Source organism: Amia ocellicauda, chromosome 1 (assembly GCF_036373705.1).
Source record: "Amia ocellicauda isolate fAmiCal2 chromosome 1, fAmiCal2.hap1, whole genome shotgun sequence".
Taxonomy (NCBI): Eukaryota; Metazoa; Chordata; class Actinopteri; order Amiiformes; family Amiidae; genus Amia; species Amia ocellicauda.
This window is the reverse complement of record NC_089850.1, coordinates 44,088,481-44,160,569: the sequence shown is the minus strand read 5'-3', so window position 1 is coordinate 44,160,569 and position 72,089 is coordinate 44,088,481. Positions and strand designations below refer to the sequence as shown.

The window sequence follows — 72,089 nt, the reverse complement described above, 5'->3', positions numbered from 1 at the left end:
TGTACTGGAATGTGACTTTTTGATTTGAGTAGATTAGATTATTTTGAGGGGCGGCTTTCATATCTTCTTTTGCTGTAAGTCTGTTTTTTATTTTGATTTATAATATTTATACAGGAGAGCTAGGAAACACATTTATGAGGGAAATTAACTGAAAAAACATGTTCTTTATCGTGTTCTTAGAGGGTTTTACAGTGGTTTCCTGTCAAGATGAGATCAAGATTAATTTCAGGCTTGATTCAGAGGCATAGCAAAGCAAAGTATCTGAGGTTAAAGGGAGGTTTATACTTTGAGTAAGGCTATGCAACCATCATGTATCAACATTGACCTTTTAACTACCCACAAACGTATTTATGGACTACAAGTTTGGTTCACCCCTACCAGAGCTCATTTTGGAAATAAGGGAATAGCTTACTATGAACCACAAAAGCAAACTATCTTTCTCCAAATCTGTGTGATCTCCAATCATAAAACTACTGCTCAAAGACTGAATATGGGATTGAATGTTTGGGAAAAGTGTAAAATTGTCACATTGAGTTTACAGTGAATTACTTTTTACTTATTTGAACATTCATCAAACTGAAATCTAAACCCAACAGGGTAAGGAGAGAGATCAGAGCTTATTAACTGGTATAGATGTAGCCTTACTATGAAGTGTTACTCAGCATTCTGTATTTTAAAGCAAACCATTCATATCTTTCAACAGTCAAACAATGCTTTAGGAGAACAGTACAATTTGGAAGTATAGCAATCGTATTTAAATGGTTCTGGCCACTCTTGACAAGAAATGGGTATGAATGTATTCTGTTCACGGTACCATTGTTAATTGTGATATTATTGGTCGCATTTAAGTGTTGACAATGTCAATAGTTGTGCCCAGCAGTTATTTTAACTATTTTTTGTTTCTGAAATATCCCTCGGTGCAAAAGCAGAAGATAGCCTTGATGTTTTAACTTTCTTGGCCTGTCAGCTAACTATTCCCCTTCTGGCCTTTGTTAAGATCTGTGAAAATCCACTTCTCCCTTAGCATGAAGGAAAATCTGGCAGAAGGCAAAGAATATAAACTTGTTGTGAACTCTCTGATGGGACGAGTCTGTGCCACGCTGATCCTATTGGCTGAACTGTATCACCACCTATCTCTCCTGCAGTTAGAAGCACAATGCCTGAATAAACAAACAAATGGAATCTCAGGCCTTCAGCATTTCATAATCTTCCTGCTGTCTGTAGCACAGAGAGGCATTAGTTCTCTCAGAAAAAAAGAAAGGCAACATATTTCTGGTGAAATGTAATAAATTATGTTGTAAAATTAAATAGGGGAATACAGATGCTGAGGATAGAGTCATGTGGTAGTATGGCCACATGCAATGAATCACAATATTGCACATACCACTGCCCCTTTTCATTCCCCTGCCCTGAAGTTAAGTGAACTGCCTTGTCCCTATCGCCAGCAAGAACCCCCCCCCACACCCCCATTCCGACCGCACTTTGCAACCACACACACCTCGGACCGAAAAGTGTCCCTTCATTTGTTTCAGCCACTGCCCCCCCGCAAGGCTGTGCACGTGCCTGACTGAAACCTTATTTAGTTAGATTAAATTTTTTCAGAATGACAGCTTCTTCCTACTTTATGTAAATACATGATTGGATCTAGAGGTTGATGTTCACCAAACACTTCTTGACCTCTTGAACTCTTTGCCTAATTTGAAAGGGAAATTTGATGTCAGTTCAGTTATGATTCAGAGATTGCTATAAACATTGTTAAGTTCTTCTTTTGGAGTTACTCCTAGCTTTCTCTTGTATGAACTCATTTTATCTTATTCTCTTTGTGAATTTCCTTAGAGGGAATCTTCTGGGTTTATTTTGACTTATTGTATTCTATGTAGTTGTATTGTATGTATCATACCAGAACAAAAAACTTTCCTGATCTTCTGAGCTGTGCTCCATATTACATCATGTTTAAGTTTCCAGTTTGATGTACCATCATTTCACTACTGTGGGTTCACAGACGTTTTACTGTGGTTTTATGTTCATTTCTACACATATTCATAGACACAGGGTAGAGGATGTCTCAGGCAGAAATTAAAACAGCTTAAAAAAACTAAAACTAAATTATATCTCTAAATCACTGAAAATATATAATTATTATTAATAATATCAGGAACAATAATAATCATCATCATCATCATCATCATCATAACAATAAATTATACATATATACGTATTGTATGTGGTCAGGATATTACGGAGTTCACAGTTTACATTGTGTTACACGTTGGCTCAGTCTCAAGCATAGAAAACAGAAGTATTCCTTCCAGATGTTTATATTCTCAACCTTATCTCAGAGGAGCAGGAGCTGCCCCCTCCGCAGGCACCCAGAAATACACTGCTGAGCTGGCCTAGCGACTTGGCCAACAACAAATAACAGCCAAACCTCGACTGCTCAAATTTAAAATCATGTGGCTAGAGGAAAGGCTTGGCAAACAAAGTGACGCTTTGTTATGTGTCATTATGAGTACATTTAAAGAGAGACCAGAATGATACATCTGAAAAGCTGCAAAACACAAAATTATACTGTACATTAAGCACTGCACGAGGTAAACAGTGCGTACATAGCTTTTGCACAGTTCAGAACCTACCAGTACATGTGAATGTAGTTAGAGTCCAAATGAATGATACCGTTAACAGGCTCTTATTACATAATTGAAAAAAAGAGATCTGCACAGTAAGAAAAGTAAAGGTTTTCTGGGCTTTAGGTCCATTACATGAGTGTATGATGAATGTAGCTGAATATTTTAATTTTGTACTTTTTACTTATTCAGAATTACTTCAGGCTGAAATATTTGTATGTGACGTTTTGGAGAAATCCCAGTTTCTAAGTATTCAGGAGTGACGTGTTTTATGTTCACATGTTTACATTAGTGAACATATGAACAACTATATTTAGGCTGTCATTTCACAGCATATGTATGAGGTCAGAGTTTCAATCCAGTAAGTCTGAATGTGTGATTGTTTTATTTGGCGGATGAAGTTATGACTACGCTGGACTATTTAAATGTTAAATCAAAGGACTTGCGCAAAAGCAGCATCAGAGACCACAAATTATATTCATGTGTGTGTGGCTGTGTTAGTTTTTTATTTAATTAAAAGTATAGTAACTCACTATATCTTTTCACTGTAATTATCAGTCACTAAGTTTCTCTGAACCACATCAGGGACTAATGCAAATTTTAAGTGTTGACCTACTTGATTATGTGCACAGTATTTTAGTCATACCTCAAAGATAACCACATCCAGTCCGAAAAAAAAAAATTAAAATCATGGAAAAGGGAAGTCACCACAATTGTCAATGTCGATTGTCGAATCACTGGTGGATGAAACCCAATTTAATTTCTAGTTTATTGCAGTAAAATTTCTGATGTCATCTTCTATGTGGTATTCTTCTCGATTGTTTTTCAACTCTCGGGATAAGTCTATTTATACACGTGTGTATATATATATATATATATATATATATACTGTATATACATTAATGTATATGCATGTTCACAGATAAATAGACATGAATAGGATTGGTGATAGAGTTTCCTAGGTTCTGTCACAGACCATTAGAATAGTTTTACTGTTCATGTTCAGCAGCTCAGAATATACAATAAAAAATAAATCTGTTAATACAAAGGTGTTTAATAAATCCTCACTTTTTCATCTAGAGGCCACAACCTATGCCAAACTGACAGCGGAGGAATGGTTTTTGTCCAGCTTGCAAGAAATGTCATAAGCATATATGGAGGTTTAAACAGTACACATCGTACAGATCTGTCAATGGTTAAAATCACACACATAAATATATATTATATATTTAATTTATGTATAATAAACCTCAGGACAATGTGGCATTTCTAATTCCTTGGCTATGCTATGTGTTCATATTTTTAGAGCTGGCTCATATGTGGACTATTGAGAAACCTTGAGAAAGATAATGCAGACGATTGTGCCAGCCAAGCCAAGGTTATACATTATCTTTAGCTATTCCTCTATTGCATAAACTAGTAAATAAGGGGCATTTATTTAGATTTTCCTGGTTTGATATGTGACCCAAAGAGACCAAATTGTAAGTAATGAAAAAAAAAAAACTGTCCTGTTATTTTCCCAACCCTGGTCCTGGAGGACCCCCTACCCTGCTGTTTTTTGTTTAATAAAGTAATTGAGAGCTCAGTTGGAATAGTTGGAAGCAGGGTCCTCCAGGACCAAGATTGGAAACCACTGCCTTAGATGACAAACAGAGTAATGGATTAGTTTTGGACTGAGTGTAACAGGGCTCACTGATCAGGTACTGCTCTTTTGGCCTAGTGGGTCTGCTGCTTGTTTGGGGCTCTGAATCTCTAAATAAGAGATTAGTAGGATAAATATAATTATAATTAAGAAGCCTACTTGTTGTTTTAACACTTTGGAAGTTGCTGATTCTTAAGGTAAAGTATGAATGTTTTTTTCATAAAGTGATAAGGAGTGATAGGAGTGATAAGGAGACCCGAATGGTATCTTGCCTGCCTGGAGCTCAGGCTAGTAGACGGGCTACTGGCTAAAGCCGTGTGGAATCCACTGGTCATGGTCCACATTGGAATCAATGACATAGGAAAAAGTAGGACAGAGGATCTGCAAGAGTTAGGAACAAAACTAAAGAGCAGAACCTCCATGGTAGTTTTCTCTGAAATACTTCCAGTACCACGTGCATGGCCAGGGAGACAGGCAGAGATTAGAAAGTTTAACATGTGGTTGAAATCTTGGTGTAGGGAAGAAGAGTTTAGGTTTATGAAGCATTGGTCTTTCTTCTGGGATAGATGGGACCTGTACAAATCGGACGGTCTACATCTAAACAGAAGGGGGGGTAATGCATTGTGAGAGCGTATGTGCAGAGAAATTGAGAATCATTTAAACTAGGGACCAGGGGGGCAGGGAGCTCTGACAATGGGAGATGTTTCTCTAAGGAAAGAAAACAAAGGGAACCTGCTAGTAGGAAAGTCCTGAAATGTTTGTACCTCAATGCCAGGAGTATAAGGAACAAGATGTTAGACCTAGAAGCCACAGTGCTGGCGGGTGACTATGATGTTGTAGGAGTGGATGGTTATATTTTAAGAATATAACTAATTGAGGCTCAGGAGCAATTTGTACCAAAACGTAGCAAATTGAGGACCAAAAAACAATGGCCAAAATGGTTTAATATAGGTATGCAAAAAAATATCAAGAGGAAGAAAATTTTGTATTGCGCATACAAAAGGGATGGAGATGAAACAAAATACAAAGAATATGTTGAGCTGCAAAGAGATCTTAAGAAAGGGATCAGGAAAGCAAAGAGGGAAATAGAAAGAAACATAGCTCTTGGAGCTAAAACTAATGCAAAGAGCTTTATTCAATACTACAACAGCAAGAGGACAAGAAAGGAGGAAGTGAAACAGATAAAGGGCAAAAATTGAAGTATCATGGAAAACGAACAAGATGTGGCAAATATTCTAAATGAGTTTTTACAAAATAAAAGACAGATAACATGCCACAGGTTAACAATCAGTCCAGCCAAATCAATCCTAGGAGAGATCAGGATAAATGAGGAGGAGGTACTAAAGGGACTAGCAGAATTAAAAACAAACAAATCACCTGGGCCAGATGGGATATTTCCAACAGTACTTAAAGAAATTAGGGAAATGATTTATAGGCCTCTAACTCAAATATTCCAAAAGACACTTAGAACAGGGGATGTACCAACTGACTGGAAGACAGCAAATGTCATACCAATCCACAAGAAAGAGGACAAAACTGAGCCAGGAAATTACAGACCAATCAGTCTCACCTGCATCACTTGAAAAATGTTGGAAAAAATTATTAGACAGAAAATAGAGCATCTTAATGAAAACCATATTCTTAGAGATAGTCAACATGGGTTTAGATGAGGCAGATCATGTCTTACTAATGTATTAGAATTTTTTGAACATGCAACTGCAGCTGTAGATCATGTGAAAGCATATGATATTATATACTTAGATTTTCAAAAAGCTTTTGATAAGGTTCCACACCAAAGACTGATCCTCAAATTGGAAGCTGTAGGCATTCAGGGTAATGTCAGTAGATGGATTATGAACTGGTTGATGTATAGGAAACAGAGGGTGTCGATTAGAGGAGTTGCTTCTAACTGAGTGAGGTTGTTAGTGGAGTTCCACAGGGATCAATACTAGGGCCTTTGCTTTTTCTAATCTATATTAATGAGCTGGACTCTGGGATAGTTAGCAAATTTGACAAGTTTGCTAACTATCCCAGAGTCCAGCTCATTAATGATGAATTAATGATACTAACATAGGTGACTCAGCAGATACAATCTCAGCAGCACAGGCTATTCAAAGGGACTTAGATAACATTCAGTTGTGGGACGACACCTGGCAGATGAAATTCAATGTGGACAAGTGCAAGGTATTACATGCAGGTAACAAAAATGTCCACTATAATTACACTATGGGAGGAATAGAACTAGATGAAGTATCGCATGAGAAAGACCTAGGAGTCTATGTGGACTCCTCACTTTCTCCGTCCAAACAGTGTGGGGAAGCAATAAAAACGGCAAACAGGATGTTAAGATATATTGTCAAAAGTGTAGAATTGAGAACAAGGGCAGTAATGTTCAGACTGTACAATGCACTAGTTAGAGATCATCTGGATACTGTGTACAGTTCTGGGCTCCACACTTCAAGAAAGATATCGCTGCTCTAGAGGCAGTTCAGAGGAGAGCAACCAGACTTATTCCAGGTCTGAAGGGAATGTCCTACTGAGAGACTGAGGGAACTGAACCTTTTCACTCTGGAACAGAGGAGACTACGTGGGGACTTGATTCAAGTCTTCAAAATCATGAAAGGCATAGACAACATCAAACCAGAGGAGCTTTTCCAGATCAGCAGGGACACACACACCCGGGGACACAAATAGAAATTGGGCTTCAAGGCATTCAAAACGGAAAACAGGAGACACTCCTTTACACAGAGAGTTGTCACAATCTGGAACAAACTCCCCAACAATGTGGTAGATGCTGAAAATGTGGGAACATTTAAAAATAGGCTGGATAGGATCTTTGGATCACACAGTTGTTAATAGACACCAAACGAGCACGATGGGTCGAATGGCCTCCTCTCGTTTGTAAACTTTCTTATGTTCTTCTTATGTTCTTCTAAGTGTAGACCACATTAAGTCAGATAAGTTAACTATGAGTTAAGCAAATTATTATTATCATCATCATGATCAAAAACAACAACAACAACAACACAACAATTATAATATTAAGACCTTAAACAAAGGATCTCCATTTGGGTTCCAATATCTTAAATATTAGTCAACATTGTTTTCTACATGGCTACTGTCTTTTGTTAGACATTATTTTAGCTATCAACTCAATGAGCCAAGGCAAATAAAGACTGTACAACTTAATGACATAAGATGACACACACAGCAAATGTTCTGCTTTTTGAATAATATGATACTGGGACTCTCCAAGTTAAATCACAACAAATGTTGGAACAACAAATATATCAAGGAAGTTTATTTAGATGGTTTCACTTTGAAACAGAACAGACTTTCTCTATCATGTACTTTTTTCAGTTTAATTGGCATTCCTCCACTTGAACTTGTGTAGCATCCTGTTGGAGACTGGGACCTGGTAAGGCTGGCCAAGGATGGCTCTGTCCTCAGTGAGGGCATTTGTTCACTCTTGAATGCACTAGGTTATCCCTGGGTACAGATTGTGTACCTGGCATTCCACTGGGGACAAAGTGTGGTAAGGTGCTCGGTATGGTACCGCAAGGGTGGTGCATCAGGGCAAAACTCCTCAAAAGCCCATATCTGGAATATAAGTATTTAAACTGTACCTTTAAACACCTAAAAGACTACAGGTCCCAGGATACATCTGGGTCTGCACAGGATAATCACTCAGCAGGGTAATGACAAACACCTGTTGCTAACTGGGGTGATCTTAAGTAAGTAAGAAGTAAGTCCTGTGCTTTGTTTATATATACACACACAAAAGGTCAGTACACAAAGAGGGTTCTCAAAAACTGTTCATAGTCCAGGTTTCATAGCAAAAGGTCCATAAAGAAAGGAAGTTCAAAAGCAAAAAGTTCATCTTTGTGTACTGACCTTTTGCTATGTGATCTGGATTATGAACAGTTTAAACCCAAAATAAGGAAAATGGCAGTTGCTCTGCTCACGACAAAACATCTAGTGTTGATGAATGTCAGTTCTTACAGAAGTGCAGAATTGTAAAATAATCTGACAGAAAATGAAACTTTTTAAAGTGTACAGGGGGCTGCATTCCTACAAAAGTTTAAGATTTCAAGGAGTCTGTGCTGATGATATTCTGATTGGTTAGTGGTAAGCAACTAGAAGACCAATTAAAAAAAATATTGAGCATTGGACTCCCAGGATAAATCTGGACAGAATGTGCAAATAAATGGCACAGATGTGTTATTTAAAAACAGCTGTTTCTCATTTGTTTATTGCAAAATGTCATAAATTAATAATCGTTTATTCAGACATGGTTACAGTGCCTTGCGAAAGTATTCACCCCCCTTGGCATTTTTCCTGTTTTGTTGCATTACAACCTGTAATTTAAATTGATTTGTATTTGGATTTGATGTAATGGATATACACAAAATAGTACAAATTGGTGAAGTGAAATGAAAAAAAAAAAAACTTTTTAAATTAAAAATGAAAAAGTGGTGAGTGCATATGTATTCACCCACTTTGCTATGAAACCCCTAAATAAGATCTGGTGCAACCAATTACCTTCAGAAGTCACATCATTAGTTAAATAAAGTCCACCTTTGTGCAATCTAAGTGTCACATGATCTGTCACATGATCTCAGTATATACACACCTGTTCTGAAAGGCCCCAGAGTCTGCAACACCACTGAGCAAGGGGCACCATGAAGACAAGGGAGCGCTCCATACAGGTCAGGGAAAAAGTTGTGGAGAAGTACAGATCAGGGTTGGGTTATAAAAAAAAAATCTGAAACTTTGAACATCCCACGGAGCACCATTACGTACATTATTAAAAAATGGAAAGGATATGGCACCACAACAAACCTGCCAAGAGAGGGCCGCCCACCAAAACTCACAGAGCAGGCAAGGAGGCCATTAATCAGAGAGGCAACAAAGAGACTAAAGATACCATGAAGGAGCTGCAAAGCTCCACAGCGGAGATTGGAGTATCTTTCCATAGGACCACTTTAAGCCGTACGCTCCACAGAGCTGGGCTTTACAGAAGAGTGGCCAGAAAATAGCCATTGCTTAAAGAAAAAAATAAGCAAACGCGTTTGCTGTTCATCAAAAGGCATGTGGGAGACTCCTCAAACAGATGACACTAAAACTGAGCTTTTTGGCCACCAAGGAAAACGCTATGTCTGGTGCAAACCTAACACCTTTCATCACCCCGAGAACACCATCCCCACAGTGAAGCATGGTGGTGGCAGCATCATGCTGTGGGGATGTTTTTCATCGGCAGGGACTGGGAAACTAGTCAGAATTGAAGGAATGATGGATGCACAGGGAAATTCTTGAGGGAAACCTGTTTCAGTCTTCCAGAGACTTGAGACTGAGACAGAGGTTCACCTTCCAGCAGGACAATGACCCTTAAGCATACTGCTCAAGCAACACTTGAGTGGTTTAAGGGGAAACATTTAAATGTCTTGGAATGGCCTAGTCAAAGCCCAGACCTCAAGCCATTTGAGAATCTGTGGTATGACTTGCTGATTGCTGTACACCAGCAGAACCCATCCAACTTGAAGGAGCTGGAGCAGTATTGCCTTGAAGAAGGGGCAAAAATCCCAGTAGCTAGATGTGCCAAGCTCATAGAGACGTACCCCAAGAGACTTGCAGCTGTAATTGCTGCAAAAGGTGGATCTACAAAGTATTGACTTTGAGGGAGTGAATAGTTATGCACGATCAAGTTTCCTGTTTTTTGTGTGTGTCTTATTTCTTGTTTGAAGATGCAAAATATTGTATATTGTGAAACAAAGTGGTAGGCATGTTGTGTAAATCAAATGATACAAACCCCCAGAAAAACAATTTTAATTCCAGGTTGTAAGGCAACAATACAGGAAAAATGCCAAGGGGGGTGAATACTTTCTGTATATGGAATTATCGCATTACATTGCTCTAGCTTTTTTTCTCCATAATATTCACTTATGTTTTGTAAACATTTGAACAATTATAGGGTTTTTACAGCTTTAGACCTAACTGATATAATCCATGAAGGCTACTTTACAACTATAAGAATATCCCTTTTGAATGCCTACCATTTTTAAAACCTAACTGTTTTATTCCCTTTTGATGCACTAAGTATGTTAAAATCTAAATTAAAATGTGTAAAGCCATAATTCCTTACCTTAAAAAAATAAAATGGATTTTGAGTAAATGCAGAAATATTAAGAAAGAGCTGAATTCAAAGTATAAGGGTTACTTACGCTGTAGTGTGTGTTTCTTAAGATGTTGTTGCAGAAATGACATTACCCAAGAACAATAATGACGCTATTAGCTCTACACTATCGAGCATTAATTGAGAAAGCTGCATGGGGCTTGTGGGTCATACATTTACAGTCAGACAACATGAGTTAGACTGTGACATTTCTCCAGAATAATGGAAGTTCTTCTTAGTATTACTAAATCAGTAGTAGAATTGAATCTTGGATATCGAATTTCTTCTGCATGTGAAATGATTTCAGCAACAAATTAATGAAAAACATCTGGTTGAAGTCATTTCAGTGCAGTTTCTTCCCTGCAACTAAAGGTTTTTTACAGTTGGATATTACTACTAGTCTTTTTTCATACATTATGCAAGTATGAATTTAGTTACATTTTGTTAAATAATACTAAATCATTTTTGAATATGAAATCGAGATCAGCAGCCATAGTCGTTACACATTAGCCTATATTGTATTAAATTAAATGTATATTATGTCGAGAGCAACCTGAGCCGATAAGGAATTTGATGGTACTTTCTAGATACTCTATAAACACTGACTTTTGCTGTACAGGAAATATCCTGTTTTGTTTCTCAATCTGATTGCCAGTTTTATTGCGAAGTGCCAGCTGAACACTCTTACTATTTAAAAGAACTGTTACATTTTTTTGTTTCATGATATCATCCAGATACTCATCTTTTGCGCAATGGTGTTGTGTGCATGTAATGTCGTCATTCATAGAAATGTACAAGTAGAGTCACAACCTAGTGGAGTAATAGTCGCCGTTACCTCGGACATGGTAGAAACAAACAAATTAAATAACTGATGTTGTATACATTCCAAGATTACTTAACATTAAAAAAGTGAAAGTGTCATTGCTTATGGGATATTTGAATCATGAACTTACTAAGAATGCAGTCAAAAATCTGCTAAAGAAATCCTATGATATAAACAGATAGTTTAATAGTTTAATAGTTTAATCTTTAAGTGAATGCTAGTACTGATCATATAATAATACATTTCACACTTTATTTTAGGAATGATTAATTTAATGTATCCTATAATTTCATATTATAACATTGGCTTTTGAACAAGCTACTATACTCATAAAAGAAATCCGTTCCTTGGTCTTTTAGTTTGTTAAACCAATCATCTCAGCAGACCATGTGATTGTTATGTGATTTCACTATCTTCCAGACAACATTCATTGACCTTCACATCCATTAAATGTATGTTATTTCAAATCTCGCATTTCTGTTTCATGCAGATGGACTTGATGGACTATGAAAACTATGCTTTGCCATTGTCTAATACTTGGAAAATATTAAACAAATAATTTTCTCTTTGGAAGTGGAACAGATTACTATTGATTCAAGATACTGAGTTTTGGGAGAAAAGTCTCTACTGGTAATTATTAAAAAGATCTATAAAGAACTTCAAAAATGTGTGTTTATAACAGATTTACGTAATGTTCCATTATGTAAATACATTTAATCCTCTAGGAATTTTAATAATAGTTTATTTATTCCCATTCTTATAGAATTAAATATGAATTAAGTATATACGACTGCAATCTAGTAACATAAATAAACAACGTCTGAGACAATGTGATCTTTAAAGTGGGCAGTTGGGGCATGGTACTCATAGTTACACTGCAAATAACAGATGAAGTCATACTAAAGTTCTTATGCAATCGCAATTCCATAAAGCACTAGCATCTTTAATCATTCATCAGATGAAAGGATTAAATATATTCCCACATCCGATTGTTTAAGATTGTTTTGTTCCCATTAATAAAGTGTCCAAAAGTTTAATGTAAAAGAGCAGTAAAAGCAGCTAGTGTTATTCAAGAATGAGAGTACTTTTAAAGCGAGTTATGTGTAAACAAAAATAATTGTTTTTAAAATACTGTGTATGTTTTCTTATACATAAACTAAAAGCCTTGTGTGACTGTCTACACAGTAAAGTGACCATGTTTTAGAGGGAAGTTTAATTTTCACAATTTTCTGAGACCATTACATATTCATCACTAGGGAGCATTGTGGTTGTGAATGACTAGCCGTGTGTAATACCTATTGTCTGTCTAGCAGCGTACTCTGAGGTTTTGTCTGAGTCTTTTACTAGGGTCAGCCAGGACTGTGCTTGAAATCAATAATCTTACCACATGTTAGAGCACCATACTGTGATTCTTTTTCTCTCCAATAAAACTTTCACAAGATAAAGAGTCAGTCATTAGCACAAATAGAACAGACATGAACGCACCATTTGTAATCAGAACAAAAGCCTGGTTTGCTCAGTACTGTGTCTCTTCACTATTACCTAATACATAATTTAGTTTATTTCTTTAAGTTTGCTGTTTTTAATTTCATATCATCATCTCATCATCATCAACAGCCTATATTGATCCACTGCTAGATAAAGGCCTCCCCAAGATGCTTCTATAACTTGTCTTCAACAACAATGCTACAACAACAGTCCGACACAACCTAATTGTTTTTATGACATAGCCTACTTCTTCAGGAATCACATCTGGTATTTCACCTGTGTTCATTGAAACCTCTTCTTCTTCATTACTACTGTCATCACTACTATTTCATTTGTTGTAGAATGTTTCCATTCTTTGATAATCGCATTTCAGTTTTTGACCGTTGTACCATTATAATTTTTCAGACCATGATGCGATTCATTCCTATTTGGAGACATTATTTTACATTTTTTATGTTCCTGTTATTTTTAATGTTTTTTTTAATGAAGTTATTGTTACACTTTTTTACATATTCGATAGTTTCCTTACTGTTTTGCTCAGCTCAATGTAATTAACTTTTGAAAAGGGATCTTGACTGTATTTTATTTCTTTCTTTCTTCATATGTTCCCTTGTTTCATGGAAGATCTTTTTATCTTGTTGTGATATGTTGAGTCATTCAATTTCCATGGTGTCACTCAATATTTTATTGCCCAACTGTGACGCTTCTAGGCCTTCTTTTTGGTAATGAAGTTCACTAAACCAGTTCTACAATTCTAATCTGTGCTCGACGATTTCTGAGGTTCATGATGTCGATTGGCTTGTTTGGTGCTTCTTTGTTTGTTTTCTTCTTTCCATTTTGGTATTGACATGAATTCTGCAACAAACTATTCTGTGGTCAGTTGCAGTATTGAATCTGTTTAGGACCATGCAGTCTTCTATTATGCGGTTACGGTTCATTCAGTTGTAATCTATTTCACTCTTTCCTCCATTAGGACTTCTCCAGGTTAATTTGTTGGCTTGTTCTTGAAGAGAAAATTTGTCTTAAAAAGATTAGCATTTTCCACACATTTCACCAATCTACCACTTTGTTCATTATGTGTATGTGTTTTTACATTTCTTTGGCATTATAAGTGTGTTTTTGTTTCTCTTAAATTCAAAAGTCATGTTTTGCCAGCAATAAATAATGAGTGTTTTGGTCTCTCTTTATGACAAGGTATTGTTTCAATTTCCAAATTAATAAAATGCACGGCTTGCTAACAGAGCAGTAGATTTGATTAGAGAACTGCAGACTGACAGTCCAGCAGTAAAAAAGGTTGCCCTTCCTTTCATTGTTTAGTTTCCTATCCAAGTGAATAGGAAGGGACACTTTGTAACAGCTTTACTTTACTATGTTCACCAGCCAATGAAGCTGACTTAACACACTACATTAAAATTCTACTACTATTACTACTACTAAAAATCATCATCATGAATGAAAACAGGATTGGGATTAAGCATACATTTGACCTATCAGCTAATCGACAACTCACTTGTTCTCAGAGGAGGCTTCAGTTATTGTAAGATGTTTCTTTCTTCTAGTTTTAAATATAACCACTATCAAGTACAGGTTTTTAGTTTGCTCTTTTCGGGGGAGTCAAAGGTCTGATTTAATCTGGCCCTAGAAATTATGTAGCTCTCTAGGGCCACCTGTCTTCCTATATTGGAATTCCACAACAAGAGTGCAATATGTCTTCTATAAACATATTGCCTCCTACGACAGATGGCCAACATTTTGGTAGAGAGAAATAAATATATACTGTATATAATTAAACCACTCTATGCGATATTTAGAACAATAACAATCATTCTTATAATTTATTTCCATAACATGTATAAAAGGTAGAAACCAAGCAATGAATCCTATAATTGTCTCATACTTATACCTTTGATAAAAAAAAACATATATGCATTAATGAATACAATTCAAATGTGCTTTTCATCAAATATATCATATCTCATAACTATTTCTTTAAATTATGACATACACCGATCAGCCATAACATTATGACCACTGACATGTGAAGTGAATACCACTGATAATCTCGTTATCATGGCACCTGTCAGGGGTGGGATATATTAGGCAGCAAGTGTACATTTTGTCCTCAAAGTTGATGTGTTAGAAGCAGGAAAAATGGGCAAGCGTAAGGATCTGAGCGACTTTGACAAGGGCCAAATTGTGATGGCTAGACGACTGGGTTAGAGCATCTCCAAAACTGCAGCTCTTGTGGGGTGTTCCCGGTCTGCAGTGGTCAGTACCTATCAAAAGTGGTCCAAGGAAGGAAAAGCGGTGAACCGGCGACAGGGTCATGGGCGGCCAAGGCTCATTGATGCACGTGGGGAGCGAAGGCTGGCCCGTGTGGTCCGATCCAACAGACGAGCTACTGTAGCTCAAATTGCTGTAAAAGTTAATGCTGGTTCTGATAGAAAGGTGTCAGAACACACAGTGCATCGCAGTTTGTTGCGTATGGGGCTGCGTAGCCGCAGACCAGTCAGGGTGCCCATGCTGACCCCTGTCCACTGCCGAAAGTGCCTACAATGGGCACGTGAGCATCAGAACTGGACCACGGAGCAATGGAAGAAGGTGGCCTGGTCTGATGAATCAGGAGTTCAAGGTGTTGACTTGGCCTCCAAATTCCCCAGATCTCCATCCAATCGAGCATCTGTGGGATGTGCTGGACAAACAAGTCCGATCCATGGAGGCCCCACCTTGCAACTTACAGGACTTAAAGGATCTGCTGCTAACGTCTTGGTGCCAGATACCACAGCACACCTTCAGAGGTCTAGTGGAGTCCATGCCTCGACAGGTCAGGGCTGTTTTGGCAGCAAAAGGGGGACCTACACAATATTAGGCAGGTGGTCATAATGTTATGGCTGATCAGTGTATATATCTCAGTAAACTCATATTCATGTTCAGATGTTTTCACAATACAACAGATATATTTCCCCACTGCCTTCTGGTCATCTGGTACTTTCACAAAACCTCTAGAGGTTAATAGAAGCGGCAGGAAACCCTTGCTTGTTGCTGGGTTTGAAAGGAGGGTCACACTGAGGCAGCGCAGTCAGCACCATTCATCATGGAATTAGAGAAATGACAGAATTGTCTGAAGATCTCAGGGAGAAGGTTATCGACTGACGCAAGGCTAGTGACAGCTACACAAACACTAATATGAAGATTAACATCCCAGTCTCAACCACAGTGTCCATAGTTTTGGGAGACTAATTCAAGATCATGAACAACGATTGGAGATATTTCAGGGCACTGGCATCATGTGGATACAACATCTCTATGACTACCATGCGCAGTGAGCTTCCATGGGGAACTCAGGGATATCAATACATTTGGAGGCCACTGTAATTTTATCAGGATGTTGGCAGAAAATGATATGAGCATTTAGTCAATTATTTAATATTTCATATGAACATTAAATAACTTACACAAAAGTAACTAATCTCTAATAAGAAATTACTTTAAAAGATAGGTTGAACTAATCAGATATTGCTGTTTGGCAAATACAAATACTTTGTATAATTTCCTTGATTGTTTCATCAAATACATTTAAAAACAGTAATGCCCAGTAACTGCAAACATGAATCACTGGAGCTTGGTAGTCAATACTCCAGTTTGCAATTCATACAGTGATTGGGTAGCTACATCAGCTGTAAATACTTGTGGTCGACATCAAGCTGATGCTATGCAGTATCATTTTAAAGCCAGGGTGAGTCTGCTCCCACTTCTACCATTGACAATGCAAGCAAAGTGGCTTACCCTTCAACAAAGGTGGCACTTTTACCAAATGCATTTATGCAGCTTCCACTGCAAATGCACACACAGGAAAATTATGTCAGCTAAAAAAATGCCCCATGCAACGCTACATCTGGTTTCAGTTATGCCGCGTGATGTAAGCAGGGAAACTTCCCTCCCTTTTGAAGCTTGTTTTGCAGTCAGCTTCCTTGGGGAACTTAGGAATATGAATACATTTGGAGGTCACTGTGTTATTATCAGGATGTTGGCAGAAAACTATATAGGCATTATTCAATTATTTGTATTTTATTAAATTAGTTAACACTCAGTTATAGGTTAATAGAAAACATCTATTAGTAACAGCAATTTACATGAAAGAATAAAACATCTGTTGTAAAGTGTGTGCTTACAGATCCATCAATCATGGGATCTCAACTTTTTATTTAGTCCCCAGATTAAATAAAGAGAATGGCTTTTTAGAGAGGACTGGTATTTCCAAGAAAAACACAAACACATGAGGTCTGACCTTCACTATTAAGCTGAATAAAAGCTACACTCTGCCTTTGTATTACACAAATCTCAAATGTTGTGAAAAGATATACAGAGGTATATTACATCTGAAGTAAGAAATTATCATCGATTACAATACCTATTGCTCTCCAAAATGTTTTTTATTTTTATTTTGAAATACGACAGTTTTTGGGAAGCAGTATTTGTAGTAACAGATTGAAAGATCAAAATGAATTACATTATTTATTATTTAGAGGTGATTGGAGTGCTGTAAATATTACAATTATCCATACAATTTATTTTCCTATATGATAGGGGAATCACTTTTTCATGATAATGTTAGATTTTTGCAGAATATTAATTAACACAGACAATTCATGGTAACTGTAATGTGTACATGTAGTCTGTTGGTTGTATAAATGAAATTAAATAATCAGATTTAAACAGATACAAACTTACTAATATAATAACAGTGATAAATAAAATGATAAAATAAATGATCTTGAGTCTAAAGCACCACTTTCAAGGAAACATGAAGGAATGATTTAACATGTTAAAAAGGCTGACCTTTTGCCATAGTCTGGTAATTTGCAAGAAAGAATAAAAGAAGGCTGTAAAATGACACATCTTTCTTGTTGACACAAACAGAAAGCAGACACTAACATAACAGGAATAAGAAAAGCACCAAAGTTCAATATTTATAAACACGGCAAGTGATGCATCAGAAAATGTTAATTGTTATTCTCCAACTACCAATACAAATCCAGAGGGAAGAATGTCATTATTTTCAATGAAATTTAAAAAATGAGCAATTATACATTACATAATCCAATTACACATGTGTGATGTTTCCTATTACATGCTGGATCAAAAGGATGTGGAAACAACAAAACTGATTAAAAGAAGCACTAGGGGTGAGATCAGAATTGTTCAGTCTTCTGCTGTCTATCCTTGGATTAAAGTTTGCATAGTCAGTGAGTCAAATTTAATTTACTTGAAATTAAATTACTTGTACTTTTATATAGATCAACTACAAGTGGACAGAATGAAACACAAACTAGAGATTTTGTATATCATAAAATAACATTTTTAATGGAAATGCAAATGTTTGTTTTTGGCAGCATTTTCCTGTATTTTATGATAGCATTTCGGTGTGGTGAGGGTCAGTTTCAACACCAGGTGATAGGGAAGACAAATGCATCTATTTATTTTTTGTTCCGATTAGAGGTAATCAATCATTTGTTGAGTGTCTTAATCATATTGGAAACAAACAGCTAATCTACAAATCACAGTCCTTAGTGTGCATCATGAAGTTTGTTGAGGAATGGCATATTTTTGTACAATCTCCGACTCTCAGGCTACTACCTACATGTTTTAATGTCAGTAGCATAATTCAGATACATACTTAACATAACACATAACAGACCATAACACAAACGTAAGGAATCTTTATTAAGGAATTACTTACACAACATGCACAACAGTATTGCTCAGCAGCTATAAACATAAACCACTGGAGCATGGTATGTCAGTGTGGTTTACACTGACCAATGTCGCACTTTTAACAATTATATTTATGCAGCTTCTACTGCACTTGCAGACACCAATAAAAAATGCTCGTGCAACGCCACATCTGGTTTCAGTCATGGTGTGCTTGGAAACAGCAGGGAAACAGGGAAACTGTGCCCCTCCTTTTGAAGCTTGGTTTGTGGATTTGATTAGTTTTTTCTGCTTTAAAATAAAACAAGAAAAACTTGCCTTCACATTGTTGTTGTTTTTTATGACATTCACAGGGGCTTTGCACACTTAACAATTAAACACTTCACTTAGTAACTATTCCTTTCCTGAGATAAGTTGGGCTGCTATGGGCATATTAGAAACTACTAAAGACTACAGAAATAGATATCCCCAACTGTCTCCTAACACGATAGCCAGCAGGCTCCAAAGAGAATATGTCAAGTATTCTCACTTTCACTATACCCTAGGCAGAGACCACCTGCCAAGAAATGTACTACATATTGAATTTATTGTCATTGTCAGGTTAAGTAATAACACTACTGTCCTTATGTTGTCTTATACCCAATTTCCACAAAATACATGTCTTCATTTATAAAAATGTACAGTATACAGCTCTGAATGAAGCAAAAGCTGCCATTTTATTAGACAGTTAAATCATTGTATTATGTGTGGAGTCTGTAAGGAAGACAAAAAGTTACTTTTACATTATTTTTCATAATTTAAATGCCAAAGTAATTAAGTCTTTAACCCAATAATATGTTTATTTGTATATAATCTTATACTGAACACCATCTTCTGGGGTTATGCTGTAGTTCCACTTCACTCATTCTCAGGCAATTATTTTAAATGTGCTTGGCCTTTAACTTATTACTATGGTGCCAAATCGTAAATACTTTTTAAAGCAAATAGACAACTTAAAAGTGTAGACTACCTGCATTCCACATCTGATACACATATATAATAAATCACCATCTTGAGTTGCATAAAGGAAAAAAGCTGTTAATCAGACAAACCAAGATCGGCTGTTCTTGTATAAGAAAAAATATTGGGAAAGTCATAGACTGAAGTAGAACCATTTTCTTATGAGGCACTGATGCTTTGAAGAAGTTAGTGCTTCAGTAAGAACATACAGTACTTAATAAGGCAGCCATAACTGGATTCCTGGATTGAAGGTTATTTCCTGAATATTCAGTGACAGATAGTTGGGAAGTAATATGTATTGTTTGCAGCAGCCTTGGCTGAAAGGCAGCACAATGAAACAGAAGAAAGATAAGGAAAGGAATTGATATAGGCTTCATACTTACAAGCCTTCAATTGGTTGCTATTTTAAATGGAAACCAGAAGGGACAACACACACAAGGGGGGGAAGTGGGGGATTGGAGCAACATGAAAAAATGCTGTTCAAATATTTCCCTCCCTACCCAATCTCACTGTAAAGAATATGATACATCCTGTGGGATTCATTGGCCATATGAAACACATGTAACACACTTCAGTATGATACTATGTAAAAAAAAAAATCATTACAAATTTGAAAAATGTACAGCAGAAATGGAGAAATACCAACATCACACAGTAAGAATTCACCCCCACTCCTGGCTAATTTTAACATGTCATATCTTTATCTGATGATTTAAATTAATGTTTTAAGGTGCTTTAAGCCATGCTCATGAAGATTAAGAACTTATCAAATGGAATGATATGCAATTACTAGCATGCTAATATCTTTAGATTACAATTGTAACACTCTTTTTTTGTCTACAATCTGGAAAATAATCCTCACTTTTTATCTCACCTGGTCCCCTGATCACTTCAACCAATGGCTAAACAAATGTTACCAGCTAGCTACCTCATGTAAACAGAATGTCAACTTTTTTATTTTCTCAATTAAACCTCAGCAACAATCCTGTGTTATAATCTCACTTGTTAAAGAAAAGAGACATTGGCCCAGACAAAATCAAATATTTGACTCACTAGTCAGTCACAAATAAGTAACAGGCAGGTTTACATTAGGTGGACAAAAATATTCCCTACCAAACAAAATGTAAACATATTGGAATTTATAGTAAAAGTTCAGAAAGGGCTTTATATACTCAGTATGTTGCTTTTATTATTATTATTATTATTATTATTATTATTATTATTATTATTATTATTATTATTATTATTAGTATTATTATTATTATTATTATTATTATTATTATTATTGCTATTTAATAGGTGAATTATTCTTCCAATAAATAAATACTTAGATAGAACTGGAAATTATGCTTTATTTTTTCAGATGTTTGATGTTAATGCTTTGATTGTTGGAAGAACAGCAGGAAACCTTATATTTTCCAGTTGTAAAGCTTCTAAAATCTTAGCAGCAGCTGCAGGACTTGGCTTAATTTTTATTTTCATTATTGTTTGGGGGGAATTAGGTAGTTTATTGCATCTGCTTTTGTATGAACATAGCCACCTTGATAATTGTGTTGATTATATTGTGATTTTGTGGCCACATGCAAGGAAAAGGCTACTTAGTGAAAACAGCTATATATATATATTTCTTTTTTTTTGCTGTCAATACTGTACAAATCAATCTTCCATGTAACTGGGGCTTTCTGTTAATTGTTAATCACAGTTAAGTTAGTGTTAAGTGTTGCCATTTTAAGAAACTCATGCTCACTTTAATCTGTTGCCCTTTCAAGAAACTGCTTTAAACTAGTAGTAAAAAAATCTATTTTAAGTCATTGCTTTTTTAATGACAGGTCATTGATCCCATGGGGTAAGTCCAAAGAACAAACTAGTTTATCTGACACAGATAGCTTTGCATTTGTAGAGCATAGCCAAGAAGGAGAGAAATGCCATTGGCTTGTAATTTTCCTAAGGTTTCCTAAGTCTTTATATTTCTAGCAACATGTTACCATTTCATGTTTCACTATTCCTATTTTGATATGTTTCTACACTGGTACTTTATTGTGTCTTTCTCTCAGTGTTTTCTTTGTCACAGTGTGTATTCAGCCTAATTGAACACTACACCATCACAATGTCTGGGTAAGAAAAACACAAGGATTCCTTTTAATGAAATAAAAAAACAGTGTTTTTCTCTGAGACCTTTGTATATAACAGAACAACTTGTTATTGAGAGTATAGCAGTGGTTGTCATGCAAACTGTCCTGACCTTTGCCCTACACACCGTGTATGACAGTGATTGTTTGCCTGGGGATTCAAGCATTTTTTCTGTCCCCCCAATTATTAAAACATCAGGACACTAAGCATTAATTAGGTTGTCTGAGGTGAGTATAACACATCTATTTGGACCCCCCCACCATGGTCATGTGTTCAGCAAGTGGAATTTCTGTACTTTTTAAATTTGAAAAAATAATGTTTGTATTTATATAAATGACTTCATGCAAATGTTACGCACACTAAAATGGATCCCACATGTTTGGAACTGGCTTTGCTTCAATGATGCTATGGCCAGTGTTGGATAACTTGTTATTGAATAGTAGGTGACCACAGCACTGCTTAGATGGACCGACCCATTGGGACAATATTGGCAACAATATCTTCTGTGAGTTAATCAAAACTCACCCTCACACTCGCCAATTAATAATAGTCATGTAAGTACTACATACTGTGCCAATCATGTATACTTTACAGCCAGTGATCAGCGTTGGTCTGAGCACTCTCAATGGAAGAAAAACCGAAGATGACATCTGCTTATTCTGCTTGGAAACCTACTTTTTCCTAACTGTTTTTGTTGCAAATCGTCTGAGCTGAATTATTATTTTGTATTTGTGTTTCATAGCATACTAAGCATACAAAGTAACAAAGAGCCTTTCACCACCAATTCCCTGATGTATTAAATTTGATTTAAGTATGACACATATTTTAAAAGAGCAACTTTGCTTGAAGAAGACTGAGTTCAAAAGAAGGTTTTAGACTCCAGCTGGAGTAAGTTGGCTATCAGGGTAATAAATGTGAAGCAAGTTTGGAATTGTTCCATCTCTGAAATTCAAGTTATAACTTTCAGTTGAAGAATTTAAAGTGCTACTCTAAGCATACCGAAAATGTTGTTATGAGAGAAGTAGCTTCTGTTGATAAATCCAACTATAAACACACTGCTGTGGATTCTGGAACAGAAGTATAAGAACATAAGAAAGTTTACAAACGAGAGGAGGCCATTCGAACCATCGTGCTCGTTTGGTGTCCATTAATAACTAAGTGTTCCAAGGATCCTATCCAGTCTATTTTTTTTAATGTTCCCAAATAAACACAATGCACAAGTCTGAATTTGTGGCAGTACATAGAATCATTAAATATTATCATTTAAAAACATTACAATTGTTGAGTCACTGGGTTGATCGATTATTATTGTTTTAGGTTACAGCTGAGTAATAAAGAATTTAACAAGCTCAATCCTAAACTGTAACCCGTTTTTAATCAAATGTTTAACCCCACCCATACAATCTAAACACCAAACCTAGTTCATTATGAAGAGTTTCCACTTGGAAAAAGCAATACTCTGGCAAACATTAAAACACCATCAAGCAGTTGGCAGTGAGGTTGACTTCTTAATTTATTTTAATTGCAGCTTGACTCTGTGGATGTGTGCTCTAGCTCAACTCTCACTTATTTCATTAAACTTAACTGAGTTAGATGAGCCAAGAGGCCGCCTCTCATTTGTCACCTTTCTTATGTTGTTTTAAACTAACTGCTCAGAATATTTCATGTTAACTAAAACAGCCCCTTAAATAGCTTAAAAAAAGTTTTAATCAGATTATTAATTTAAAAAGGGTATAATTAAGTAATTATGAGGTCAGTTGAAACAACAATTGAAGTCTGTCCTGAGGATTGAGGCCTGGAATTAATAAAATGTTTCCCACCCTGCAAAAATGTCCAAACCCGGTCTCTTCATGACAGCCTGCCGTTGGATAGATACTAAAAGATATTTATGGCATACATTATACTGCCATCAAGTGACAATTTTGAAAAGTGTGATAGGTGTGAAGGTTCTTTCTTTTTTTAAATTAATCAAGGAATAGATTTGGGAAACTGAAGCAATACAACTTATCTTTCTGTTGTTAGGCCCTGTTAGATTGCCTGGAGTTACCAAACTTAACTATTTTTTTGGTTTTCTTTTAAATCAATTTAATGTTATTTCTATATCTTAAGAAACCCTCTAAAAACAAACAGACTATTTGAACATTTAAAATCAAGATCCTAATTTTCCTGGATCTGTGATATTGGTTTTATAATTATTCTGGACGCCAAACAGGCAATTTCATCTGTTGCCAGACCTACAGCAATGAAGAGGCAATTGTGCAAATCGTTAATAGCTGTTGTGAGAACATTTTTAATATTAAATAAAATGCAATAAAAACTTTAAAACTAAGACCAGCAAGCAGATGAAACAGAATGGAAAAAATATATCTGGAGTCAAAATGAAAAAATTCTCAGCACATAAAATATTACTTGCACAGTTACTGCTGAAATATCAAAGGAAGTGGGGTTTAGCACTCAGTGTGTATATTTACCTAAAGTGGACTGCATATAATATACATAGAGCTTTTAGTTTCAATATTTGAAAATGTGTAAATCTTACTGTCTGAAGAGTGTTATGTGCAAATGATTATATTTACAGGAAAGCGATAGCACATAGCACATAGCATATAGCACATTAACCTAAGTTTACACTGGAGGATAGGAGTGGGGGATAAAAGACAGGGTGGGTGATCAGTGTGGAGCCAGTCCGGGTTTTGCCAGGCTCAAGTCGGTTTGAAAGGCATCGAAGAGTAATTGTGTCCCGGAGTAGACAGCTCACTTACCTGTGGGTGGTTCATGAGGTGCCTACTATCCGATGAAACAGAAGTTAAATAACTATATCACTCTGGTGAATCATTTAGCTTGTAGTTTTAGTAACCCTAGGAGAGTAAGACGCTCCTGAATCTGCTGCTGCTTTTTGTGTACTGTTCCTATATTGAGAAGATTAGTTTTAGCTTTTATGGTATTTTCTTGTATTAGCTCTTTTATTATTTTGTTCTGTTTCATGTGGGTAGGGTATTTTAGCTTTTATTATGCCCTGATTATTAATGGCGGTTTTAGTTTTATTAGAGTATTTATATTTCGGATATCTTCCCTGTTGTGCAACTGAAAACCAACCTGTAAGTAAAAATCATTGTTATTATCACTTGCCTCCTGCTGTTGTGTCTTGGGGTCCGATCGAGCCTTCCCGGTGGGTATAAATAGGGGGTTGCGAGTTCCTCTCTCGCTCACCAACAGAGGTGGCGTAGTTGTTCATGTGTTCACACTGAACCCCCACCAGTCATGACAAGGTTAATATAAAATACCATGCATACATCCTAGTTGAAATCCTAGTGCAGACATGATGCAGAGATGTCCTGGGTATGTGCTAAAATCATGGGGCATAGGTGAAATCAGAGTAAAACAACAAGAGGTGCTGAACACCTCAGGAGAATAATAGGAGTTCAAATATTATATTATATTGCAGTATTATGTCTGAACAGATGTGTCTTGAGAAGGTGGTGAGGGACTATCCATGACCTGTCATGACCTCAGTTGGAAAGTCAACAATTAGGGGCTAGGTTTGAAAAGGTGCCAGCTCTGTAGGAAAAGTGTGTCATTTCATTTAATTTCACATGATCATAATTTGATTTTATTATTGATTTATGGGCATTATTTTGTAAAACTGGAAAATACTTTAATATGGATAAAACCAGCAAGGTATAAAGTGCTAGAAACCTTTATGAATACAAGAGGTACACACTATATTAGCAACACCATTATGAATGACAAAGACAAAAACACAGCTGCTCATTATGTTTTTCTTGGGGCATAGACTAACCCCTGACCTTAATGGATTTTATGTTCTTTTCTGCAAAGTGTTGGCGTAATGCTGTGCTATTCCTTGTGCAGTGAGAGATGGTCTTTGAGGTCACATCCTGATTCAACATTCTAATGCCCAAAATGTCCCATGCGATGCAAAGTCGATGTTTTTGCTTTGCATATTGCCAAGAAAAGTTTTCCTCATTGTTATCAACTTCTCACATGCAAATCATTTCACAGTTTTTTCTGTTTTCATAGGCAGACATCTGCAGACTCCTTTCTTTCTGGATATGGTATGAAAAACAATGCCAGAGTCAGCAGAAATTTATGTAAACCAATTACAGATCACATTAACTGTAACTTAGGAAAGTATTCTTAAATAAAGCCATAATCACATAAAATAAATAATCATAATACAAATTCTGCACAACTTTATAATATTATAAGTTTTGATCATTCTTAGCAGATTTTTGCATACAAAATACAATATCATTGGAGTCCACTTCATAGATATATTGCCAGTTTTCCCTAATGTGATGTAATTTTGAACACTTAATCTGCAAAATATGTGGCCAGCAGCCATACCACCTGGGATTCTGATAAGATCAGATCTCAGAAGCTAAGCAAGGTGGGACCCGCCTTTGGTGAGGAAAACTCCAAAGAAATCTAGTGATGCATAAAGCTGAAAAGTCACTATCAGAGATAGTGTATTCCCCACTTCATTTTAGTTTTAGTTTAATTTAATTTCTTAATGCAATGCACAAAATCCTCAGAGGGATAACACACAGACAGACACTCCATTATACTCACTTTTCTGAGGCTGAGCATTTAGTAAGAAAAATAACAGTAAAGCACATCTGTGTTACTATCAACTGTTTTGAATTATACTCCTTGGACAGCAAATGGAATAGTTTAGTGAGTTTGATTAAAACTGTGTTCAAAGGGCTAGTTTAAGGTTTTACAAACTACACAAGGCATCTGATAAGAATACTGCATGGCCTGCCTGAAAATAATACTTTTTTTTCAAAGTAGATCTACTGGTAGAGTTAATCATTAATTTTGTTGTATATACTAGTAAATGTCAGGCTGAGATGTAAACAACATATTTAAATTTACAGATTAGTATTGTATATATAATGGATCCCGTGGCATGAAGACTGTGACAGATTCCCCAGCAATTTAATAACATTTTAATATATTCAAAATCCAATTGGATTTTGATTCCTAAAGCCTAATGCATTTTCCTGTATAAATACTACTTCAGTCTATTATTTTGACCAGATGAAGTGGGTAAAATGATTGTGCAATGTTATAAAATAATATAATTTTGAAAATACCACATTAATCCATGAGGCTTTGCAGCCCAATGGTTAGAAACAAAAGACCAAAAGCTTGGCTAAAGTTTTAGCTTGGCTTTAGTCATTGGCTAAAGCTGCAACATCATGTGAACTGTTCACTTGGATGAAATATGGAAATTAAGTGGCTGTACGGAGTTGTCAACCCCTGGAATACCTCTTTTTGTTCCTACATAACTTAATTACTTGGTCTTACTGAACCATTAATCAATGAATTTATTAAGTCATGTTTTGGGGAGGTTTTCCGCACTCAGTCCTTCTTTTCAGAAAAACAGTTTTTGTGTATCATTGCCTATATCTGTAGCAACCAATTTGTCCTCAGCTTGTCTCCACAGGCACTCTCATTTTATGAAGCAATCTCATATTAGACATTCTTTAATTTGCATGGTCCAGCTGCTCTTCTAAGGGCTTGATCATGTTAATTAGAGCCCACCATGGTTCTGTGTTTCAGACGTGCTTAAGTAAAACTCCACTAGACTTATCATGCATGACCAGATACGATACACAAGAAAAAAATATTTCCCTTCAGGCATGAACTACAAATTTCAGGTACTAATGAACAAAGTAATGAAACTTGGTTTAATACTCACAATGGGGAACCTTTCCCTGTTGGAAGTTAACATTAGGAATGCTTTCACTAATGTGGGAATGCGTGGATTTTAACAGCTGTACTCCTTCCTGTTCACAATACTGAGTCTGCAATTCTTTGCAGAAACAAATGTATTTGCTCACTGAAGTGCTGCAAAAACAGGGCCTATCTCTTCATGGTGTCTTTTAACTTCCTGACCTATGTGGCTGAAAAAACACGATAGAGGGTGTCCGTAAGGTTCAATAGTTCATAATGCAAATATATAGGTACCTCAATGAATTGCACTTATGTTGTAAGTCGCACTGGATAAAGCGTCTGCCAATAAATAAATAAATAAATAAATAAATAAATAAATAATAATGAAATTGCATTGAACACAGAGTTAACGTTGCTGCATAATATCAAACAGAACAGCCAACAGCTACTTGAAAAAGAACAATGAGGACTAGCTTATATAATGTATCGCAGCACTGCAATTCTAATCCCACAAGAATAATATATTTGTTTGGAAAAAATATTTGTGGCGCTACTTGAGAAATAATGAACTCTCGGTCTGACAAAAAACAACAACACTCAATTAATACATACTTGTAGAGTAAACAAATGGGACTAAATCAAAATATGATTTCATAGAAAAGAAAACATTTCAGAGTTTGCTGGGCACTTGATTCACCCTAGGGAAAACTGCTGATGGAATTGAAATTGACGACGGGGTTTGTAAACATCTGCCTATCATTTAAATTGCTACTCAATCTGCATCTGTCTCAGCTCAGTCTGCACAAAATTTGATCTCAATCCATGGATTTCCGAACCTGATACTACACGGTCCAGCTAAGGTTCATTACTGTTGCAACAATATATTATACTTACAAAACAAACCATTGTGTTATACACAAGGAGACCGAATGGTATAATGTTGACTACTTAGTTGGTGTTGCTTAACAGGAAATGGATTTGGCATGTGCCAAGGCAAAAATGGAAACAATTATGGGACGTTATGAATATTGTTGAAAGATATTTTTGTTTACTGTTAAAACAGGGTGAATCTAAAATGAAATATTATGGACAAAAATTTTCACTTCTTTTTAAAATGGTATCTGATTGTAAGTTTCCTGTTATTTAATTTCTTAGTTGGTCCATATGCTATTCTATATATCATATGTCACAAGTAAGAGGTAAAATTCTGACTGCTATAATTAATTAACCATATTTTGGTAAGAGGTATATGATGCTGAACTCTGTATGATCCTGTTGTCATTTCTCCTATGATATGTAGCAATTCCGTTCAAATGTCTCCTCCGAAGCCTACTCAAATGTTTTATTTTCCATTTACCCATTTCCACTTTCACTCCCAGTGAAAGTATTCCTATTCTGGCAGAGAAAATACTCCAATCTTTTTTCAATTACCTTTCACTAAATTACCTTTCTTAAATGATCAAGACTTCTGAGGAAAAAAAAAAGTTAGATCTGGCTATATTTTTTCATTACATTTTCTCACACTACTCCTCTGTAACTAAAGATGTGTGTTTTCTTTCTTTGGCATATTATGCATTTCTTCTGTCAGTAACAATTTCCACATCAAATAGCAAAGAAAATAAAAAAAAATAACAAAGGATATTATATATTTCTTACTTTAATTTAAGTAACTTAAGTAACATGAAGTGTTACTGACAGTACTCCCAATACAGCAGCTGAAACATGTTTGCTTACAATCAAATACATTCAAATGGTTTTAAAAAGGTAAGGAAGATGAAACTGAAAAATACAATTCTTGCAGTTCCATTGTAATCCATTAAAACTGAAACATTTAAAAATGACAGTGGTCACTGTAACATAACCTTTTCTTCCATGGGGATGACATTATTTTTTGCCTTGAAATAAATAATACAAAGTTAATTCTAGTCATGATTTCATTTAATGAATATATGTTGCACTAAGAAAGCTCAAAATGTCCATGCTATATACAGAAAGAGCACAGACTTTTCTAATAGCTTTAATCCAGCTATGCATCTTATTCTACATTTCTGTAGGCAATAGCCTGCTTGCCCCATGACAGACTGCTTTGTGGCATGCAATTCACATCTGGTGAAACAACTAATAGCATACGCACATACACACATCAATACCGAAGTTCAGCAATGCAGGCTGTAAACATTCAGTAAGCCTAAAAGAATGTGAGCACATTTTAAGTTTAAAACAAGGTGGTACAATGTTAGGCTAAGACATTAATTAAAACCTATGGCTGGGAATCTTACCTAGTTATATGTGTAAAAAGCTATACAACCGGAGCCAGGCAAAAGCCGTTGCTTTTGCATATTTTTTGACACAATGCAATGTCAAGTTTACTTCATTTAAAAATCAATCAACCCATCAATGAATCACTCAATTAATTAATTAATTGCAATCAGTAGATTGGCCAATGTTTCTGTTCAATGTGATCTGGGCCTAAATTATAATTAGAAGAAAGTTGAAAAAATACTGATGCTTTTGATCACTCTCCTGAGCTTCATCCCAATTAAATGGTATAGTGTTTTATTTATTTGTTGTGAGAGTGTCTGAGATATTACAGCAAAATATAACTTTCTACTCATTTGCTTTGGATATGAGATCGCGAGAGGATGTGGGAGAACAGTGCCTCAAATTCAAAAGGTGAGTGCACAATCACTCTCCCTCTGACAATCTGACCCATAGAATTTGGCGACCAGCACAAATCATCCCAGTAATAACTTGCTCCCTGCAAGTATATTAACTATCTACTTATAGATAATTTATTATTGTGTTACAATTCATGGTTGTGATTTGTTTCCCTGAGTTATTGTAAGGGGGATTATCACCAGGACAAACTGTCTCCAAGTAATATAATATTGTCGTCACCTAATCATGGGGCTGTATTGTTGTTGAAGCCAACTGTGGCCGGAATATTTGGCCAATTTTAGCTGGTGAGATTTGTTGCTAGGAGAATTAATGAGGATGAACTGTTTACCCTGGCTATGTGTTTAGAACCTATATGAGTGCAAATGCCAAACCTTCAACCACAAATTGCTTTGCAGAGGGCAGAGAAGAATGATGTTGTTGCTTAACATGTACTTTCTATTTTGACTTTAGCTCACAAGGAACAATTAAAGCCCAAACCTATGTTTCAGATTTCAAAAACCAAATAAGGATATTTTCCTTCAACTATAATGTGATATATATTTGTAGAGATTATAAATAGCATAATAATAAGAAATGTGAAAAAACGAAATAGTAATATGGCTTTTATTAATCTATTACAATCTTATATAACATTAAATAACATTAACATTTCTAAAAACATGTTTTTGGTCACAAACGACAAGTAGGCACACAATATATTATGAAAAATAAGTAGTTTTTATCGGCTAAATGAAATTGGATCCACCATATTTTCTCCACTGCTATTTAATCTCCATCACTGTTAATATCTTAGTTGTAGGAGGTTCAGGGGAAGAAAAAAACAATAGACCCAAAGCACCATCTTGTGGTCATTTACTGCCTCTGCTGAATATCAGTCTTAAAAGAATCACTGATCACTGACCATAATTTGCTTGTTATTTATTTATTACAAATACATGGCAAAATCTGAATTTCCTATATCGATCCACTGTGATGTGTCCAATGTGTCCACTTGCTTCAGTCTTCAGCTACATATATAATGCAAGGACAGCATTACCAAATTGGAGAAAAAATGTGTATAGGAATTGAACACCAGCAATTTGGTAGTGATGAATGTTAAACTGTAATGGATTGGTTATTAAAACTCAATAATATTAAATAAATAACCAAAAAACAAAACAATGCATCAAAGTGAAAGTATTCTTTCAAAAACAGACATTTCATAACAAGATCTCTTATTTCCAGGCATGGTGTTCGTCAAATACAAGTTTCTAACACTATATCATGTTTATTATTTAATTACACATATGGGATTTAGAAAAAAATTATAGTTCAGAAAATTAGTGCAATGATCAATGTTTATTATTATTTATTTCTTAGCAGACATACTTATCCAGGGCGACTTACAAAATATAAGCACAATACAAAGTAAAACAATGCAAAAATATAGTGCACAAAACATTATACATTCCAATTTACATAATATAGTGCAACAAAGAACACACATTGAAACAATCTGTCAGAAGTGGGAGTTGAACCCACCCCTCCACAGGGAGACCAGAACACCAGTCTTCAGCATTGAGGGAATAACAGCTTGAGTCTGATGCCTTAGACCACTCAGCCATTCGGTTAATAAGAATAGTGCATAACACATCTCAGATTGTTACTGTTAAAGTCCCTGTACCTGTTATTATAACTTCTGACACAATTGTATGCTTAATGTATTAAAGTCCAGAGCAAAACTCTGGTAATTCGTGCAGTGCAGATTTGTGTAGGAGGATGTGTCAGATAAATGAAAGAAAAAGTAAGAAACTGACACTGCATCACCCAACCAAAGGAAAAACCTTTATTAATAAAGGAAATAAAAATATACTTTGGTTAGCGCTCCTAAATAGCTGCTGATGATTAAACAAACAAATCAATCAAGCTTTCACATTCACTCTGGGTCCATCACACCACCTGCTATGACATTGTTGGATTAAATATTTATTATGTGACGCAGTTAACAATGGCAGAATCAGCTCTTTTAGTAAATACTTCAATCAACACTCTTTTGTTTGGTGCTTCTTTGCCAGTATGTGACGTCATGTAGCACAAGACACAATTGACATTAGCTTTAATACCTCATGTTTACTTATTCATTCGTTGTTTTTTTCAGGCCTGAAAATCTAACAAAGCCTAGGATTAGTTCAAAACTGCAACCCTCCTGCAAATAGAAAACTACAATCCTGTTCTCAGTGGCAGCATTTCTTGTCTGAGGCTTCTTTCATCTACTTGAATATGTTCAAGTAGATGAGTTTAACAGTTATAATAACAGGTACAGGTACTTTAACAGTAACAATCTGAGATGTGTTATGCAATATTCTTATTAACACTTATGTTCACTGTTGTAAGTCGCCCTGGATAAGGGCGTCTGCCAAGAAATAAAAATAATACAAATAATAATATACAACCGCTATCAAGAACAGGTTTTAATTAAATCCAGCATATAGCCTGCAGTCCTGTTTTTGGATTAAATTTACATTAATCTTAAATGACTTAAAGAAGTTAGATTTTACAGAACACACATACGCAGGAAATCACATGCTTAAAACGTATACTAAACACTATATTTCCTCTACGTCACTGGTCCGATCCTGGTGACCCCTGGCTGTGGGCATCAGAACAGAAAGTCACTGTCCGCAGAATCAAAGCCCGGTTTGGACTGGTCTGTGAAGAGGACCTGTGTCTAATGATTGGTGTCCTACCTGGTGTCACTCCTATCTCCTATGAACACCGGCACTGTCCGGCTGCGCATTTTGAAACTAAAGCCATGGACGAGTTCTTGTAGCGCAGATTCCCGCAGTGCTGCGCAGATCTGCATAATTCCAACGATCCCATTGGTGAAGCCGCGCAGACCTGTGGAAATCTGTGCTTCACGAAGGCGACCTATGAATTTGCATGTGTAGGACGATTTACCATTTAATGCATCCAGTCCTTCCTGCAATCTCTGTCTAGTCTATTGTCCTGTGTTATGAGTGTCTATCTATCTTTCTATATTGAAGAAGAAGAAGAAGAAGAAGAAGAAGAAGAAGAAAACATCAGACAAAGCACTTCGTAGCTAAAAGATGGACCTCGGGGCGCAAAACTAAACAAACCAGTACCTGTCTGGATGCAGAGGCGGGGAGCTGCTGTCACACCTCAGTCTGCAGCCCAACCTGCCATTACAGGCTGGAGTTACTGCAGTTACTGACACATTGTCTCAGGCGGTGCTACACTAGAAGCACAAGGGATATTAACGTTTTGCTCATTGGTGCAACCGGACGTGCAGAGATCACGGACAAAAAAAGGTTATGTATGCTGTGTTTCTAACTCATTTTGAAACCCTCTTAATGTTGATATCCAAATAGTAATTAGTATCAATTTCAGGTAGTGCTCCATTAAAGGTGCATGCAAAAGGTGACGTTTTCATTAGTTTACTGTGTTAACAAAAGTGAAGAACTGCTATGTAAAATGTGCTGGCTTTATAGGTTGTATTCTGATGTACATGTCTTTATTAACACTTAAACGCTGATATTATTATTATTATTATTATTATTATTATTATTATTATTATTATTATTGTCGTTGTTATTATTAATAATCAACATCGTAGTTTTTATTCAAAATGTAACAGATCAAAATCTGACAACAGATTCGTCTGCTGGTGGTCTATATTGTTTAGACTTGATATTATTTTAAATGTTCAAATGTGTGATGTAAAACACATTCAGATGCTTGTTGGATTGCTGAGCTTCAGAAAGTCTATGTAGCTGCTTGTCTTTGGCAAAGCCTCCAGGCAGTGTTTGCTGAGGGTCTTTTGTGTCTCTGCACTCTCTGCCCCCCCTGTTACTGTCTGGTTGTGGGAGTGGAAGGAATACAGTAGCTCTGTGAATATTCTTGTTTATCTGGCTTTATATGCAATATAAATGCCTTTTTATCACTTACATTATTTTCTTTCTTTCTTTTTTGTATCTTGAACATTGGCGATTTTTTCAGGCACATGTCATTTATATTTTTTAAATCATGAGGTGGCCCTTAATGTTGATAAAACATTTGATAATGATAATTGGTTTATGATTGGAAATTGGGCAAACATCACTACTCATTTCAATATTTAATTCTGGATTAGTCCCTCCGAGCCTCAAGATTAAAGCATACAAGTCATGGGTGTGAGCAAAATTGTCGTAAATCAAGGAAAGTAAATGTCAAGAGTCGCTCGAGGCTAATTATACATAAAAGGACATAACACTAAAAAGCAAAATACATACAAGCAAATCCTAACACCTTTCACTACAGAAATCATTAAAATCAAATAATCTTATTTTTTAATCTTAATTTTCTTTTGTTGTTTAAGGTGATAATACTATGCGTTTTCAATTTAAGTTCACTTCAAATGTCCTTCTGTGCACATTATGTAAAAGCACGATAGTACACAAAAATAAAACATCAGATTATGCTTATGGTCATGCTTTTATATGTTTAATTAACATTATTATTATTATTATTATTATTATTATTATTATTATTATTATTATTATTATATATTTTCAAGCTCCCCTAAAAAACCTTTTACCATATAATCTTTCAGACAGCTCAACTATATTTCAGTTTCAATATATATGTGTATAACCTTTTTGGCTGTGCTGGTATCAAACAAAAGATTTGCAAGAAAGGTGATTTGTAGCAATAGTATTATTTATAAAAAGAACTTTAATACTGTTTTGTCTTATAGTGCTTTTTCATGCCTCCATTTTTGTTTTGATCCACCATTTCTTTTGGCACTCCTGAAGTTCAACTGTGATTCAGCTTGCTTCATACTTCTTTCTACTATTTTTTTATTTTTATGAACAGAGTTAAGAAGTATTAACATGGCCAGGAATTACTACAGGGAAGGAAGGGGGACCCCCAGTAACCCAGAGAGGTTGAATAAACAAAGCTTTGAAGATCTGCGAAATTACTGCCTGATAAATAAAGCAAGGTTTGTGGATGAGTTTTTCCCACCATGCATGGAGTCCATTGGCTTTAATATACTTTCTAATGAAGACATGAAGAGAGTTGTGTGGTTAAGGCCTAAGGTAAGCCTTGAAAGTTTACTTATAGCATTGTCCCTGTTTCCTTGTGTCTATAAACTGTCGTTCTTTCTCTGTGAAGTGTTAAATTAATATATCATATGTCAAAAAAACAGAAATGTAGAGTTCAATTTTGAGCACTGTTTAAATGTAAATAATAATTACTTCCTTGTCCTGGGTGATTGTAGTTTTGAATATATTTTCTGTTATCAGAACAGGCATTTACTTAACTCCACCTGGACCTCTTATCTCTTATGTTTTGTATAGTTTATTACAACATTAATCATCTAAACTAGAGTGCTCCTCCTGTTGATTGTGACCATTAAATAAATATAATTCAGCAAAATGTATGTAAACACGTACTGCAAGATATATATATATAATTTATGATTATTATTTATTTTAGAAACTTGTTGATGATCCTCAATTATTTGTGGATGGCATTTCAAGGTTTGACTTTTCTCAAGGAGGACTGGGTAAGATTAAAGTTTATTAAAAATATATATCATAACTACATGTTACATTTAATGCATCCCATGGAAAAATCCATATATTATACATTAATAAGAATACCAAAGCATCACATGATAATATTGGTTGCCTGCATGTGACAGTGCTTTATGCATAATATATTATAGAATATGAAATATTATGATGGTAGTATGCAGGTTAGCATAAGCGATGGTTTGCACTTAATCTAAATTGTAGTAGTGTTTAGGTTTAGGAGTAAAATGCATCAGTGATGAAGTGTTATAATGTTGCAGTAGTGTTATAGCATGATACATGTACAGTGGCTCTCAAAAGAATTCACCCCCCTTGGACTTTTCCAATGTGTTACAACATGAAATCAGAATGGATTTAATCAGGAGTTTTTGCCACTGATCAACACCATAATATCCATAATGTCAAAGTGAAAAATATAATCTGCAACTTACTTTTGAGAGCCACTGTACACGTCACGTAAAACCATGGGCTTCCAGTAAATGTATGCTTGTTGGTGGAAATGTTCCAGTTTATCAATCATAACAAAAAGAGTCCGGAGGGAGGATCAAAACAGCACCATTTCTATAGACAGCAACTTAGATGATTACATATTTACATTTTTTTTTTAAGCAACAACTCCATAAGAGATGCGAACACCCCCCACAGACTGCCGACTGTTACAAGCAAAGATAAGATAGATACAGTAGATAGATAGATTTTAAAATTCCCTTTATTTCAATAATTTAACAATATACAAATCAAATGACATCACATTCCATTAATATCATATCTTTAGGTACAAATGATAACACAAACACAACACCCTCCTACAACAACATTCAATGGAGTATATCAAATAAATATTTAGTTTGTTAATAAAAACAATACAAAGAAAATATTCTCACAGTTGCAAAAACAATTGTCCGCCTTTTCTGAGCCTTCTCAGAAAAACCCCCTCAAACATATCCAACTGTTGCATATTTTACTTAAGAAATTGAATGACATGGAGATTAGCAACAACATGAATTCCTGATGTATTGCACAAGGGCTATATTTTAAAGACCAATTAATCTTTTAGGTAACTGCTGGTTCCTGGCTTCTTTGGGTTCCTTGACATTTCAGCCTCACATATTGAAACAGATTTTGCCTTTAGACCAAGGATTTCAAAATGAATGTTATGCTGGGATATTTCACTTTAGGGTAAGTGACACAAGTGTGCTTTATAATACAAAATGAAGATTATTACTTATATTTAAGAATTGCAAATACATAGCTGAAATGCAAAATGTATTAAATGAGTGAATATTTAATTAAATGTGCATGTACAGGGCATAGTGTATCTACACTCACCTAAAGGATTATTAGGAACACCTGTTCAATTTCTCATTAATGCAATTATCTAACCAACCAATCACATGGCAGTTGCTTCAATGCATTTAGGGGTGTAGTCCTGGTCAAGACAATCTCCTGAACTCCAAACTGAATGTCTGAATGGGAAAGAAAGGTGATTTAAGCAATTTTGAGCGTGGCATGGTTGTTGGTGCCAGACGGGCCGGTCTGAGTATTTCACAATCTGCTCAGTTACTGGGATTTTCATGCACAACCATTTCTAGGGTTTACAAAGAATGGTGTGAAAAGGGAAAAACATCCAGTATGCGGCAGTCCTGTGGGCGAAAATGCCTTGTTGATGCTAGAGGTCAGAGGAGAATGGGCCGACTGATTCAAGCTGATAGAAGAGCAACTTTGACTGAAATAACCACTCGTTACAACCGAGGTATGCAGCAAAGCATTTGTGAAGCCACAACACGTACAACCTTGAGACGGATGGGCTACAACAGCAGAAGACCCCACCGGGTACCACTCATCTCCACTACAAATAGGAAAAAGAGGCTACAATTTGCACAAGCTCACCAAAATTGGACAGTTGAAGACTGGAAAAATGTTGCCTGGTCTGATGAGTCTCGATTTCTGTTGAGACATTCAGATGGTAGAGTCAGAATTTGGCGTAAACAGAATGAGAACATGAATCCATCATGCCTTGTTACCACTGTGCAGGCTGGTGGTGGTGGTGTAATGGTGTGGGGGATGTTTTCTTGGCACACTTTAGGCCCCTTAGTGCCAATTGGGCATCGTTTAAATGCCACGGCCTACCTGAGCATTGTTTCTGACCATGTCCATCCCTTTATGACCACCGTGTACCCATCCTCTGATGGCTACTTCCAGCAGGATAATGCACCATGTCACAATCAGGTCGAATCATTTCAAATTGGTTTCTTGAACATGACAATGAGTTCACTGTACTAGACTGGCCCCCACAGTCACCAGATCTCAACCCAATAGAGCATCTTTGGGATGTGGTGGAACGGGAGCTTCGTGCCCTGGATGTGCATCCCACAAATCTCCATCAACTCCAAGATGCTATCCTATCAATATGGGCCAACATTTCTAAAGAATGCTTTCAGCACCTTGTTGAATCAATGCCACGTAGAATTAAGGCAGTTCTGAAGGCGAAAGGGGGTCAAACACAGTATTAGTATGGTGTTCCTAATAATCCTTTAGGTGAGTGTAAGTTTGGGGTAAAAATATACTGTGTCAGTCTTAATCTATTCCCACAATTTTTCCTACTATTAGCCACAAAGGCAATAGGGAGGACAAAATAATGAGTAGTTAATTAAAGCCAGGAATCATTCACATAAGCATTCAATGAAAAGGTTTCTCACCTTATACTCATCACTGGGTATGAAACACGAAGATGTTATATCAGTTAACACCCCCTAGAGAGTAACACAGCTCAGTCCTTCAAATGTGTCATTTAACATAGCATATATAGCTTTATATAAACTCAGAGACGATATTGGATCACTTTTTATGCCTTTGTTTTTAAAATGAAGAGTACAGTCAGTGGTATTTTGTGATGTTCTTTTTCATCCAATGTTGTTTGTGTCCACAGAAATTAGAAGATTAGTTTTTGCAAATCTTTGTTCCACCCAATGGTGCTGTACATAATACAACAGTCACTTTATGGTTGTTGTGCAATCTAGTTGTTGTCAGTTGTATCTTTTGTATGGACTCTGTGCCAAAATATGCTATTATTATTAAATTTCTTATCAGACGCACTTATCCATGTTGTTTTTGTAATCAAAGTAAGTAGATACTTTATATAGAGATTTTGTTTAATCCATTTGAAAATAGTTTAATATGTCAACCATATGAGGTTAACAAACCAATTAACTTTTATAAAATTACTGAATAGAATGCAAATATTACAAACTTTTATAGAATTACTGTATCTGAGCAACGGGACATTCCAAAAACGATTAAATTATATATGATTTGTTTATTAATGTATGAGATTTCTTTGCTCCTCATTGCCACTAGGGATATCAAGAATCAATTAAGAATCAAAATGCATGGCACTACCAGTCAATCAAACCCAGTGGATTTAGACTATGGGCTAGAACAAATCAAATGTATGATGTTGTACCCTATCACATTTAATTTATTGTTAGAAGCCACATACTATTTATAAATCAAAAGTGTGATGGGATACAGATTTGTACTTGTAATTTTGATTTGGTGCAGCCCTGTGTATTTATGTGAAGAGTTATAGGATATTTACTTTATTTTTATTTTATTTACAAATGAGTTCAAAGAAAATATGGAACTAAAAGAGGAAATTAACCAGCGGGTCAGCTAATATATTTAAATGGGAGGTATTGTGGTAATGTGGTTATATAGTATTATATTCCTTCTTAGAAATATGTATATATAAAAAAGTAGTCTATTTCTGTGTGTGTGTGTGTGTGTGTGTGTGTGTAGGTGTGTGTGTACCAAAGACACATTCCACAGTTTGTTTTTGAAAAGAACAAACATTTTCACCAACTATTCTCTTTGAGGGGTGTGCCTTCCTTTATAAACTGCAAGCTTTGCTTTATTCTGTGGAAGACTGTAACCAGGTAGTCTGTTTTCTATATGTGTTTGTCAGACCCTCTTGTAAATATATTTTATATATATAATCTACCCACCCACCCACAGAGAGTCATCATGGAGTGGCCCCAGGCTGACTCAGCCTCGTGATTGTCCCGACATGCCTGTATTTACCTGTCAAAAACAACAATAACCTTGTATTCAACTTGGAGTAAGCAGTGCATGTGTGCATAGATTGTATAACTTGAAGAAAAATGCAAATGTGCAATGCTTTCTATTCCAGGCTTATTCAGTAGCTAGTTGAAATTTGTAATCTCCCGAAGTAAGTAAAGCATGAGGAGTGACATAGTCCTCAAATTAACTCTAACTCTGAACTGAGTCTTTTGCACACATGCTTGATGCCAGTGGTAGATGCGTCAGTGTTGAAATGCTATGATTCTGATCTGTTGACACTGCCATTTATCATAGAATCCTGAATGTCAATTACACTTAAAGATAAAAAGGGGACACCTAATGTGAAGTTGGCCACGTTGGGGTTTGATGCATTAAAATGTGCACAATGTGTTCTTGCATTAATGAAAACCATCAGTCTGCAGCAGCCTGTTCTTTATCTGCTTTAGAATAAGTGTTTTAAATGATTTAAGAAGGTTTAACTTTGAGAACATGCTGTATGTTTTTATCTTAATTTACATTTTATTTTGGGTTTGTTTGTTTCAGTTCTGGAGGTTCGGGAAGTGGGTGGATGTAGTGATAGATGACAAATTGCCAACCCTTCTCAATAAATCTGGTCAAGGCCTTGAAGGGTTACCTTTTGTCAGACCTAAGACCTACAATGAATTCTGGCCATGTTTGTTGGAAAAGGCCTATGCTAAGTAAGTTATTCCCATCTATTATAACAATGCATGTAAATTCTGCATTTAGAGAAGATACAATATATGCATTTTATATTTCTATTGACATGATACAGTAATGTATGTGCATATATTGGAATTTTGTTAAAGAAAAAAAAAAGATCCCAGCAACTGGGATGATAGGAAAACCATTCCACAGGAGTTTATATCAAAGTGATTATTGAAAGTACTATGAGACTAATCTCAATGCTTTTGAAGGAGAGGGGTGGAATACTTGTTGTTAGTTTATTTCAAAGTATGTTTTGAGTATCAGTATCAGTTTTGTTATTTAAATAAGATTTTCTGTTGCATCGATGTGTATTTGCATTGAACACAAAGCATTACAGAGTAGAAAAACGCTAAATGTTACTTGTCTTCTCATCATGAAATTGTGACCCAAAGTTTCTGTTTGTCCCGGGCTCTTTCGCAGGGTGTGCGGCTCCTATGCTGACATGAACGCTGGGCATTTATCCGAGGCTCTTATGGACTTCACTGGAGGACTGCACTACAACTTCAACCTGAAACAAGCTCTGCCAGACCTGCTGTGGGAAACCATTGCCAGAGCCGCAAAACTGCAATCATTGATGGGATGTGGAACCCCCCCCCTACTGAATAAGGTAGCAGTGAAAACCCGTAACAAGACTTTAATGGAACTACTTGTGAGTTAGTGGATTTAAATAATTAAACGTGTATACATATATGTATTTTTAATTTGTTTCAATAGGCCCTAAGCTTGGGTTTAAAATCCAGTATTTCTCTAAACTCATGTTTTCTCTCTTCCTTTTGTTCTCCTGAAACATGACCCCTCTACCTTTGGTCTAGATTCGATGTTTCTCATTTTACAGCAAAACATAAGATATCAGAAGTCTAATTGTTAAGCTTAATTACAGAGCTGTAAAGCAATATACTGTATTTAATTATACTTTGAGTGAATTTGACTGGCCAAGTGAAATTGAGCATGTAAATATCTTCTACAGACTTATAAATAATAGATTCAGATATCAGTACTTCATACATATAATAAAACGATTGACATTGTAGAAATAACTATACTGGAACATGTATATATTTAAGATGTTGGATGCTTTTGCAAATACATGAAAGTAATTGTTTCTAATCTTGAATTTAGAAAGCATCAGACAATTCTGTGTTACCCAATGGATTAGTGGAGGGCCATGCCTATACAGTCACAGGAGTTGCTGAGGTAAAATAATATATAAATATATAAATAAAACATGAATTTCCTTTTTAATTTCTTTACTCTTATATATATATATATATATATATATATATATATATATATATATATATGTGTGTATGAAAAGATATGAAAATAAAAGTTATGAAAAAGATTGTGTACACTTGCATTATTCATTGTTCAATGTACAGTATATGTATGTTTAAGTATGTGTATATATATATATTTTATTATGTATAACTAACATGAACATGTTTTGTTGCTTTGAAAGTGAAATAAAGTAAGAATATTTTAAAATGGCAACTTTCTGTTCAAAATCTGAAACAAATTCAAAGTTTTTATCATTGTGTTTAGATTAAATCAAAAGTATGACCTATATGCTAATAGAAAACTACAGAACTGTACTCTATTGCGGCTTCATTTTTAGTAACATGCTACTGTCTTCTAATCATAAATGTAACAGGTTTGTAGTTTTCTATTAGCGGGTGGGTCAAACTTTTGATTTAATCTGGCCCATAGTCTGTAAATGGTGTTCCATCTATTCTGCATAGGTGCTGAGCAATGATAAGCCAGTGAAATTAGTCCGGCTTTGGAATCCATGGGGCAAAGTGGAGTGGATAGGACACTGGAGTGACATGTAAGATCACTATAATTTCATAAATGCTTTTAATTCTTGTAAAAAGGACTTATGACTATTGCTTTGCAAGAACAATATGAAGAAAGTAACAAATGCAACAAGCCTCTCCATTTAAACTCCTTTAAGCAGCTGAGAGAGTGGTTCAGTCAGATGGACAGTAAGAGTGCCACACAGTCATTTCCATATTTGCAGTTTTCAGTTTCTTGTACTTTTTAAATGCAACATCGTACACACCAGTGACAGTTCCCCAGTAGCAACTGGAAATAACAGTAAGCCTATTACTGTTCTCCTCTTTCAAGCAATAAAGTAATATTTTTAAAGAGGTGTGCTACTTACCAACCTGGTTGTTACTGGAAAGCCAAACTCTCTGTCAGTGATGTGTTACAGATATCAACGTTTACAGTATTTACAGTTTTTACATTATTTTACATTATTACATTACAGTTCTTACAATAGTATTTTTTCTTGTTACGTAACAGATCTCGAAAATGGGCCACAGTGAAGGAAGAAGACAAGGAAAAGTTATTGCATAGGGGTGATGATGGAGAATTTTGGTAAACAATTCAATCTTATTAAACGTGTGGGGGGGGGGGGTAAATAAGTAATGCAGTCATCAATTTATTATCTAAATTGACTCTCCCAGTATATGTTAATCATTTTCCATCCCTTTTTCTCAAATATAACCTGTCAAAGTGCAAAATTGTACCTTCCCTCGTGGACATTTACTGCAGTTATCCATAATAATGTGTAGGAAAGTGATATAATTGTAAAGCGTGGAGATGGATAGTAAACCATGATACAAATCATAGAAAACCATGACAATACAACGCGCATGCATGGTAAACCATGGGGAAACTGCTAGCTTACTGTGCACATTTACTCAGATGGGTTGTAACCAGTAATGTGTTTAAACTGTATGTTGCCTTTTTTAGGATGTGTTTAGAGGACTTTGTGGAATGTTTCACAGAAGTAGATATCTGCAATTTTACCCCTGATTTTCTGGACTCCAGTGAAGTCCCAAGTACCTGGGTTTCTTCTTTCCATGAAGGGAAGTGGTTGCCGGGGTTCACAGCTGGTGGCCCTTTGAAATCCAAAGGTAGGTGTTCCTCTGGAGGGAAATATTTAAATGTCAAAACGTACAGGGGTTGAGCTGCTCCCTTCCTTAAATCTCCATATATTGTTTTAAATTGTACACATGTATGCTGTCAACATATTCTTTATTAAGTGTCTATATGGTAAACATTTTATATTTCATTTATATTCTTTAAAAGACTAGTTTTTCCAACTGTTTGTGATTGCTGCCCTCAAGTTTGTTACCCAAACATGCAGAGTCAGTAACATTGCATGTACACACACACCATTGTGGCATTATCATGATGTTAGAGTATCGGTTTTGTTTTTATAGATTTTTGGACCAATCCTCAGTACAGAGTGACACTGACTGATACCCTCTCGCAAGAGAACCAGAATAATGATGTATCCTGCAACACTGTGGTGTCACTCATGCAAAAGCCTGATCAAAGATTCAGACGCCTTTCTCGTAACCTATATATAGGTTTAACCATTTTCAGGGTGGGTGGCATGTTTCCTCCTTTGTATCCCTAGTGAGAAAAAGGACATATTCATTAAACCTTAAGTGTCAAAAGTAAACTACGTACGTAAATTGAATGTTATATTATTAGATCTTTGTTTTTGCATATTTTATTAAAGGGGTGGTGCATTATTATTTTCTTTTACAAATCAATTTAACGTGTAATTTAATTTTCTTTTTTTGTAGGTTCAGTCTTCAGTGAGTATTTTTTCTTCACATGTATTTCCAACATTCTTGTCATTTGATTATTGTTTTAAAAAATAATAATCTCTAATATAAATATCGGTACAAATAGTTTTTGTTTTTCTTGAAAGGTTCAGAAGCTGACTGAAAAGTTTCCAGCAGCATTCTTTGACACCAACGCACCAGTGGGACAATCAAAGGGATATATAAATAGTCGTGAAGTTACAGAATGCTTCCAGCTCCAGCCTGGGGAGTACTTAATAGTTCCCTCCACAGCAAAGGCAGATGAAGGAGCTTCCTTCATTTTATCGATTTTTTCCAAGAGCAAAACCCACATGGAGTAAGGCTTTCTTTTTATGCATTTTATTTGGGTGTGGCGTGGTGGAGTACATGACCTTATTTACCTCACTGACTTATTGGAATGCTTTGGGAATTTTTATGTTTTATTTCTGGATTAACCACAAATACTTTTAGAATAAATATGTACAATATCAGACATCTATTGTGGTTTATTTTCAGTCAGAATAAATTGAGTTTGTTACAGATGGGAATAATGGGCCTGAGCAGATGACCACAGATTTATTAATGTGATCTCTTCTGTTTTCATTCTAGAGCAAGAAGTGCCAGGGATGATCTGGATATCCCCATGGTAAGCACAAGGTTTGAACAGTTGGTAAAGGACCCAGAGAAGAGATTAAGATTAACAGTGTTTGTAAATTCCCAGGCTATTGTGTTAGTAAGCTTGTCTAACTGTGACCTGATTGCTAAACTCCTGTAAATCCTCCTTGGGACATTTTAATGGCTCACTTTCGAGGTGGTTCCAGGTTAATCAAGAAGCCTATTTTCTATACAAAATCTTTCAAAATATAAAATATTTGTTTGCATTTGAATTTATTTTCAGTCACCAAACGAGGAGCCAAACCGCAATGAAAGAGTATTTCGAAAATTTTCTGATCAGGTAAGAGTTGTTCGATGCACGTCTGTCAGTGCTGTAGCCATACATATCAGACACATTGAATATTTGATTGATTACTACCTTTCCCATGTTAAAGAAAGCAAATGCATAACTGCTGTTACTGCCAAGAAAAATGATCAATAATTTTCATTCATCAACATCATCAAACTGATCATTTATTTAATGACTAATTCACAAAACAGGAAGCATCTAACAACAAGGAAGAATGTATAGGTTTCTCATCCATTTGTCGTTTAAATCTGAATGTGACCATGTGTACAATGTCTTTTCAAACATTAAACCAGTATAAAGAAGTTGACGCAGAGCACTTGCAAACACTTCTCAATGACAAAATTCTCAAGGGTAAGTTGGGATATTTTGTTTGTTGCAATCGAGTGCCAGTAGGTTATGTAAAGATTTTACAGTTAATTTGTAAATTAACAACAGTAATGAATTAATGAACTTATAGATCTAAAAATTAGACACATTATAGCCCAAAATAAATGTAAAATTAAAGATACACCTTCATTTATAATCTAATTGTATTTAATGGGTGTTAAATGTTTTGTTGTACATGTCTTTTTGAAAGAGATGGTGGTGAACATATGGTGAGATTTAATTATAGACACCTAATATTGTCTCCCTGAAATGAACTAAAAATCAGACTTGAGAGGTAGTCCAGGACTCTGCTAAAGACAATGCAAATAAGAAGATAGTAGAGGGGATTGATTTCACTGGAATTCACTGGAGTCTCTACAGATGTAGTTTTACACATTAGGTTTAATATAGTACAATTTTACATTTCTAATTTTTTCAGGAAGGACGTTCCAAACAGGAGGCTTCAGTTTGGATGATTGCAAAGGGATCATAGCACTAATGGATGTATCCTTTTTAGGACTGGTAATATTTATGAAGGTTTTTAGATTTATTTGCCAATTTCACTGAAGTGTTTTCATCAGCTCCCTTGGCCGAGAACGGAGAGGGGGTGAGGGAACAACTGAAGGAAATGTAGAGAATTTGAGTGTACACATGTAATGTTGACAGACTCATTAAGTAAATAAAATAAATTTATGTTTGTATTTTGTGTTGCATCCATTTTGTTTGTTTTTATAATAAAACAAGCCCAGATTACAAATATGCAAATTTATAATATAGTTTAATCTATCACACAATAAATTGAATCACTTGTTATTCAGATTCTTTGACTCACTCTACAGCAATCTTTCACTGGAAGATTAAATCCTGGGGAATTTGTACGTTTGTGGGAAAGGGTCGTTGCCCTTCAGGTACAGATAACACCACTGTGTTTGACTCCAATATTGCAGTTCTTAAATAAAATAGACAATAATAATCTGTATTGTATAACTGATAACTGATTACTTCACCATTCATTTGAAGCGTCTATAGATCAGCTAAATTGTTACATATTAAGAATTAATTTGATTTGTAAATACCATGGTGGTGATTGTGGGACAGGTCTTGTATTCAATGTTTATCTTTTCTCATTAATGTGGTACTATCCTTATATTGACAGGCTATGTTTTACAAGCAAGACGTGACTCGCATAGGATATCTTTCTATGATTGAGCTGCATGACGCAGTACAGGCCAATGGTAATTGTATTATATGTTTTTGTAGTAGTACAGTAGTAGTAATTGTTATATTATGTTTAAATAGTCATTGTCAAGAATTAACTCTCTCTATGTTTATTTGCTTAAGTAATGTACCAATACAGTATGTCTATTATGTGTCTCTTCAGGCATCAAAATCAATGATGACCTCCTCAATCTCATGGTTCTACGTTACGGTGACTCCTCTGGCCGCATCGGTTTGGAGAGCTATGTTGTTCTCATGCTTCGCTTGGAACGCATGGCCAGTAAGTCTGAGAGAAGAATGGAAATGTTTTTGGAAACCGTAGTCCTTCTGTGTCCAATTGGAGTGACTGGTTTTAAATGAATGACAGCAACACTTATGTACGTAATTGCCTGCTTCCCAGTCCCTGCTTACAGAAAAATACAGTCATTTCTTTAGTTATTTATTTTCCTTCATACTTATGTATTGTGAAATGTAGAGAGACCCATCCCTTTATTGTTGATTCCACAAACTGCAGCAAAATACATACATGGGTTTATATTTAGGTACAACAGTAATGGCAATTATGTTTCTTAATTATATAAAATTTAATAAATCAATGCAAAATGTCTCAAGAAAGAGTATATTTGAATACCATGAATTACCAACCAGCAGTTGGTAATATATGTTTTATGTTAGAGACACTTATATATTGTCATAAATTGTATTTGTAGAATACTATCTTTTAATTCACAGAAATATTCCAAAAACAATCTGATGGAAAAGGCTTGTATCTTCAGGCTGATGAGGTAATGAGCGTTTTTGTCTGTTTATTTGTGTTTGTTTTGTAATTTTTAATTCCAATCTGCTGGAATGCAATTCGGTGATAATGAGTGGTATCAGCTTCACAGTCCTGTGTTTTACAAGTGAGAGAATCATATGGAGAAATCAATTATTATAATTTATGATGCATCTTGAAATGTCAAAATTAAATACCCCAATCATGTGACTTCAGTTTCCTGATAAGAATACATAATGATGTAATGTATTAGCTTTGCTAGATGTTTAGGTATGTTTAATAACAACAACAACAATAATAATAACAATAATAACAACAACAATAATAATAATACAACTTTGGAGTGTAAAACCAGAATATTGTTTTTGTTCTGTTTTTCAGTGGATGCTCCTCACAATGTATTCATGAATACAGGAGAGTTACCAAAATTCTGCTGACCAGTATGGTGAACAGGAACAGAAACACTGGATTTTAACATAAAAGAAAGGACTCCGGTTTTTTTGGGTGACACCTTCTGTTTTGCAAAGCCAATGTTAGAGAAAACAACTCTCATTACAGATGAAACTGTGATTCGGAAAACTGAATTTATGTCTGCACAGACACACATCAGTTAGCACTACTTGTGTCCAAACAATCAACGCACAGTGGGGAAGTCAAATGACAAACCAAAAGCAATCAGAGACATTCACATAGGAGTAGTTCTGTAACTGCACCGATTTTGAAATTATCCATAGTGGCCATGAGGTGCAATCAACTAAAGCTTTAATCAATAATAATCAAACGTTTCAGTGCTAATCAAGTTTTGTTCAGTCACTATTACACATTTTAGCAACTCAAGTTGTATATGAGAATATGTTTAGTGCTGTAAAGAAAGCTATATTATATGTCCATTTTGATTTGAGACATGTAGCTTCAATGCCTTAAAACAGCTAACATTTATTTTAGGGTGAAATAACAGGTAGTGCTTTCATACTAATAATCTACATAATAAACTGTAAAATACATTTTGAAATGTGCCTTGTAATTTACGGGTTGCCAGACTGGCAGAAAATGTATAATGTGGGTGAAGTAATTGAAAATAATCACATATGGGGTAATTGTGATTAAATGAATATTGGCTGAGTCTGGGGCTCCTCTGCACCTCTTTCACAGGTTTCTCCAGAATATTTTATTCCCAAATAAACATTTAATTGATTCAGTGTTGTCCTGTGGAATCCTTACAATTACCCAGAATCGTTAACACACTTAACAGGTAACACAAGCTAGTGTAACCAGTATGAGTGTACACAAATAGGTACATTAGTATCTTTAATTTACCAGTAGAGGATGTAAGCATAGTACTAATAAAAATCACATGACTACAAATAATTTATATAAAATAATATAATTAATTAATAGCAAAGACTTGAACTTCCTATGAAGTGTTTTTTTCTTTCTCTCTCTTCAGAGAAGCACTCAGATTTAGATTCAGATTTAGTCCAGCAGGTGGAAGCAGCTCCAATCTCCACATGGCTTTGTATACTGAATATCAATGCAATCGATGCAGAGACAGAATTTACAAAAACCCATGCTTCAACACAGGTGAACAATATAACTGTTAAAACACAGCTGTTGCAAGAAAGATCTCAGTCTGCTGAGATGAACTATATGTGCAGTCAGTCTGTGCTATGAACAGGGAGAAACTAAAAAATATATAATAACCTTTCAGTTTTTATTTTGATTGCTTGTTACAACACTATCAGTTTAATAATCTGACATACCTTTAATTATTATTATTATACATTTATTTATTGGCAGATGCGCTTATCCAGGGCAACTTACAAAATATAAGTGCTCCTTATTTTGACACACTAATCCATTGTAAAGCCAGATAGACAGTGCATATGATTACACAACATTTAATAGGTATGTCTCATGAAAAAAGTTAGTTGATTGATTGTAATACAATAGGACAAAAAGTCAACTACAATTAAAGAATATTACATTCATGTTCATTGTGAATATCTGCCCCCAACATTGGGGGAAACTGAAGTCTCACATCTTGACTTAGAAAGAAAGAAAGAAATAGAAGATAGAGAAATATAAATACATAACAGCAAAGCACTTGAGGCATTTTTGAAGGTGCAACATCTACCTGTGTGAGCCAAAATATTGTCAAATATTGAAAAGGCCTGATTTATTTATTTGATTTATAATTTTTCTTGAGGGAGTCGTTAAATATGGAATATCTTCCAAAAACAGAAAAAAAGTGAAAGGTTTAGTTGTAATTTAGACAGTAATATAATAATATGAAGTAGAAGAAGAAATCATAGCTTCACTTTAAACAGATATTGTTTTATTTTACATTTTCCAAAGACCTTAATTTAAACACGTCACAAAACAAGTCACATTTTGATAATTCAATAATGTTTTTCTGGTTTCAATGGTAACACACTAAGGGATGTCTAACCTGTCTAACTGGTTCTTTAACTCCATGTAAAAACCTGTGACTCATGGTGCGAGTATTAACAAGTACAATGGAAAACTGAATGAAAAAAAAAAAACTGCATTACCACTGATCGGCTTAATGTATTATTATTCATGTACCAACAACAAATAAAGTTTAAACTTTTCATAAGGCAGTTATTCTTCAACATAATGAATTGATGCAGTAGGGCCATCATGCTAAGTTGTAATTATCAGGCCACTATGAAAATAATGGAGATGAAAGTAGGTGAAAGATTGTACTTTCATATACACTAATTTAATAATAATAAAAAAAAACTAATTTTTAACTAGGCCTAATCACTCTTATCAATGCAGATCTACCAGCATACCCAGTAAATGACAAGTGTAGAGCCCTCCCCCCGAGTGCCGCGATTGGGCGACCGCTCTCCCTCCACCAACAGCTCGCCGATTGGTTAAACAAAACATCCTGCCTACTCCTATTGGCTAAAAAGTCCACGTCAGCAGTCAATTAGTCACCCCTCCCTCAGAGAACTTGAAAGTAGATAGAAACTTTTTTTCCGCTCACCCTCCTCCCTCTCTTCCTCCACGATTTGTGACACATGACGCTATTGTCAGGTGAGCCGGTCTTTTTTGTATTTTGCGTCTGCTAAACTGCTATTAACACCGCACGACTTCAGTTCAGTGTGATGATATTATGACCCAGTCGCTGTTGTTGTGTGGTGTCCTCTCCCAGGTGGTCCTTCAGAGCCGATGTTGCAAACTGAGATCTACATCTACTTCCTGAGTTGGGCTGCTTGTCACACTGGAGTAGAGTCGACTGCGAAGTGTCGCCAAGTCGGCAGATACGACTGAGGACTGTATAAAACAACTCGTACGGATATAGCTAGACATTGTTACATTTTACGTTTAAGACACTCTGGAATGGGAACGTCATACTGAAACGTAGGTGTTCGTTTTGATCTTTTTATATTATTTAAAATATCGGTGGAAAACAACAATGAGATTGAAGATCAACAAAAGAAATGTGCTTGCCTTATCGATGACTGCCTTTATCGGGCTGTCTCTCGTCTACATGAGTCGCAAGGGCAGCAGCTCGCCACAGGCTGCTACAGTGAAGGATCCTCCCAGTAGAGACAGTGCACATGTTGGGGAAAGAGGTCTTTTCACTGCACCAAGCATCACGCAACATAAGTTTCAGTACGAGTCTGTGTTTCTCATGAAAAAGTCGGTGTATGAAAGTAACTTCAGGCAATTCATCCGCAATGGGGACAGGTTCCCTGCCGACCCCGAACTGGTTCTAGTGGTTCAGGTCCACAACAGACCCGCCTACCTCAAATTGTTGGTGGACTCGTTGAAGAAGTCTTCTGAAGTCCACAACATCCTCCTGATTTTCAGCCACGACTATTTTTCACAGGAAATCAGCGACATCGTGCAAGATATCACATTCTGCAAGGTTTTGCAAATCTATTTCCCTTACAGCCTGCAGCTCTACACCAGCGAGTTTCCCGGACAGGACCCCAAAGACTGCCCGAGGGATATTTCTAGGGAGGATGCCAAGAAGAAGGGATGCATCAATGCTGACTTCCCCGATTCCTACAATCACTACAGAGAAGCTTCATTCACACAAACCAAACATCACTGGTGGTGGAAGCTGCATTTTGTGTGGGAGAGAGTGAGAGCCCTCCAGGGATACAGTGGGTATGCACTTTTCCTAGAAGAGGACAACTACCTCTTGCCCGACTTCTTTCGCTTTTTTAAGCACATGGGGGAGCTGAAACAAAAGGACTGTCCTGATTGTGATATATTAGCACTGGGCAACCACGAAAGCCATCTCACTTTCAGAGATCAGACCAACAAGCTGGAAACGTCCACCTGGTTGTCCACCAAACACAACATCGGTATGGGCATCTCCAAGGATCTGTATTACAAGCTGATGGGGTGCAACAATGAATTCTGCACCTATGATGATTATAACTGGGACTGGACCCTCCAGCACTTGTCAGGGACTTGCATGTCCAAGCCGTTGAAGGTGATGGCAGCACAGGCTTCCAGAGTGCTGCACACCGGGGATTGTGGGCTGCATCGGCAGGCCAACTGCCAGCCAGAGCTGGCTGCAGAGAAGGCAGAGCAGATTCTGCAGTTTGTCAAGGATTCCCTGTTTCCCCATTCTTTGGTTCTCAGTAACCAGGGCTCGGTGGAACACAAACCTCACATGAAGAATGGAGGCTGGGGTGATATTCGGGACCACACACTGTGCAAAAACTATGCCAAAATTCTGTGAGCGGACAAGGTGTGTTATTTCAAACGAGGGTTTTTGCCATTGGAAAAATGTGAAATCAGGGTTAACTTATTTTTTATCCAGTGGATTCAGGTATTGAAGTGGTCTTCAAAATGGTTCTGAACCACTGAGGTGATAATTTACACCTGTTCCCTGGATTGATGTGAGCGCAGCATCAGGTAATGAAATTGCCTCAAGACCACCTGTCTTATAATTATACCCTGGGGACAGTTCAGTTTATTTTAGGTGAAAGGGGAAATTATACATTTTCTTTCATTTAACTTCACTTTTTTATTTTGTTTAGTCATTGCAATTTATGGTCGCTTGCTCATGAATTACTGCACAGTGGACACATTTTGTTTGTTGGACAATCATTTTTTTAAGGCAATCATGACTTTAAGGATGCTCTTATACTAACTGCATATATTGCACAGTTTGTTTTTTTCTTTTTAACTGTTCCTTATGAATTTTAAGACATCAGGCACAAGTAGTAGCTGCAGAAGTAAAACCAAAGATGTCACAAAAGCCATCTCCTAATATATAAAAATGGGCTCTCTCAATTCTATGCATAACCAGTCTGTAATTCTTTGAAATAGCAATGTACAGCTGGTGTAATGTTTTGGGTCTGTACAGGGAACACAGAAATGCATTAGGATGTGTTTTCTGTATCTGAATATTTCTGGTTTACCAGTCCACTCATTTATTCATTGTCATCACTACAGTGTAACAGGCTGCTCGATGAGTAAACTGATGTACAGTCCTGTACAGTTTTAGCATAACCTACAAGACAGTACCTCATTATTACATATGGTTTCAAGATTGTGGCTGCTCTTGTGGCTTGTCTTTTGTGTAATCTGCTACCTACAGCACCACTTTGAGAGAAGGACAAACATAAAAAACTAAAGTGATGGTGCTTTTCCCTGTGAGATGTTTTGTTTTTTTTATTCAAATTTTCTTCTGGAATAATTATCTTTTGCTTCCTCTACATTTGAGATTTGGAACCATTATACTATACTAATATATACTATAGGCCTACTTGAATGCAAGTTTATTTTTTACATAATGAGACCATTGTTTAGTCTGTTTTTGTTGTTTGAATTTATTTGAACACCTTGGTTACAGTATTTGATTTTCATCTCAAATAATCTTTGCAATACTGTGTGTAATACACAAGTTAAAAAAATCAAATGGCTATGAAAAGAGGAGAATATAGCCACTGAACCATTTGATATCAGATATTTTTAAATGTATTCATCAGTTTTATCCAAAGTTAAGTTACGACCATTTGTATTGTAAATTTGAGAATATAATTATTTTCCATATTATTATATTTGGAAGTAATTTCTCTCTCCATTAAGCAACATCAACGTTAATGACAATCCGAAGGAAATGGCCATGGTTCTCTTACTGCAGCTGCAGTATTTATAGCTAGGTTTGGGCATGCCCATGAAGTGACAAAATACATACATCTAAGCCTAGGTAGTTGTTTTGTGCACCAAGGAGAAGACTAAAATTACAGGTCTGATCACCTTGTCTTTTTTTACCAAACCTTTTGGTTAATTGAGGGGCTGTTTTGTAGCCGAACATTTCTCTGAGATTTCATAAAGCAAAGGTCACTTTGTTTTTGCTGAATGAGGAAAAGCTGTAAATGTTTTACTTGTCTTTGTGTGTTTTTTTTTTTTTTTTTTGCTTTCTTCATTATACACAAACCTTTTAATGATTTAATGTTGTTATTCCTTGACCAATAAAAACTGAAGGGGCCTTTTATTTCAATGCCCCTCCACTCTCATTAATATTCCAGGGGGGTAGCAGTAGTAAAGGCAGAATACCCCCCTGGCTGAATGCAGTTTCCTAATCCAACCAAAAATTTTGAATTTTTTATTTTTTATTAGCTTGCTTATTGGACCAAACAATAATAATTTTAAAAGCTGCGTTGTCTAATACACATGTCACAATGTAACTAAATATGTTCTCATACTCCACTTCACTGTGAAGGTGGGGAAGATTCTGGCACATAGGGAATCAGCATTGTGAAAACAAAGGACTAAAATTGCTGTTGGGGAGCTCTCTTTTTCAGGAGGGATAAAATGCTAGTGGTTCTTGACTTAATTGCTTGATGCTATGGCCATTTTACAAGTACATTACACTTCAAATAGTTTAAAAGGAGTTAGTAAATGTATCAACATTGTGCCTTATACACATATACACATATTGTTGGGGAAGTCTGAAAAAATTTCTACCCTCTGAAAAACAAAACCTGCATCGGGTTACTTGTGAACAATAGTATGGCTGAAATGTAACACTTCCTGGTTATAATTGAACGATAACCTTGCGAGCCATAAATTTAGGCTTCCATATGACCTTTGCGTTTTGTATCCAAATGAGGTGTAGACAATGCAGTGCAGTAAAGCTGATCATTTGCACATTGTAGACCAATATGCACTTCTACTCTGATCATTTTGATTTGCCTAAGAAAATGTAATAAGGCACAGAGAGCATGTAGAGACTGGATGTTGTATGTGTCTGATTTATGCATGCATGCAGTCATTAATTGATCTCAGTTGGATTCTGTTACAGTTTAGAATCCAGTAACACTAAGGTGTTTGTTCAAATTTAAGCACTGGTTTAGATTACTTTTGTAACCAGTGGCACTTATCTGCAATTGAATTATACTTCAGTTTTTTGACATGAAAATATGTGGATGTTAAACTATGCATTTTAAAATTGTACCATATCATTTAGGGTGTAAACTCAGGGAACAAAACTTCCTCTATCCATGTAGGTTGAAATTATACCAAGAAGGCTATCTCTGTACAACTAGAAAACTACTAGTTTTTACTTAAAGAACCCTGGACTGTAGGAAAGGGTTGGGTGGTGGCGATGAAACAGGTCTGTAGATGCTCACCAAGACTGGTCCCTGCTGACAATTGTCTTCTTCAAAGTCCAGTGTGCCGAAAGCACACTGGTATTAGATTCTCACAGTATGTTGACTTTTTATTGCAGTATCTTAGTGCAAGAGCATAGAGATAGGGTACAATGTACTGTAGGATCAAAGTTAAAGTATGTGCTGTGTTTCCTTCCAGGGGGCTCTCCGTTTTACCACACTGCTCCTCTCCATAAGCTCCTGCTTTGTGTAACAATTCCTAAAGTTGGAGTCTAACTGTTTACTCAATATAAATTAATAAAGTGTAGTAGAATTTAAGTAATGTTACATACATAGGCAACATTATTTTTCTATATATATAATTTGTTCTCAGGTGGTGTGGTGGTTAGCGCTGCTGCCTCACAGCTTCAGGGTCCTGGGTTCGAGGCTCGGCTTGGGGGGAGCCTGTCTGTGTGGAGTTTGCATGTTGTCCGTGTGGGTTTTCTTCCTCCCACCATCCAAAGAGATGCGGGACAGGTTGACTGGTCAGTTTAAATTGCCTTGTGTGTGTGTATGTCTGTGTGTGTTGCCCAGCAGTGGACTGGCATCCTGTCCTGGGTGTATTCCTGCCTTGTGCCTTGACATGCCTGCTGGGATCAGCTCTGGGATAAGCGACCCTCGCCAGGATAAGGTGTTTCAAAGATAGATGGATATTTGTTCTCACAAAATTGAACTTGTTTTCAAAAAACTTGGCTACCAAGTCCATGTTTAGTAGCAATGCTTTCCAAACAAATTGTAACCAGGCCCTACCTTCCAGGGGGTTGGGTTTGAGGTATATGCAGCATGAGTGGGTTCTGAGAACATGAGGTGTGGAAATGGGTAATTTTGTGTTGTTTTTTTGGTTGTCGATGTTTTTCTCTACAATGTACAAATAATTTGTAAAACTTCTTTATAATGTGGTTTCTCAGGCCACAAAGTGATGCATTGTTGAATAATATCTGTATCTTGTTGACTTTATATTCTACATAATCAAATGTCAAATAATTGTATGTAATATATAAACAGTTTTGTTTACAATAACTAATGCAATATAGATGTGAAAATTAATATTCTTCTTAAGCAAACCTTTGCGGAAGAAATCTCATGGACATCACTTAACATAGGGAATGGATCTGACAGGTGCAAAAACAGCATCTGTTTTTGTGTTAATTTCCAAATAATGCTGGTATGCTCTTGACATAAAGACTACAATTGGACAAAATATTTAACCATAACGCACTTTTTTTCACCAATACAACTAATAATTAAATAAAGTGCCTTATTTGACTATTAAATAATATACGTTATGTTATGAGTGTTTGATTTAGATGAATTAAAAATGCACACGAGTCGGGCCTATTTTCTTTGGTCACTCACTTAGAGGGAAATTCCTGTTCTTTTAAAATACTGACACTGAAGTGGGGAGGGATCACTGGAGTTAATTCATTGTTAGATTTTCAAAACCTCCTAAGAAATGTACTATGGGGATTTGTGTCTTCCATTATATATAAGGTTTTCTGCATAATAACAAGTGAAATGAATAGATTTTGCAAAGTTGATTTTCAGTCACGTGTTGATTTTCTTTGATTTTCAAATGCTCATGAAAGCCATATCGTTAACCAAAGGGGGGAATTGATATCAAACACGTGACTGTAATATATAGTGTTCCATTTTGTTCAGTAATTACTATCAGCTCAAATTCAGTTGTCTGCATATCAGAATCATTTTGAGAAAATGAGTCTTGCAAACAGACGAGGCAGGTTTGTTTCCAGCTATTCCAACACTATGTGTAGTAATAACAAAAAGGAAACAAAAAATACCCACAAATCATTACACTGGTACATAATATAATGAGTTGTCATGTGTTTATTAACACTAAGCAGACCTGACAAATGTAGTTCATGAATAAGTGTGAAAATATCTTCATGAGCTTGGATTGGATTTCTGTTTGCCTGTTTACCCTCTGCTTTGATGTCCCTGAATTTTCATGCCCTCTACAGGCAATAGTGTCTTCCCCCCAAGACCTTAAATTCATGCCCTGGCATTATTTATTACAATTTTACCAAATTAAATATAAAATGTGAATGTATTGAATATGCATTACTGGAAACTTGTAACACTGTATTTGTGTCATTTAAAACTCATTGTCTAACAATTTAGATTTCTATTTAATGTGTTGATCAGTGTTGATTCTGAATATTAAAATGTTTGTTTCGCACAAAAAAGGAAATCTACCCCCATTTAATCTGTTTAAAGTCCAGCGTTGACATTGTTTCCCCCTAAATAAAGATTTGAACACACTTTTGTCAGTGTGATAACCTGACCTATTATAAAAAATACTTAATTAAAAAATCGGTTAATTGAGTTTGTTTTAAAATTGTGTGTATCAGCATCACCATGTATGTATGGCATGAATTAAAACTTCTACACTCAAAACTGGGTAGGAGTCCAAAGAGGATCTGACTTTTTTTTTTTTTTTTTCTTCATAATAGTTTGCAATTGTAAATATATTGTGTGCCGTTTTCAGATGACCAGTAATACATTTTGGTCTTTTGACAATTTTTTTGCATGTATCAGAGGTCTGTAATTTCAAAATCATATGTATCCAACACCGTAGTATGTGGTAACTTGGCCTTTTGAACCAAGTGTAGTCTGTTGCAGACATTCATGAAGAAGACATGGAAGTTCTTTAGAACAGTGGTTCTCAAACCTGTCCTGGAGTACCCCCTACCCTGCTGGTTTTTGTTCCCAACGAGCTCTCAATAACTTAATTTGAATGCTTAATTGAAGTAATTTGATAAAATTTTACTCTTGTGTAACTGATAAAAAGTTGGTTCATTAATATTTTCCTCAAACAATTTTATACTTAACTTAAAACCCCTACTGTTAAAAATAATTAAAAGGCTCTAATTAGGAAATTATATGTTCACTTAATGGTTCAATTAAGTAATTGAGAGCTTGGTTGGAACAAAAACCAGCAGGGTAGGTGGTACTCAAGGATAGGTTTGAGAAACACTGCTTTAGAAAAACTGGAAAATGTCATTGGTGTGCTCATTAAAATGTGGCAGTACATTGAATATATGTAATGTATATTAATATATGTTACTGACATACTGTTTAAAGTACTGACTGGATTTAAATACTAAATAAGATAATAGTTAATCCTAAAATGTCTGTGTTTCACTGCATTTCATGGAAACTATCAATTTTTCCTGTATCAGGATCATAAGATCTTGAAAGAAAACTGTAAATTACAATATGATGAAAATTAAGGGTACATCTGTGTTGTTTGTATTAAATTAGTAGGAGCATATTAAATAACCCCATAGAAAATGTATACTTTTTATAAATCTACTAGTTAAATTGATTATTGTTTTCAACCCAAAGTGTTGTATGTGATGCATGCATGTGGATGGGGGAGTTGTGATAAAATAACTGTCACACATATATCATCTTTATCTATGTTCTTCCTGAGACTGCCCACAATATACATGTTCAAAATAGATGTAAAATATGATGCTGAAGGGAAAACTGTCATGGAACTGCTTTTGTTGCATCACTTATTCAAATTATTGTTGTTAATGCCTATAGCCATTTTCGGATCTGGCTCCCAGTTGGCACACAGACTGAGAAGGCTTCTTGCTAAATTCTAACCTTGGCTGAACAGGGAAATGCTGCCAATATGAAATTCCTGCAAGGTAACCAGCAGAATTGTGGTGGAGTACTATGTAAATGTTAAGCTTTAGACCACAGCCTTAACCTATTTAGCTCAGTTTGTAGAACTTCAGTCATAGGTAAGGTCAGAGTTGTGTATTCTATCCCCAGCATTGCCAAAATAATACACGCCCATAGCTTTTGTGTGTGTGTGTGTGTGTGTGTGTTGGTGCCTCAGAGTTTCATGTATTTAAATTATATTGTTTTCTCCACTTACCTACACACCATACTTCACACTGCTAAGTTTGGGGACAAAATGAGAGCACAATATTAAAAATACAAAACTGAAATACAATAACAGGATAAGTCTACACCCCCCTGAGTTAATACTTGTTGTAAGCACCTTTGACAGCAAGTGAGTGTTGGGATAGGTCTCTAGCAACTTTGCACAACTAGATTTGGCAATATTTGACCATTCTTCTTTAAAAAACTGTTCAAGCTCAATCACGTTCCTTGGGGAGTGTTGATGGACAGCAATCTTCAAGCCATGCCACACATTTTCGATTGGATTTAGGTCAACACTTTGACTGGGCCACTCAAGGACATTTACCTTATTGTTAGGGGTGCTGTATGAAATGCACACCACCCACGGGCAGTATACAGTACAGCACAGGTCTTATGCCCTGTTCTGGAGATTTACAGTCGATATACATACCTAGTCTGATATATGCTATTCAAATTTGGCAAAATGACAAAATTATATTCATGCAATTTACATTTTGCAAGTATCTTCTGGAATATAATGCTATTTACACTGAGATGCTTCTTAAAATTGGATGATCCTTACAGAATGTGGGAAATAGGTATAAAGTAGCATCAAAGAATTTGACTTATTCAAGTCTTGGTCTTTGCTTTTTCGTAGCTAAATAGATATACCTTGGGAGTAACCAGCAATATAACATAAAGTAGTGTGATGTAATTATCAAAGCGTTAAAATCCTTATTCGAAGCTATTTAAATTAAATCCCTAAAACGTTGCGTGTAACTGCGTGTTATACTATAATTATAGCACTTTCCAGGATCAGGGCATTATCAGCCAAGATGGCGGTCTGAACTCTAACCCTGCCACTCCGAAGATCCAGAGATATATCGAATTATATTACTTAATGTTTACGTTTATTTTTCTGTGTTTTTCCCCTGTACTAGTAGTAAAGATCCTCTGTATACCCCGTAAGTCTACACGCTGATCATAGACGGACGATTTAATGATAATTCAGCGGGAATGACTATCTGGTAAACTCAGGCAGCCTGAGACAGTGTGATGTCTATGGTCCACCCAATGGTTCACCGGAAACACACACGGAAACGGAGAGGCCTCACAAAGTAGGGAATTATGGGTGGTAAACTTTCTACTTGAGCCATTGTTGTGATGAACTGTGACGAACCATGGCATTTACTATATACATTCAATATTTGAAATCGCGTTTAAACACAGAATAGAGCACACAGAGCATTAGCGAGGAGAATGGCGGAGGATAAAGAACCGCCTTCCGCGTCCACTGAGGAAGACGATGCCGCGAAGGGAGAAACCTGGTGCTTGAGCAGAGTGGGTCACAGAGAGTGCCTGCAACTGCACGATAAAACAGAGGTGCTCCTCTTTCTTTTAACTCGCTGTTCATCCCAAGGATGGGTCATTTATTGTTAGCTTATTGACATATTTGGGATGATGCATTATGCTAAGTTGGATGTTTCCTCAGAAAGTTGAAGGTATTTCTACAAATAGAACGTCTGCAAACAACCTTTCAATAGCATTACGCTGCCAATGTATAATGTTTTTTTTTCAGTATACAACATTTAAAACGTGTATTGATGTTCATTACTATATAGCATGCATTTAATATAGATACATGTTCATTATTTTGTAATTCCAAATCAGTGTGTACGTTTATATACAGTTGCAGTAATAAAAGAGAGCAATCAATACTATTTTCAATACATAAACTATAATAATCTATACTATATATTTACCACTGTATTCATTACTTATTTTCATCTTAGGTTACACTCGGCCGTGGCCTCAATGTTACGTACCAGCTCTTGTCCCCGAGTTGTCCATTGATGATCTCCAGGACACACTGTGTGTTCAAGCAGGATGAAGATGGCCACTGGACTGTGATGGACAAAAAGGTACAACCTGTCAAATGTGTGCCCTCCAGTATTACTAAGGATACAGCCTCTCCTTTTCTCTCAGTTGGACTAATTTGAAACAAATTTCATCAAACATATTGTATTGATCCTGCCCATGAGCAATGCAGCCTAATATTGAATGCACTGTTGGTTTTGACAGATGTCAACGTTCAGCAGTGGGGTGCACTGAAATTGTGAGCTTTCATAATCTGAGCTTCCTGCTGTAAACAGTTCAAAACCTTTTTGATTGGTCTTTTTAAAACAGATTTCCTCTGTGTTGCCTATATGACGTTGTTAATTGTGTTCTTACTAGAGTAATAAATATATTTACTGAAAACAATTGACACATGATATACACATTGTGTTTTTTGTGCTTTGGCTCAGCATCAAGTGCAGAAATTAATGAGGATTCAAATGCAACTAAAATCTTTAATTTAATTTGTTTGTGATTTGATTTGGTTTCTCTCTGCAATCTTAGAGCCTGAATGGTGTGTGGGTGAATGGGCTGCGAATCGCTACAGAGAAGGCGCACCTGCTGAGCTTAGGGGACAAAATCCAGTTGGGAGTGCCCATTGATGGCAAGGAAGTGGAGTTTGAATATTTCCTGGAGCGGAACAGCCTCCAATCTCTGAAGCCTTTCTTGGTCAAGAGACCAACAGAGGAGGCAGACACAGGGTCCAAACTCAGGAGGATTAAGAGGAAATACAGCGGGGATCTGGAGGCCACGGACTCGTGTGACTCCAAAGCCAAGCTTTATCGCTGCTCCAGCACGGACAAGCCTCGAGGCAGGGTCTGTCCAGCTGAGGAACTGTCAAGGCAGAGGACTCAGGGTGGGGAGCCTGCCGGACCGAGCAGTGCGGGCCCTGGGCTGGAGAAGCCACAACAGGGCTCTCAGGGCAGCACCGAGCTGGCCAGTTTTCAGAGGCACTTCAGGAAGATGCAGGTGATGAAGAGCAAAGTGCAGGAAGCGGAGCAGCGGGAGGCGTGCATGTTGGCCCAGCCTGATCCCCCCAGAGAGGAGCTGGAGCAGCTGCAGGGACAGCTGGATTCCTTGAGGGAGCAGCTGCGCAGTGAGCAGCAGCAGCAACTGCGCAGAGTGGAGATGCTGGAGAAGACCTTCTGCGAGGAGGAGCGCCGGCTGGAGGTGACACTGCATGGCTTTTAGTGCTGTTTGTTTCTCATGTATAGTTATGTGCTGGAAAGCAGCATTGCTAAAATATCAAATTGCTTATTTGCATGTATTATATTTTTAATTGTTTTTGGTTTTCCTGTGGAGCTGCATTGTCAGTGAGTAATGTTTTTCTATCCAGAATGAAAAGAAACGACTAGAGGAGGAGAGCCTGAAGAAGAAACTGGATGAGGCTTTACATGAGGTAAAGGAAGAAAGTACCGTGACTAGGTGCTGATAATTAACTACCATTATTAGAAAGAATGTAAAGTTAACTTTGAGAGTTTTCCATTTAAGTCTAAACTTTCCAATTCAAGGCCTAATACACAGAGTTATTGTGCTTCATGTTTCTCTTTAGCTCTTCCTTTATCTGACAAGCTCTCTTCTTAACTGGATAATTGTGAAAGAAATTAACATATATCGTTTTATGGAAAATATATGGTCTTATTGTGTTACTTACAATTATATATTTATCTATACATGTCTGATGCTCTTAATGTATACTATGAAACACATTTGAAATGTATAATGTAAATGTAATGTTGGAAGTTGAAGTTCAGGAGAAAATAAGTAACTTAAGTCTCTTACCTTCTCTTCTGTGTCTAACAATACAAGAGAAGCTAATGTTTTCTGGACCATATAGTCTCTTGACTAACTTCACCAAAGGGTTCCAACTACCTTATCTCTCAGCCCTGCAAAATGAAATGTCTGTATGTCTCTTGGAATTCAGTAAGTATTTGGAGCTGTACAGTCACTCAGGCTGTGTTTTAATATTGACAGCATCGAGAGGTGATCGAAGAGCTCCGGCGTTCTCGAAAAGACTTTGAAGAAATCATCCAGGCCAAAGACAAAGAGCTGGAGGAGACCAAGGTAGTCTGGAAAGACAAAGTATTTAATCGCACATAGTAACTGGGTTTCATGTGGAAGAGATGGTGTTGCTCACAGTATTTTTAATAAATATATACTTTATTTATTTATTTATTTATTTATTTGTCTCTGAAAGGAATGCAATTTTTTGTATTGAATGAGAGAGTCTTTTTCACAGGGGAGGGTCTTTTGATTTGTAGCAGATTGCTGTGTAAGACAAAACAAGGGTTGCTGAATGATCTTAATATGAAAATAATTCTACATGTATATTTTTTGTCTATTAAAACAAAAGTACCTGATAGTTAACGTTAACTGGACATTTCAGAGCACTTTTCTACAAAATCTCCAGAAAGATCACAATGCATTTCTGCCAGCACAACCCCCCCATGCATGGCTGTCTGGACTGATTAGTCATTTTCACAGAGCTGGGATCCTATGTGATTTCAAGGCCCTCAAAAGTTGGCAGTCTCATGGGGCCAGGTCTGGACTGTACAGGGCAAGGGGGAGCACTTCCCAGCCATTCCTTGAAATGTGCTCTGATGTCAGACGTGCAGTGTGAGGTCTAGCGTTGTTGTCATCAGAAGGAAAATCTGCCAAGTCCTGGTGACTCTATGCCATTGTAGACCGGCTGCTTGAATGGGGTTCTGAATATGTATTACCCATTACATGTTTAAAAGACTGTCAGTAGCTTGAAACTGTGCAATGCCTTAGTGCTTCACAGTTGTCTGTCTTTCCGCAGGAGGAGAAGGAGAAAGCCCGAGCACAGAAAGAGGAAGTCCTGACACAGATGACTGAAGTGCTGGAGAATGAGCTCCAGTGCATTATTTGCTCAGAGCTCTTCATTAAGGTAAAGGCATTGAGTCCTGAGTATATCCCCCCATAAGAGATTAGCAAAATGAACTTTAATGCCTTTAAAATATACCCTGAACAAAAATGTAAACACATTAATGTATATAACATGTAAAGTGTTGCTTCCATGTTTCATGAGCTGAAATGAAACTTCCCAGAAATGATCCATACGCATAAAAAGCTTATTTCTCTCAAATTTTGTGCACTTTTGTTTACATCCTTTTAGTGAGCATTTTTCTATTGCCAAGATCCATCCACCTGACAGGTGTGGTGGATCAAGAAGCTGATTAAACAGCATGATCATGACACGAGTGCACCTTGTTTCTGGGCACAATAAAAGTTCACTCTAAAATGTTTTGTCACACAACACAATGCCACAGATGTCTCCGGTTTTGGGGGAGAGTGCAATTGGCATGCCGACTGCAGGAATGTCCACCAGAGCTGTTGCCAGAGAATTGAATGTTCAATTCAAAGCTGAAAATGTCCCAGTTCTTCATGGCCTACATACTCGCCAGACATGTCACCCATTGAGCATGTTTGGGATGCTCTTGTTCCACATGTAAGACCGCTTGTTCCAGTTCCTGCCAATATCCAGCAACTTCACACAGCCATTGAAGAGGAGTGGGACAGCATTCCACAGGCCAGACCACAAACAGCTTGATCTACTCTGTATGAAGGAGTTGTGCTGCATGAGACAAATGGTGGTCACCCCAGATACTAACTGGTTTTCTGATCCACACACCTATTATTTTTGTATTCTTTTTTTAAGGTATCTGTTACCAACAGGTGGATATCTGTCTTCCCAGTCATGTGAAATCCATAGATTAGAATTTTTCAATAATGGATTTCCTTATATGAACTGTAACTCAGTAAAATCTTGTCAGATGTGCATTTTACATTTATATTTTTGTTCAGTCTAGAATTGATTTTGCATTAGACATCCAGCACTACCCAGGCGGTGTTCAGGTCGAACCATGTTGGGTGTAGTCTCTAGACTGGGAGTCTCAATACAGTGTAGCACTGATGCTGCAGTATTCTCTCTCTGGTGTTAGGGTGAGAACTGGTGTATTCGATTGACTGGGTTTGCACACTGTTCAGGGGGGCAGTGTGATTAATATGACAGCCGCACCAGTTAGTTTAAATTACAAGCTCACAATTAGCATTGCTAAGGTATTCAAGTGCAATTAGTGTGGAGCATTACTCTGTTCTCAAGGTATAATTCTGCCCTGGTTACTAAATTAAAACAAAAGAAATTTGCTGAAGCTACTGCTAACATGAAACTAGTATTATTTACATAATGGTCATTCAGCTAAATTATTCTGTTATTTGGGGGGGAAATTACATTTTTATATATCAAATGCTAACTAGCAGAATAACATTGGGATCCTATAGTTTAACAAACATAGTTCAGTATGAAACTTTTATCGCTTATTTATTTTACATTAGATGTGATATTTTATCTGTTATTGCTCCACCCAAATACTAGAAAGGATGACCTTATTTACATCTCGAAAATGTTTTTGTCTTGTGTGCCAGGCGGTCACGCTAAACTGTGCCCACAGCTTCTGCCTGCACTGCATCAGTGAGTGGAGGAAGCGCAAGGACGAGTGTCCTATCTGCCGGCAGGATATCCTATCCCAGACACGCTCCCTGGTGCTGGACAACTGCATCGACCGGATGGTGGAGAACCTGAGCTCCGAGATGAAGGAGCGAAGGGAGAGCCTGATCCGGCAGCGCAAAGGTGAGAGGTGCGTGGATGACACTGAGGGGTCTTTTCTTTTCCATGTATGGGCAAGTCTTAGTCTGAGGTGGAGGGAAACAATCTGCTTCTTTTTCTGTGACTTTTATCTTTCTTATAAAATATGAATGTGATTATTGATGCAGTATTTGCAGTAGCATCCATTTTGATACACAATACAGGTACACAATACACAAGCCACTCCTCTGGCTTCTCAGACTCCTGCAGTTCCTGGGTTGTTAGCTGTTCTATCAACATCAAATTCTGCAGACAGTGTGACAGAGGGGCAGAAGATATGCTTATCCTTGCAGCGTGAAAAACAGCTCAGGCATTTGGTTTGGGACATACTTTTTTTTTACCTTTTCCCTTCTTAACATGTACCAAAGCCATAGTGATTAAGCACATTTGGTTTAGTAAATCCAAATTGGGGCAAAAATGGGGGAAATACTTTTGGATTTCTAAATGAAGAAAAACATATAGTACCTATAGAAAGTCTAAACCCCCTTGCAGAAGTTTCAGCTATTGTTTCCTTGTAGTCTGAAATTAAAATGAATTAAAATCATGTTTTTGTTTGTTTGTTTTTCCCTTTATCTACACATCCTACTCCACAACTTCCAAAAAAATATCTAGAAATTTGTTGAAAATGTATTGTATAAATTAGTGTAAGCTGTTGCCTTTCCAAGTTAAATGGCTTCCACCTTGGGGTGATTCTCATGATTACAGTATAAAGTCAGCAGTTCCTGTAGGTTCCCTCTGAAGGGTAGTGCTTTTGAAAGACTCAACCATGAATACCAAGGAGCTTTCAAAAGAACAAAGTTGTTGATCAGTAGATCAGTGGATATTAAATAAAATAATAATAATGCCCATGAATATCCCTTGGAGTAAGGTTAAGACCCTGCCTAGATCAGGCCATACCTCCAAACAGGATGGCCGAGCAAGAAGGAGACTAATCAGAGAGGATATAAAGAGGAAAATGGCAACTTTGCAAGAGCTACTGGCTTTAGTGGATAAGACTGATCAAAGTGTGCATGTGACAACAATATTCCTAGACCTGTATGGTAGAGTGGCAAAAAGGAAGCCATTACTTAGCCCACTTTGAATTCTATTTGAATTCTGCAAAACACACCAGAGATTCTGTAGTCATGTGGAACAAAGTGGAGTGGTCTGACAAAACTAAAATGGAATGTTTTGGCCTAAATGCAAAGCATTATGTTTGGTGAAAACCCAGCACAGCACATCTCCAAAGAACACCATCCCTGTGCAGCATGGTGGTGCCAGCATCATGTTATGGGGATGTTTCTCATTGGCAGGGACTAGGGCACTTGTCATGATATTAGACAAAATTAGTGGAGCAAAGTACAATGTCTTTGAGGAAAACCTGCTTCCTGCCCTCTGCAAGAAAGCTGAAACTGGAACAGAAGTTCACCTTTCAGCATGACAGCGACCTGAAGCACACAGCCAAAACTACACTGGTGTGGCCAAGGAACAAAAAGGTAAATGTCCTTGAGTTGCCCAGTCAGAGCCCTGACCTAAAACAAATCAAACATTTGTGGCATGATTTGAATATTGCTATGAATCCATGTTCCTATAGGAACTTGACTAAGCTTGAGTAGTTTTGTAAAGAAGAAGGGTAAAATATTGCCAAATCCAGATGTGCAGTGTTGGTAGAGACCTGTCCCAAAAGTCACAGCTGTAATTGCTGCCAAAGCTGCTGCTACCAAATATTGGAGACTTATCCTATTATATTCCTGGTTTGTATTTTTAATATATATTATATATGCTGTGGAGTATGGTGTGTAGATCCTTATTTAAATCCTTGAAACTGTGAGGCACTGACACAAAATGTGAGAAAAAGGGGGGTGTAGACTTTCTATAGGCATTATATATGCAATTTCTTCTTTTAGTAGTTAATGTACTAATCGCTACAATGGCTGATGAAGCAACTAATATAAATAGACATTATATTTGAAGTCTACTACTAAGCGATATTTATGACAGATGCCCAGCTTCATGATATTTAGTATAGTGTACACACCTTCACTCTGGTTCCAGTTTGAGGGTGATGCTCAGATTAGTTTTAACAATCAGGACTTTGGCTGACAATCTTCAATACTTTCTTGTGCTGATGTCTTTGTCTTTGTAGCCCAGCCGGTTGCAGTGGTGGTCATTAATGATGACGACAGCAGTGACCTGTCCGTGGAGAGTAGCATGTCGTCCATCCTGTCTCAGGACGAGACGAGCAGCAGCTGGGGCTCGGACACCTCCAGCTTTAGTGAGAACTCCTCATACGATGCATTTTTCATCATCTAGGCAGCTACCGAGTCAGACCTTCAGATGTCCAGTATTAACAACTTTTCTATGTTTTTTCTCTTATTTTACTGCCTTACCTTATCGCAGTGTTACTTTGTTCAGAGCAGGTGACTTATGAGTGAATGAAATAAACCATGAAAATCAATTCAGCGCTACCCAGTAGTAGTACAACTTCACAACTGCATGTTACTGTGTTGTTAATAGCCTTGTTTTGCAATGAAGGCAGCTTTTGTGCAAAGCATGAAGCCTGTGACCTGTGAACATTTTTGTTCAATTCTCTATGGTGTTTGTTTGTTGTCACTGTCTACTGGTATACTTGAAAATTAGCAAGAAATGAATATTCTGCAATTCAGGGGTTACTCTCGTATGTTACCCCTTTAAGTTTTCTTTGAAAAGTGTTTTTCTGTTTAGCTCTTTTGTATACTTGCCTTCTTCCATCTAAAAATTCAACAGTACAGTGTAAATATCTTGTGGCAGATTGAAGTGATATTTTGGTGTCCATTCGAAGCCCGGTTTTGTGCTCTTAATTTGTAAATTAATAAAATGAGTTCCATCTTCATATGGAGTGTAAATGTTATATAAGTGTTTTGTAAAAAGTTTCTATTTTTATGTATATTCTTAATGAAAAGCAAGGACTATTCCAGTATTATATAACTTACTCTAAAACAGTTTTTGTAGAGCACGGGTTCCCAAAGTGCGGCCCGTGGTCCAAATTTGGCCCCCCAAAGCCAATGTTGTTACACTTTCTGAACATTTTCTGTTACAAATTGCAGGGGATTTTAATTTTGGGGGAAATAATAAAACAACAATCAAAGTTCATTAATGTTCCATAACAGAAATGTATAGGAAATAAATATTTATGATTTGGGACATATTTAGTTTTCATCGGTGGTTCATTTTCTAGTGCAGCCCCCCATCCCATGCAACCTCTGGAAATTGGCCCTCCATCACCAGACATTGGGAACCCCTGATGTATAGGTACATTATTTTAATTGTGAAATTATAAACTGCTGACAATGAGAGTAGCAATCACAAGTTTGAATATTATAAAATTCTACTTTATATCTTTAATTTATATTAATTATAGCATGCATTTTCTTGTTTTGTTTAATTACCTCTCTCTGCCTGTGGTGTCCAATTTCTTCATATCAATATACATTGATCTTTTGGCCCTTTTGAATGTGGACACCATTTGCAGCTTTTTGTGACCTGTCACCATGATCAAGTGAAGTGCAGCTGGTCCAGAAAGAACTTGATCAGCAACTTTTCAAAAGTTAATGCCTGAACCAAGTCAGACTGAGACTAAGGTGTTTTTCCATTGGTCCTGTCCAGTGCAATAACTATTATTCTGCAAGCATTGTCTCATTTTTTGAAACTACCATACCTTTGTATTTACTTTGCATCCTATATTTTGTTTAGCCACTCTTACTAATACATAACTTTATTTGTTTTATAAATGGATTTCTACTACAAATACAATGTGCGAGTGGCATATTAAAAACTTAAAAGCTATGTGCGGTAGCAAATCTTTCTCTATCGCCTATATTATGACCCCTTTAAATGCCTTTGGACAGATATTTTAGATGCAGGGAAGGTTGGTGCCCCCCCACCCCCAGGTAAATTTTAGGTAAAGTAAACATTTAGGTAAATGCAAAATGTGTTTCTTAGGGTATTACAGAAAATGAAAATGGTTTTCCACTGCAACAATAAATCTAGGATTGACATTGAAACCTAGTGCAAAACGAGAACAACTAAAACAAGTTTAATCAGTATTTAGATCTTTGTGTTTATTATGTAATGCTTGGCTACAATTGAGTGAATTTATTGTTTGCTGAAAATCCTCATCTGCTCTTCAGTACAATCACTTCCAAGTTTGCCAAACTAGATGGATTCCAGTGAATGATGTCCAGAACGATTAGCTAAAGTAACTTCTGTCATCACCGCTCATGTAATAGTGCAGTGGTGTTTCCAGTGCAGTGTTTTTAAGGATAATGACAAACGTCAAAACAGAACAATGGTCTTGGTCAGATTTTTTTGTTTTATAAGGTGAAAAGGAAGGAAGGATACCATTCCCTGATGTTTTTTGCAAGAAAAAACTTTGAATAATAGTATTGCATTAAACAGGCAGAAGGTGTCTTTGTTGCTGACTGCATATACACAGGGTGAAGTAATTTGAATGTATTTATTGTTCAAATTATAACCCTGTGCTTTTAATTATAAAACTACATATCCCAGGTTACATTATTTTTTTGGTTGTATAAAATGTAGTTTGATGAGGTTTGAACTCATTCAAGCCATAAACTGTACTAGTTCTTGACAAATCCCTAGAAGAAAATCTGGTATAAAATAAATAAGCAATAATAAATCCCCCTCCTAACCACAAGATGGCTCCAGTACACTAGATATCAATGTTATTTAAAGCATGAGTCTAGACACGGAGTGCATGAAATAAGCAGTCTTTAGCTGATTGTAGCTTGAAATCAGTAAATTGGGAATGTTGCAGCCTGGACAAACATCTACATTCATCTCTAGTGCACTCGGGAACTGCATATATATGAGAGGAGGTCTTTTTTTTTTTTTTTTTGTTAGTCCATGGTATGTACAGCTCTGGAAAAAAGACCACTGCATTTTTTTCTTAAATCAGCATCTCTACATGCATGGCAGCCATTCCATTCCATTCATATTTTTATTTGGTATTTGGGAGAAATCTGTAGTCTGTAGTTTATAGAATTAAACAACAAAGATTTAATCCGGCCCCTGGTCATCTATTTCCTTATTTCTAGTCTTGGATGCACAGGTCAGTCAGGTTTTCTCTTTTTCTTTTTGTCATACTGTGTATATCAATTATATATGCCTTCATGGCACTTTACGTGACTTTCACATTACTTCAGCATGGCCAGATCAGATAAATATTTCATCTGTGCTCTCCTTTTGAATGGATTTGTATTTCTTAGAAAATGCATTTTTCACTCTTACACAGACTGCAGTGGCACCTCAGATGAAATTCTTGAAGGGACAAGGCTAATGGCTACTGTGATGTGTACACTGCTTATCTTGTTTTGCAGGTAAATTGAGGCTTTGAGAAATCTGTATGATTTTAGCATCTGGATCAGCATGAACTGATATGAGTGCCAGCTCATGACGTTACATGTCAAGCCTCATAAAATAACATGCTGCAGGAAGAAATAATGTATAATCTTGAGTACTGATGAGAATTTGAGCTCCTCATGGATTTCTGTCCTCTTCAGGGGCAAGGGAAGTAGAATTGGCTTTTAATGTGATCCTTGATGATACTGATATACAGGATCACCAATATACAGGCGCCTGGAAGATATTTGATGGTACAAAACAAACCTTCAGTGTCAGAATGCTTTTTGAGGGCTTTTCAAACTATCTACTAAACAGAGGGAATGTGTAATCATTGAATTGAATGAGGGATCTTTCAATCCTATTGCATTTTCAATGACTGCTTTGTCACATTAAGACTTTTATTTACAGGATGAAGTAACCTTTCTTGAGTAAGGCTCACGCCCGACAATTCCTTATTGACGATTGAGTTGACCTGGAGAGGAGCATCATCACAATTCTGCAATTATACACCTTGAATATGAAATATAGAAATTTGAAATATGTCTAATGAAAACAGTGCACTGTGTATTGCTGTGTTCTGCAGCAGAGCAGTGGTTTTACGAAGCCTCTATCACAAGTTTCAAGGAGAGTGTTGAAAGCTGCAGCCAAAGCACATCAGTAATCCATAAAAATCTTGGCTAAACTCCCGGCACAACAAAGACAGCTAGGAGGTATATACAGCTCTCTTTGGAATTTCAAACAGGATGGGCTATATACTGAAAATGTGCTTATACTTACTGCAATACGATAATATATAATCATAATATATACACCGATCAGCCATAACATTATGGCCACCTGCCTAATATTGTGTAGGTCCCCCTTTTGCCGCCAAAACAGCCCTGACCACCGGTTCACCAATTTTCCTTCCTTGGACCACTTTTGATAGGTACTGAGCACTGCAGACCGGGAACACCCCACAAGAGCTGCAGTTTTGGAGATGCTCTGACCCAGTCGTCTAGCCATCACAATTTGGCCCTTGTCAAAGTCGCTCAGATCCTTACGCTTGACCATTTGTCCTGCTTCTGACATCTAACATTATCATTATCTAAGATTATCAGTGTTATTCACTTCACCTGTCAGTGGTCATAATGTTATAGCTGATCGTGTATATATATACCATATTGATAGGTAAACTTGTGATAAAGTTTATATATATTTTTATTTTTATTAACATTTCTTACATTTAAGCAAATAACGCAGTTAAGTTGCATTGCCATTATATCAGACCAGCTATTGTAATGGCTGTTTTGGGCAAATTTACCTACTCCTCTGTGATTTTTAACC

General features: G+C 36.4%; 3 protein-coding genes across 6 annotated transcripts; all 3 read left to right on the top strand.

Annotated features, from left to right (window-relative positions):
* Window positions 1-32,634: 32,634 nt before the first annotated feature.
* Window positions 32,635-48,468, top strand: LOC136750911 (calpain-14). Its single transcript, XM_066706072.1, has 22 exons — window positions 32,635-33,277; window positions 34,821-35,044; window positions 35,445-35,514; window positions 36,600-36,721; window positions 40,166-40,320; window positions 40,769-40,955; window positions 41,468-41,542; window positions 42,088-42,173; window positions 42,653-42,727; window positions 43,106-43,269; window positions 43,579-43,745; window positions 43,951-43,962; window positions 44,079-44,287; window positions 44,560-44,596; window positions 44,849-44,905; window positions 45,208-45,265; window positions 45,720-45,784; window positions 46,120-46,188; window positions 46,437-46,515; window positions 46,662-46,778; window positions 47,231-47,283; window positions 47,655-48,468. The coding sequence occupies exons 2-22, from the start codon at window positions 34,838-34,840 to the stop codon at window positions 47,679-47,681; spliced, it is 2,091 nt and encodes a 696-aa protein (XP_066562169.1). The 5' UTR covers window positions 32,635-33,277; window positions 34,821-34,837; the 3' UTR covers window positions 47,682-48,468.
* Window positions 48,469-50,240: 1,772 nt separating this feature from the next.
* On the top strand, window positions 50,241-58,281 carry LOC136750901 (alpha-1,6-mannosyl-glycoprotein 2-beta-N-acetylglucosaminyltransferase). The gene is made up of 2 exons (XM_066706060.1): window positions 50,241-50,336; window positions 50,455-58,281. The coding sequence occupies exon 2, from the start codon at window positions 50,719-50,721 to the stop codon at window positions 52,000-52,002; it is 1,284 nt and encodes a 427-aa protein (XP_066562157.1). The 5' UTR covers window positions 50,241-50,336; window positions 50,455-50,718; the 3' UTR covers window positions 52,003-58,281.
* A 1,638-nt stretch (window positions 58,282-59,919) lies between these two features.
* rnf8 (ring finger protein 8, E3 ubiquitin protein ligase) lies at window positions 59,920-68,232 on the top strand. Of its 4 annotated transcripts, XR_010816970.1 has the most exons (9): window positions 59,920-60,202; window positions 60,613-60,741; window positions 61,220-61,885; window positions 62,052-62,114; window positions 62,690-62,779; window positions 63,516-63,623; window positions 65,162-65,366; window positions 66,674-66,856; window positions 67,507-67,593. XR_010816970.1 is itself a non-coding variant. In XM_066706027.1 (8 exons), exons 1-8 carry the CDS (start codon window positions 60,080-60,082, stop codon window positions 67,671-67,673), a joined length of 1,551 nt encoding a protein of 516 aa, XP_066562124.1. In that variant the 5' UTR covers window positions 59,920-60,079; the 3' UTR covers window positions 67,674-68,232. The 4 variants fall into 4 exon arrangements, 3 of the variants coding, with proteins under 3 accessions (XP_066562124.1, XP_066562136.1, XP_066562145.1); XM_066706027.1 differs by lacking the exon at window positions 66,674-66,856 and having other exon boundaries at window positions 67,507-68,232; XM_066706039.1 differs by lacking the exon at window positions 66,674-66,856 and having other exon boundaries at window positions 65,162-65,373; window positions 67,507-68,232.
* Window positions 68,233-72,089: the final 3,857 nt, after the last annotated feature.

Excerpts from the sequence above, each read along its gene's own strand:
- LOC136750911 (XM_066706072.1), top strand. The coding sequence starts at position 34,838 with ATGGCCAGGAATTACTACAGGGAAGGAAGGGGGACCCCCAGTAACCCA. Across the intron at positions 43,270-43,578 it reads TGGCCCTTTGAAATCCAAAG|ATTTTTGGACCAATCCTCAG; the intron begins GTAGGTGTTCCT and ends TTGTTTTTATAG. Across the intron at positions 45,266-45,719 it reads CAATGACAAAATTCTCAAGG|GAAGGACGTTCCAAACAGGA; the intron begins GTAAGTTGGGAT and ends TAATTTTTTCAG.
- LOC136750901 (XM_066706060.1), top strand. The coding sequence starts at position 50,719 with ATGAGATTGAAGATCAACAAAAGAAATGTGCTTGCCTTATCGATGACT.
- rnf8 (XM_066706027.1), top strand. The coding sequence starts at position 60,080 with ATGGCGGAGGATAAAGAACCGCCTTCCGCGTCCACTGAGGAAGACGAT. Across the intron at positions 62,115-62,689 it reads TGGATGAGGCTTTACATGAG|CATCGAGAGGTGATCGAAGA; the intron begins GTAAAGGAAGAA and ends TAATATTGACAG. Across the intron at positions 62,780-63,515 it reads AAGAGCTGGAGGAGACCAAG|GAGGAGAAGGAGAAAGCCCG; the intron begins GTAGTCTGGAAA and ends GTCTTTCCGCAG.